Source organism: Hibiscus syriacus, unplaced genomic scaffold (genome assembly GCF_006381635.1).
Source record: "Hibiscus syriacus cultivar Baekdansim isolate YM2019G1 unplaced genomic scaffold, ASM638163v2 tig00110676_pilon, whole genome shotgun sequence".
NCBI lineage: Eukaryota > Viridiplantae > Streptophyta > Magnoliopsida > Malvales > Malvaceae > Hibiscus > Hibiscus syriacus.
In genome coordinates this window covers 884,495-946,893 of record NW_024062820.1, presented here as the reverse complement: position 1 = coordinate 946,893, position 62,399 = coordinate 884,495, and the positions used below count along the sequence as shown (strand labels likewise).

General features: G+C 35.3%; 6 protein-coding genes and 6 pseudogenes across 8 annotated transcripts; 6 read left to right on the top strand and 6 right to left on the bottom strand.

Annotated features, from left to right (window-relative positions):
• The first annotated feature begins 5,697 nt into the window (after positions 1–5,697).
• LOC120137856 (serine/threonine-protein kinase D6PK-like) lies at positions 5,698–9,602 on the top strand. Its single transcript, XM_039153505.1, has 3 exons — positions 5,698–5,958; positions 6,349–7,609; positions 8,538–9,602. Exons 2-3 carry the CDS (start codon positions 6,465–6,467, stop codon positions 9,409–9,411), a joined length of 2,019 nt encoding a protein of 672 aa, XP_039009436.1. The 5' UTR covers positions 5,698–5,958; positions 6,349–6,464; the 3' UTR covers positions 9,412–9,602.
• Positions 9,603–10,071: 469 nt separating this feature from the next.
• On the top strand, positions 10,072–12,788 carry LOC120137859 (ribosomal RNA-processing protein 8-like). Its single transcript, XM_039153506.1, has 9 exons — positions 10,072–10,332; positions 10,412–10,473; positions 10,597–10,648; positions 11,327–11,441; positions 11,582–11,676; positions 12,054–12,160; positions 12,246–12,360; positions 12,432–12,476; positions 12,670–12,788. Exons 1-9 carry the CDS (start codon positions 10,129–10,131, stop codon positions 12,739–12,741), a joined length of 867 nt encoding a protein of 288 aa, XP_039009437.1. The 5' UTR covers positions 10,072–10,128; the 3' UTR covers positions 12,742–12,788.
• A 51-nt stretch (positions 12,789–12,839) lies between these two features.
• LOC120137781 lies at positions 12,840–16,722 on the bottom strand (annotated as a pseudogene).
• An 893-nt stretch (positions 16,723–17,615) lies between these two features.
• LOC120137858 lies at positions 17,616–19,053 on the bottom strand (annotated as a pseudogene).
• Positions 19,054–23,073: 4,020 nt separating this feature from the next.
• Positions 23,074–24,640, top strand: LOC120137780 (annotated as a pseudogene).
• A 79-nt stretch (positions 24,641–24,719) lies between these two features.
• Positions 24,720–27,376, bottom strand: LOC120137831 (annotated as a pseudogene).
• Positions 27,377–29,029: 1,653 nt separating this feature from the next.
• On the top strand, positions 29,030–32,066 carry LOC120137883 (protein SIEVE ELEMENT OCCLUSION B-like). The gene is made up of 7 exons (XM_039153521.1): positions 29,030–29,478; positions 29,554–29,655; positions 29,764–30,212; positions 30,288–30,391; positions 30,477–30,625; positions 30,731–31,225; positions 31,321–32,066. The coding sequence occupies exons 1-7, from the start codon at positions 29,089–29,091 to the stop codon at positions 31,960–31,962; spliced, it is 2,331 nt and encodes a 776-aa protein (XP_039009452.1). The 5' UTR covers positions 29,030–29,088; the 3' UTR covers positions 31,963–32,066.
• On the bottom strand, positions 30,548–44,848 carry LOC120137884 (prohibitin-3, mitochondrial-like). Of its 2 annotated transcripts, XR_005517463.1 has the most exons (3): positions 44,488–44,848; positions 43,574–44,173; positions 30,548–30,559 (listed from the first exon to the last, which is right to left on the bottom strand). XR_005517463.1 is itself a non-coding variant. In XM_039153522.1 (2 exons), the coding sequence occupies exons 1-2, from the start codon at positions 44,797–44,799 to the stop codon at positions 43,643–43,645; spliced, it is 843 nt and encodes a 280-aa protein (XP_039009453.1). In that variant the 5' UTR covers positions 44,800–44,848; the 3' UTR covers positions 43,488–43,642. The 2 variants fall into 2 exon arrangements, 1 of the variants encoding a protein (XP_039009453.1); XM_039153522.1 differs by lacking the exon at positions 30,548–30,559 and having other exon boundaries at positions 43,488–44,173.
• Positions 32,430–34,688, top strand: LOC120137887 (annotated as a pseudogene).
• LOC120137885 (plant UBX domain-containing protein 1-like) lies at positions 37,516–40,698 on the top strand. Of its 2 annotated transcripts, XM_039153523.1 has the most exons (8): positions 37,516–37,694; positions 38,592–38,688; positions 38,798–38,866; positions 39,088–39,155; positions 39,368–39,497; positions 39,591–39,695; positions 40,226–40,433; positions 40,557–40,698. In XM_039153523.1, the coding sequence occupies exons 1-8, from the start codon at positions 37,611–37,613 to the stop codon at positions 40,558–40,560; spliced, it is 765 nt and encodes a 254-aa protein (XP_039009454.1). In that variant the 5' UTR covers positions 37,516–37,610; the 3' UTR covers positions 40,561–40,698. The 2 variants fall into 2 exon arrangements, with proteins under 2 accessions (XP_039009454.1, XP_039009455.1); XM_039153524.1 differs by lacking the exon at positions 40,557–40,698 and having other exon boundaries at positions 40,226–40,455.
• A 485-nt stretch (positions 44,849–45,333) lies between the features above and the next one.
• LOC120137779 lies at positions 45,334–47,106 on the bottom strand (annotated as a pseudogene).
• Positions 47,107–51,068: 3,962 nt separating this feature from the next.
• LOC120137778 (probable 2-oxoglutarate-dependent dioxygenase AOP1.2) lies at positions 51,069–52,097 on the bottom strand. The gene is made up of 2 exons (XM_039153448.1): positions 51,684–52,097; positions 51,069–51,597 (listed from the first exon to the last, which is right to left on the bottom strand). The coding sequence occupies exons 1-2, from the start codon at positions 52,052–52,054 to the stop codon at positions 51,069–51,071; spliced, it is 900 nt and encodes a 299-aa protein (XP_039009379.1). The 5' UTR covers positions 52,055–52,097.
• Between the last annotated feature and the right edge of the window lie 10,302 nt (positions 52,098–62,399).

The window sequence follows — 62,399 nt, the reverse complement described above, 5'->3', positions numbered from 1 at the left end:
CTGAAAAAGTTTTTAGACTAAGTGCATCAGCAACGACATTAGCCTTACTTGGATGGTAATCTATGATCACATCATAGTCTTTAAGTAGCTTTATCCATCTCCTCTGTCTCAAATTTAGTTCCTTTTGAGTCATCAAGTATTTTAGACTTTTGTGATCGGTGTAAATATAACACCATTCACCACATAGATAATTACGATAAATCTTTAACGCAAACACCACCGTTGCCAACTCAAGTTCATGTATTTGATAATTTCTTTCATGCGACTTAAGTTGTCTTAACGCATAAGATACCATATTTCCATTTTGCATTAAAACGTATCCTAAACCATTATGAGACGTGTGACTATACACCACATAATCCTTGCCCGACTCTGGCTGTACTAGCATTGGAGCCTCTATCAGAATTTTCTTCAATGTCGAAACTTTCCTGGCACTTTTCTGTCCAAATGAATAGCACATCATTTCTTAATAATTTTTTCAGTGGGAGACAATTATTTAAAAATCCTTTACAAACCTTCGATAGTATCCAGCCAATCCCAAGAAACTTTGGACCTCAGAAACATTCTTTGGTAATTTCCATTCCACTATAGCTTTAATCTTCTGAGGATCCACTCAAATTCTCTGGATACACTACGTCGAAAGAGTACCCCCATCGGCGTAAATCTAACCATACATGGTTCAATCTTTACCTTTTATGATGATGTATTTTCAATTTTTTGACGACGTTGACTTCTCCAATGATCGATTACGCTTCTCCTCCCTACGACCGAAGCTAAGCAAGCTTTCCCCTTCTCTCATTGCTCGTCTTTGATGACACCAAACTAAATCCCTTTTTCAATGTTTCTTTTTCGCAATTTTTATAGAAGGCTTGGGGTGTCTTATATCCTTTTAGACTAGAGATCTCGTTCCAAAATCAATGGCTTTGACAAAGGGATTTACTTCTCTTTATTTCGATTTTATCTTTAACATGCTTCATTTTTTATTTGATTGTGTCGCTTTGGTTTGATGTGTGGATTTGATTCTTGTCGTCTCTGATTTGGGTTAAATGTTTGCGATTAATTTATCGATTTGTTATCCTTTTTGTTCCGGTCTAATTGTTGTTTGCGTTTGGAGTTGTTTCCTTCGACGTGTAGCCTTCACGCATCGTTCCTCGACTAACAAGATGATGTTCGATAACTTTGGATTTTTATTTTCGGTTGTTGGATCAAGGGGTAGATTCAACGGCTTAGATGATGTGCTTGCTAGGGTTTGTAAACCCTAGCTGATGGGTATTATGAACAGTTGATCACTCTTATGATCTAGGTTGAAAAGTAGCTCATCGTTGTTGAGTTAAGTTAAATCGCAGTTGATCTTGGTTTTTTTTTCTAATCGAATATTATTCGCAGTGAAGTTGAAATTCGACTTGAAGACTTTAATTAGAAAATAACTCCTTGTCGTTGAGTTAAGCTATGTTACGGATGAATCCTATATCGCTAGTTAAATCAATCGTATGTGTCTTTTAAGCTCAATATCCTTTGTTGTGAAGTTGAAATTGACTAAAAGATTTGTTGACCTTCTGTAAGTCAAATCGATTGGGATATAGCTACTGTTAAGTTAAGCTATATTGTGGATGACTCATCTATTGCAAGTTAAGTTAGTCTCGAGTGTACTTTGAGTTCAATATATTTCGTCATGAAGTTGAAATTGTCTCAAACAAACTACAAAATTATATACATGTATGTAATATCTTGAATGTAATGTCCTTATAATGATTCTCACTCGTATGGTTAGCAATTGATTGTGGCTATAGAATGTTGAAATGCTAAAGAGAGTTTTTATTTATTTATTATTAGTTTAGGGTGCTTCAAGTGATAGTATATGTTTTAAAAATCTCAACTATTTAAAAATGAATGTTCGAATAGCTTACAATCTTTAATACTCGAACTTAAATCTTACGAGAACCTTATTTTTTTGGTTACCCTCCAATTTCATGACTTTGCCCTAACTAATCTGAATCAACCTAGATTGCACCCTGATTTTGATAAGTAAGTCTCTTACCGAAAACTTTTTACATACACAAAAATTTAAATTTAAAATCTTACTTAAACATTATCAAATTTCTCACTACAAACCAACCCCATTAGCTACAAGAGCCTTATTCATTCATCCTATTAAATATGTTTATGTGAGTGGTGACAAGGGTCCCTTCCCTGCCAGACTCGGACTTTGTCTGGATAATAATTGAATTACATGTGTCAATATCAGAAAGCATAGACAAGAGGGTTGAAAACATCAAGCATCTTTTCAATCCCAACTTCCACAGGAACCGTCCAATGTTGGAGAAAATTCAGCCGTGACCGTTAGATCATCATGAAATTCTGAGGCCAAAGAGAAGAAGGGTTAGTTAATGGGACCCGAATTCAGAGCGGGGTACCACCCTTTATAAAAAGCAAAAGGCAACACTATCCAACTAGCTTCTGTCCTATGCCTAACATCTACCCTACAAAACTCCCAAATAGAACTGATAAAATAGTGTTTCACAATTATGCATAAAAAATATTTTTTTTACCACGCGTGGCTCAGTTTACAAAGTAATGACTCTTGAAATTATGAGTTGACCTCCGGTCTTAGGTTCGAATCGCGCTGGTTGAAAATCTTGAAAAAAGCGGAAATAGAGTGGTGGGTTCTTTGAGCCATTCCGGAGGTTGTCTTATAGGGTTGAGTTCTATAACCTAACATTGGGAGGTCCTACGTTATTAAAAAAAAATTCTTAAAATGGTAAAAAAATACTTTTATTATTTTAAACATCGTTATTAAGTAATTAAAAGTTATTAACAATATATTTAAAATAATAAGAAGTAACATTATGTGATCAATATTTATTTTATATTTATTAACTAAAATATAACCTAAATGATATTATTAATTAAAATAACACATAAAGTCACGTCACGTGAGAAATTTTTCAAAAATCACGCTTTGTAAGACACATCATTATTAACATGGTAGATTTATCAGGTGATCTCTCTTATTCTAGTGCCATACGAGACCAAAATGAAAGGAATGACCAATGAGAACAATGAAAAAATTGTAGATAAAAATATTAAAAAAATAACTAATACACGTGATACATGTCAAAAATACATATTGACACGAGTAAGAGTTGAACGAACGACGACAACGCCGTATATGTATATATCTTATCTTCATCACTTAATGAATGTATGTTTAAAATAATATATTTATTGACAATGAAAAATCATATATAAACAATGTAGAATTTAAAAAAATCATAGTAAAAACTTGTTGATTTTGAGTTATCAAAGACAGTTCTTATACTTGATAAGATTTGTATCACTACAACAATCAAAGATAACTGTCGCCTTTTAATTTAAATTTATTATACATTTTATAAAAAAATTATTTTATATTGTTAATTTTAATAATTTATTTTTCGTTGTTCTAATGATAAAAAAACATATAAAACTTAAAAGTTTTACACAGGGTTAATAAATACTACCTCATATATATAACTTTTAAATTTGTTAATTTTATAAATTTACTTTAATTATGTTTTAATATTTCATAATTAGATTTCATATTATTTTATTAGGTACTATTTATATATGTGTGTATATATATACTTTGATTTTTTTCCTTTGATTATTAACTTTCCAAAAAAATGACATTCAATTATTCTAAAAATATAATTTAATGTGCCATATTTTATATTTTTATTAGTGGTAAATGATTAAAGTGTAAAATTAAATTAAAGGTAAACCAGTTAAAAAAATAAATAAATTTGTCTAACATATAAGATATTTCTTTTTCTATTAATTAATATGTTTTTGAAAATTCTCAATTATTTGTTAACTAACATTTAAATATCTTATAATTGTTAGTGCACGAACTTGAAACCTCTAAAGACAATAATAGTCACTGTGGTTTATAACCACTTAGGGATGTTCAAAAAATCCAAATCCGAAACCATTAACCGGTATAACCATTATATTTAACAGGTTAATTAACCGAACCGTTAATACTAAACTTTTCGAAATTATCCATATTTTAAATATTGATATTGGATCCTTATGTTATTTCAATATTATTAAAGATTACATATCATCATATAATTGGCAACAAATGACATGTTGCGAATTATCCTAAAATTGAAACTTCTCAAAATTATGTAAAAACAGAATTACGAAAATAGTTAGGTAATTAAATGTATAATTTACCCTTATTCCAGTAATCTTTAATTAAAGGAGTCTTTAAACCCTGCTCCTAATCAAAGATTAGACATTGATTCCCCCAATTTGTTTTCTTCAAAGAGATGAGGTCAAATAAGTGAAAATACACTTTTTCCACGCGTGATTAAGGGCGTTAATTACTACCAAATTAAGGACGGGGTGCCCTTCAAAGATTAAAAATCCATTGGTGCATGTCTCCCGTGACAGATGTCCATGTGCCGCCTTTTTAACATGCACGTGCCTGCATGTGGACGGCTTCCTCGTTCCTCCTCTCAATTAAAACATTTAATACAATTATTTAACTCCTTTCATAAAGAATTCGACATGTAATTTTTGAAATATTATGAATTAATTAAGTTTTATCATTTTATAAATAATTGACTTTTAATTTAATTGATTTAACAGATTTATTATTTTGAAAAATAAAATTTAAATGTTCAAATTTTACAAAATTAAGAATTATTAATAAAAATAAATGGATTACTACGACTTAAACTGCACTTTTTTTTTTATTTTTTTTATTTTGATGAAGAGCCACATCTAACTAGAGATCATCATTGGTTAATATCTAAATCCTTTGTCTTCATGGAGAGGTAAAAGGGAATTGAATCGTTAAGGAGAATAATATATTTTATATATTCTATCGATCATGATTGGAAGATTTTATAATTACTCTTAGTGTTAGTATCAAACGCATGATCATTATGATTACTTACATGTTAGCACGTTAGGCGGATAAAAATAGTTGACAATATTTGGTAAGTTATTTGGGCTTGTTAGAGGTCATATCAAAGGGTCGTAATTTTTTAAAGGATGTAGAGTTATTTGAGTTATTTCACTTATTTGCTTGATCCTTCATAGTTGAGAGGAAACAATCTAAAGATCAGGGGTGAGCGTTCGATTGAGTAGAGTCGAGTTATTTGAGTTAACGAATTCTATTTTATAACTCGAACTTGATTTAAACTTTTTTTGAGTTGAGTTAAGTTTATAAAATTCGAGTCGAGTTGATTTTTCGAGTTTCTGTTTAAATTTAATTGTAAATATATATAATATTATAATATTATTTGATTCTAATTTAAGTGAATTTCTATAAACATATATAATAAAAATATATTTTTTTCATATATTTTTCATATGTAATATACGTATATCATACAAAGTTTAATGATTCGACTTAAACTTGAAAATCCACTAATTATTAAAAAATTCGAGTTATTCTAGTTGTATTTTACAACTAGAATTGAACTTGAAATTTTTTTAAATTAAATTTATGAAATTACAACTCTAAATTAATTTAAATTGAGTTAAATTTTATTCTACTCACCGAAGACAATCGAATCGAGTTGAATTTTTCTCCGCTCACCGAAGACAAGACATGGTGTAAGCTTTGCTCGTCAAATTACCTTTGTTTTTCCTCCACTTTTTCCCTTTACTCTTCTTTCAAGAAAACGACGAAAAATTACGCACCTCCAACTTTTATTTCTTCATTCAATCACCAAGAAAAGAAGAAAAATAAACTATTATCATTACTGTTTTCTTCCTTTTTCTTGTTTGGATCGGTTCTGGAAGAGCTTCTCAGGAGAAGAAGGAACACAAACAAGTCCAGAAAATCAAAGCTGTCTCACTTTTCTCTTCAAACAAACAGCATTTTGTTTTTCCCTTTCTAGGGTTTTCATTTCATGAGTAATTTCAAGCTCTACGGCATTGTTTTCTCTTTTCTATGATCAGGTAACTTGTTTTCCGCCTCTTTTAAGCCTTTTTGCTTGTTTGCTCCTTAGTTTGAATTTATTTATTTTTATTAATTCTTGGTCATGCATTTTCCTAATCAAAGTTTGGATCTTCACTCTCAAAAAGGAAAGGAAAAAGAGTATATTTTTTTTGGGTTTTTGAGAAATTTGAAATTATGAATATGTGTGTGTGTTTTCAAGGGCTGAGATTTTGCATTCATTTGATTGTTAATTGCAGTTTATTATTTTGTTTTAAGGGTCAGCTATTGACATCTATCTCCATAAGCTTTGGTATTTCCTTTAATAGTGCTAAAGTTCCATTTCTATGTTTGAACAGCTTAGTATTGGAGTTATTATTTGTATTTTGTAACTGTCGAATCTGGTGTTTTAGGGACATTTAATTTTGAAGATTCTCTAATTAATGGATTTATCTTAGAGGAAAGGGGTTTTACTTGGCTAAATTGGACTTCGGTTTGGCAGTGATAGGTTTTCATTTTGAATTATTCAATGGAATCACTTGTTATTTCTTCATCAAATAGTCAAAATCATGGTTCCGGTATAGATAGAGGTGACCCGGCTTCAACATCCGGGATAACAAGGCTGTCATCTCGGCCTCCGTCTCCGAAACCATCTGGAAATGAAGGGTCGTCTCCTACATCACATGGATCCACTCTTAATAATGGCATAAGGATTATTCGACATCCAAATGGTTCTACAGGCTATCAAAAGCATTCATACAAAACAGCCTATGACAACTTGCAGCATGAAGAATTGCCTAATGTGGAAAAACTGAGTAAGGGGAAATCCGAATCGGTGGGAAAGGAAGAGGTTCTTATTTTGAGCCAGATGAAGGCGTTGGCAGTGGAAAGTAAATCTAGTAGCTTCAAACATCCAGTTGATGGTCATAAGAGTTTGAATTCAAGTGGTTCACTGGAACCTGAAAAAAGTGTACCAAGTTCATGCAGAGGAGGTATTATGCAGTTAACCAACCATACTGGAACTCAGCCAGAACTGAACTTTTGCTCAAATTCTTCGCATAGTGTGTGCACTGGTACACAGTACACAGAAGCCAAACAAAGTTTTACTGACGCAGAAGTTAGTGAATGTGCAGCTTCTAGCGTTGACAAGTCCAGTGAGAGCGGTGAAGTGAGTAATTCATGTGATATAGTTGAGAGTAGGAAGACGAGCATTTATCGAGGGAGCACTGGAAGTGATGTTAGTGACGAGAGCAGTTCTAGTTGTCTGAGCAGTGCCATCTACAAGCCTCACAAAGCAAATGATATAAGATGGGAAGCAATTCAAGCTGTTAGATATCGGAAGGGGGACTTGGACTTTAAGCACTTTAGGGTGCTAAGGAGACTTGGATGTGGGGATATAGGCAGCGTTTATCTATCGGAATTGACCGGCACTAAAACTTATTTTGCCATGAAAGTTATGGATAAAGCTCTTTTGGCAAGTCGTAAGAAGCTTCTCCGGGCTCAGACAGAGAGAGAGATTCTCCAATCTCTAGATCATCCCTTCCTACCTACTTTGTATACGCACTTTGAGACTGAGAAGCTTTCTTGCTTGGTCATGGAGTTCTGCCCCGGAGGAGACTTGCACGCTCTCAGGCAAAGACAACCAGGAAAGTACTTTTCGGAGCAAGGTGCCAGGTTTGCTATTGATCTTCTTCTCATTATCAGTTACTCTTTATGCTCAAGTCTGCATCATTGCATTTTTCTTCTTCTTTTTATTGGATTTACTTAAGATTCTTTATGACAACCCATGGCTCCATTTCCCCATCATATGCAGCATGTAACGCCGCTAGAAAGCTCATTTTGTCGGTATTGTAGTTCTTTAGAAACATAAATCAACTTGTATCTACCGTCATCTCTTGTTCAGCAGCTAGAGTTAGCAAGCATGCAGTACTGATTGTAATCTTGTATCTAAGTATCATCTTTCGACAGTTCTTGAAGTTTGTAGGCCTAAATTTTAAATTTGGTCGAGTTTTGTCGACAATGTCTTCTCCAATTTCATTTCAGGTTCCTGATTGATGTCTTGTTCATTCAGATTTTAGGCAGCATATAAGATCTGCAGATTGAAATAAGTTGTGTTCTTCAGCATATCGGGTGACAATGTAGTCTGATAAGGACTGATTGCAGAAAAAAAGGATTAAGCCTAATACACAATTTGCCCCTCAAAGTATACCCTTTTTCCCACTGTGCACCCTAAAGCTTTTTTTTTTGGGTCCTGTTTGCCTCTTAAAGTTTTCCTTCCTTACATTTTTTGCCCCTGCTTAACAAACATTAAAAAGACTTTTGTTCTTCTAAACCCAGATTCAAATTTTCTTCTACCATGGAAGGAGGAGGATGCCACAGGGCATGAGTTGATTGGTCCAATTTTTCTGTTAACTTGGGCCAAAAAATGTAAGGGAGGAAAACTTGAAGGGGCAAACTGAACCAAAAAAAAAAACTTCTAAGGTGCAGAGTGGGAAAAAGGGCATACTTTGAGGGGCAAACTGTGTATTAGGCCAAAAGATTGAACCAAGTAATTACTTCTAATTTATTGTCATTTGCATTGAACATTTTCTTTGCTCCACAGATTTTACGTTTCAGAAGTTCTCCTTGCTTTGGAGTATCTTCACATGCTTGGGATCATCTACAGAGACCTTAAGCCGGAGAATGTTTTGGTGAGAGAAGATGGACATATAATGCTTTCGGATTTCGATCTCTCTCTTAGATGTGCCGTCTCTCCTACTCTCGTCAAGTCCTCGAACTCAACCTTGGAATCGAAAAATTCCACTTACTGTAGTCAGCCTGCATGCATCGAGCCAACTTGTGTGATGCAGCCTGATTGTATTCAACCTGCATGTTTTGGACCACGCATTTTTTCCAGCAAGCCGAAGAAAGAAAAGCAAAGCAAAGCAAAGATCGAAACGAACCACCAAGTGAGACCTCTTCCTGAGCTCATAGCAGAACCTACCGATGCTCGATCAATGTCCTTCGTGGGCACACACGAGTACTTGGCACCAGAGATCATTAAAGGTGAAGGCCATGGAAGTGCTGTAGATTGGTGGACGTTCGGGATCTTTCTCTACGAACTTTTGTTCGGTAAAACTCCATTCAAGGGGGCCGGGAACCGGGCAACTCTCTTTAACATAGTTGGCCAGCCATTGCGATTCCCGGATTATCCAAACGTGAGCTTCGCTGCTCGGGACTTGATCAGAGGTTTACTCGTTAAGGAACCACAGAATCGGCTTGCGTATCGACGTGGGGCTACCGAAGTTAAACAGCACCCATTCTTTCAGAGCGTGAATTGGGCACTCATTCGATGCGCAAATCCACCGGAAGTGCCGAAGCAAGCCATGATGGACTTCTCCTCCAGAACAGAAACGACAAAAGCACCCGTCGATAACAAAGTTCCGGGTTTAGATGTGAAACCTTCAGGTAATTATCTAGAGATCGACTTCTTTTAATTCTTGTGACCATTCTTTTTTCGTAGAAACAGTGTTTTCGCCTCCGCTGAATTCTCTGCTGTAATGCTCTAAACGTTTGCCGGTGAGAACGAGCTATAAGCCATTAGTTCCGATATGTTGTAACTCCCCTTGAACTCCAAGCATAATGATCGGCAAATGAATCGAGATGAGGGATTATGTCGTTGCCATTATCTTTTGCATTCATCTATCTATCTCATACATGTATTTATATCATGTGATACCATCTCTCCAGTTAGTAATTTGTAAATGAAAAAAAAATAATCAAATCGATATCAATAAAGAAAATTTCAAATATAAGGGGTAGGATTTAATGTAGTTCAATATTATCTATTTTCACAGACAGGAAGAATAAATAATTCATTATAAGTACACAGATTAAGAAGGATACAAATATATAATTTAATGACTATTTTTAAAGTTTACAAATTTTAAATTTGTTTTTATAAATTTAAAATTTAAATATTAAAAAAAAATCATTCTCAAATAATTTAAGGATTATATTTTTTAATTTTGTTCAATAAAAAAATTAACTTCTTTTGGATAATTTATTTTTGATGGGCCTTACAGCAGTGAAATTTGAGCATCAGCAACTGATAAGTCATCCAACAATGACATTAGACATCCGATTTTTTTTTTAAAAAAGGCTAACAACAAAGCAAGGGTTTTTGGAGGCGGTGTTGAAGCAGACCGGACACCATGAAAGGACAGAGCAGGAAGAAGAGAAGGGCAAAACACCACAAACCTCAAAGAATCGAAGAATCTTTGCAACCAAAACACTCAATTAAACATAAGAAAAAAACCCATCAACACCAAAACCATGTTAATCACTCTTCCGCTTCTTCAAATCCACCCAAGTCTTCTTCTTCTTCTTCTTCCAGTTCCTGCAGTTTTATTGACAAGGTTACTTTCTATATATATACATGTCATATAAAATGTATGTGAAATTGGATTTTTTTGTGAGATTAATTTGATTTTGCAGGCGAGAGCAAGGTTGGCTGGTGGTCATTTTAGGATGATCAATGAAAAGCTTTACACTTGCACGTATTTATCTCTTTCTCTCTCTTAAGTTTGTGTATAAGCTTCTGGTTTATCTTGTCTTTTCAAAGTTGAGTTCATTGTTAAAATTTTAACTTATTAAAGTCAGCCTTTTTATGGTTATCTTAGAGGAAAAGAAGCTCTGGACTATTTCAAAGAAGACCCAGAATTGTTTAGTATGGTAAGCTATGTAAATTATAACACTTTCTTTAGTTTTCTCTGATTTTCAGTATGTTCCCCGAGTTTACTAGGCTTTTCTATAATTTCTTGTGATAAAAATTTGCATCTAAAGTTGAATCCTTAGCTTCCAGAATTCTTAGGCAGCTCAACTATGATTTAAGCTCGGACTTGAGTGAGTTTCGGATATGAATACGGATTTCAATGCCTGTCTGAATGAGTATGTTTAGTTTTTTCTAAGCTTTTCTATATATCTACTCTATGTATTTAGAGGCTACCATACACATCCATCTATTCTTCGACAAGGTGCTTTGGGAGAAAATGGAAGAGTTGGAACAAATGTAGATGTTTGCATTAAATTTATTGTTATGTTTGTACATGGTGTAATTGATGCCGAGTTGTTATTCCTATACTGCTCCGACTTCTCGATTTTTTTAAATACCACTGTATGACACTCCTTTCCTATGTGTATCGGATAAGGGTATGAGAATATAACAAATTAACATTTAACAAGTCCAAGAACTTTCCTAATACATGAAAAAGCTTTTGTAAAAAAGAGGCTAAATCTACCTATGTAGAACACATACCTAGTATTTGACACTCTCACTCAAGTCCGAGAAATACAGTTAATGTGTTGTATTGAAGCTGCATTTCAACTTATCTATTTCACCCATCTGGCCAGTACCATACGGGATATCAGGAGCAAATGTCACATTGGCCTGAGCAGCCTGTCAATATGATCACAAAGTGGCTGAAGGGTCGTAGTTCTTCGTTAATCGTAGCTGATTTTGGTTGTGGTGAGAACCTGCTTAATCAGATTTGCTGCTTTGTAGTGACAATGATAATTGACTGAACTCGTGTTCATTGTTAATGTTTAACATGAACTGTCATTACATTGACTGTTTGTTCATTGTCTTCCTGCTCGATTGTGTTTCAGGTGACGCACGCCTTGCAAAAAATGTGAAGAATAAAGTTTTCTCGTTTGATCTTGTCTCAAACGATCCTTTGGTAGTTGCTTGTGATATGTCAAATGTATGTCAATTCATCCCTTTTTCGAGCTTGTTATAACACTGTTGTTGACCGAATCCAATATGTGTTTACTGGAATCTGTTACATAGTTTCAGTCCATCCATAACCATATGTATACTGCATTACTACTATCAATTAAAAACCATCTCTATAAAAACTATGTGCTACAATTGGCCGCAAAAATTTAAACCGAATATCAAATTCCAAGTTCTTTTTTTGGTTTCATTATCAGATTGATTGCACATGATACATGGATTGGAGAGAATATTTTGGAATCTCTGCCTCTATACATGTGGGAATGTGCTCGAATGTTTGAGCTTCCGCAAGTTGTCAGATGCTTTCGAAGTAATAACCGATTTGTGTTTGAGTTTTGATTGCAGGTACCTCTCGATTCTTCCTCAGTCGATGTTTCTGTTTTTTGCCTTTCATTGATGGGGACTAACTATGCTAATTATCTTCAGGAGGCATATAGAGTTCTTAAGCCGAGGTTTGTTAATGTTGTTTAATGCTTGTTATTGCCCTTTCGGGATGAGTTTTTAGCTAATAACCTGATTTATTTCGATTCTTTGAAGCGGTTGGCTTTTGATAGCTGAGGTAAAGAGCAGATTCGACCCAAATAACGGTGGAGCGGATCCGAACCTGTTTACAAGAGCTGTTTGTGAGATGGGATTTACCTCAGAATTGAAGGTTATAATACTCTTTCATTTACTTCAATGCAAACCCTTTGTTCTTAACCAATTCATTTTCGATATGTACAGGATTTCTCGAATAAGATGTTTGGTTTATTATACTTCAAGAAAAAGGTTCGTTTCCCTTTTATTAAATTATGTTACTCGTACTCTTCATTTTTTTCTTGAAGTATTTTATTTGATATATATATATATATATGTCCGAAACATATCTATACATGATTATGATCCTTCGTTTTTATCGAAGTATTCGTGTTTGACATATATTGGTATCTGAGATAACATCTGTTTATGTTTTCCCTTATAGGAGAAGAAAAACTCAGAAGGTAGGGAAATTGAATGGCCAGAGCTGAAGCCTTGTATGTACAAACGTCGTTGATATCTATAAACCCTAAATTTGATGATACCGAGATTCATTAACCCTAAATCTTACGCACACACAATATATTGGTTTTAGATTTGTGAATTTGTGTACTATTATATCCACCAATGATATGTGAACTTAGAAAAACTTAATCCACATGCTTCATCATACGCTTTCTCCGCGGCGTTCATCCTATCTTGGAACATTCTCCAGTCTTTCTCACACCTTTCTCTCACCTGCCATAGGTTATTTGGAGCTTTTATTACTCTCGTCGAAAGAATCATCGGTGATTCAAACGGAATCGGCGAGCACGATAGAAAACGGAGTATTGGGTACATCCCCCTTTCCGTGTTCTGTACGAGACGTAGGAAGAATCCGTTGAAATATATGTGCATATGAAATAGTGATTTTTGTTGCTCTGATTCTTCGTTTTCGTTCGAAATATCGGTGATTGACATTCGTGTCCGTCACATATATGGACAGAGTACAACAATATGATAGTAACACAAGTGCTTTTACAGTTTTTATGTACCTGGTTCCCCAGTGACGGCACACCTTGATGAACAATCCACTGAGCATCCACCACGCCCATTTTCTCATGAGATGGCTGATTCAGACAACGTTTTATGATCAACGAAGGACTTGAGTTCGAATATTCCAGGAATGAGAAGATTGCTACTAACCTCGACGCATTTCCGGAGAGCGAAATCCAGACCCCATCCATGAACCAAGTCATTCTGCAATATCGAAGGAGAAACTATATCAGAATCATGGAAAAAGATGAGGAATGATAACATACGGAAGAAATCAGCTCGCTGCTCAACCTGAATCATATGCCAAACACATCGCCATGCATCCCGAGAGAAGATGGTAGCCATAATCTCGACAAATCTTAGTACCGAGACGAGAACAATTAGCAAAATAATTGAGAAATAATCAATATGTTGACTATATATGATGCTTCATACAATAAGCACGGAGACAATTAGCAAAATAATTGAAAAATAAGCAATATGTTGACTATAAATGATGCTTCGTACAATAAGCACGGAGGCAAATTTGGATCGTTATACTAGCCAGGTTTCTCCTTTACATCCCTGCAGGAACAAAAAGCAAAAGGTCTTGTTGATCGGATATATCGAAGCCTATGTTGCTCGGACTTCGGGGTGAGTGTCGGATATGGATATGTGTACAACAGCGAAAGCAGTCATATATGAGGTTCTTACCTGTGAATTTCAGTGTCGTCTCTCTTCCTTGTCATTGCACATGTATACGTAGCACTATGGACATCGAATGTGATATTTCTAAACCATGTCTTCGGACAAGTTTTATGTACCTGAGAATCAAACAAGTTCAGTGGCGGCTTACTCGATCAATGTTTTTATTTGAACCTAGACAGTGAGATTAACAAATTACTCCTCTGCATTGAAATTCTCGACCCCAAGATCCTCATCCCATATAAAGATGTAGTCGTAGGGTGCAACGATGTTGGGGTGCAAAAACCGCTTCGCATACCACCTTGATTCAACACCACAGGGGTTAGCAAAATGGAATAAAATTAGCTAGACTGATGTAGATTATATGAAGAAAACGAGCTAGATGCTAACCATTTACTCTGCTTTTGAATGCTCACGTGAATAGCCAGCTTCGGCCACTCTAATTCGTCCAATTCAGTGGTTACACCATCGTAATGAAACAACATTATAGTGAAGTTGTCTGAGAACTTCGAAATAAAGGTTTCGGATAAGAGAATTCGGATATTCCGGGGAAGATCGAGGCAAGAACATATATAAATGTATGTATGTATGTCAAGAGAAAGGACCAACCTTTTTTTCAGCTGCGTCGATATTGTTTCTCTGATTATAACCAACAGTAAAGTTACAAGATCCTTTGGTTTGTTCGTTAAGTCCTGCAAAAGGTAGTCCGTCAACCAAAGAATTGAGTCACAATGGAAAAAGTGGAGTAATTTTTGCGGCCCGATTCGAACACGAATTTTTTCTTCGATGCAGATGACAACCGGTTCATACTCTCCAACATGTATCAGTCAGAAAACGGAACATAAAAAAGAGGCCAAGAAGGGTAAAATGTATAAGATGGATACCTCACTCGGCTTGTCCGTTGATGAAGATAAAAATCCGCTTCCGAAGTAATTATTCGAAGCGGAAGTCTTTCAGCACCCCTTGGGTTCGTTGGAACCCATATCTGCCACGGTTAAGGATTGAAAGTTAGTGTGCCGGCTAAAACTGCAAGTGTCAACGTTCATCGATTTTCCTTCGAAAATGCTACACTAATTATCGATGACGATCTAATTTTACGCCGGCAAGAAGGAAGTTGAATTATATAATCAGTAAGGATGAGATGCCATCCGAGAATGATGCATATCGAAATGAGACGTATACTACCAAAGAGGATTCACCTTGTGTTTGTTAGATGCCATTGGGACAACCTTATTACCCTTGAGAGAGTTGAAAGCATTGAACAATGATTGTGTTGAAAGAGAGGAATATCTGCCCTTGATATACATGGAAGGGAAGCTGGATGCAGGATTCATCTATCGAAGTTTTAACATATCGAAACAGGCTCGTTACTCGATGTTAAACGACATCGGAAGAAGGGTAACGAAACAAAACAAAACCATTTTACTAGCAATGGAAGATTGCAGGGAGTGGTTTATGTACCTTCATTAGAAGTACTTGAAAGGCTGCTCCTAAAAGGAATCCGGAAAAAACTCCGGCAAAAGTCGTTAGGATAAACCTCATCGTTTCATTTGGTTTAATTAAATTACCACTGCAGCCCGACGGAGACGTTATCGGATGCCGTATAAACTCATAAAAATGCCATTGAATGCAGAAGATATAAAAAGAAACTAAAATCACTCTAGCTTTTAGTAGAGAATGGTACGAAAGGTGATACCTCCGTAATGGACCTCCCATTATGCGAAAGGTCTTGTTAGTCTTCTCTTACCAGGATGAAACATCAAATTCGACGTTCAAACCGAACCGATAATCCGCAGGTTAAACTGGTGCTGCAAATGGTTTACCAGGATCAAAACAGGCAGTATGAATTGATCATGACATTACATATCCAAAAAAATCGAACATTAGCACCTATCATACCCTTCTTAGTCGTAGATACATCTCGGCTGATGGCATTGTACATTAGATAAACATCCCATTATGCTCAAGATAAAACGCACCAGATGTTGTCGTCGAGGTAGAGCTTCGAACCAAAATGACTGATAAATCTCAGCTAATCGTGCTCTATGGCGGCCTGACTCGTTGAAAATCGGCTGTTCTTCGTGCACCAATTTCACCTAATACTTGAATCATGCAATCGAGGTTAACTGTTAAATCTTTGGCACTAGTTCATAATTCGACCGGAAAGATACTCTTTCTAGACGACTATGAACTAGTGGGGACGGATAAAGGGTGAATTTTGATGATTGATCTTCAAACTGAGATAAAAACAAGTTTGGATTTCGTTCTTTTTCAACATTGTTCACAGGCTAAATAGCAGGGAAAGCCATAAAAGATGGGAATGAAAACCAACAAAGTTCCACTAAAAATTTACTTATATGGTTAACTAACATCATCGATGAGCTAAAAATACAATCCATTTATGGTTGGAAACAAAATCTTGTCTTGTAATTGGCAAAACAGTTTAATCTGGTCGTAAATACAGTTGTGTTTATGATTATGCAATTAAAAAAATGAAACTTTGTTAAACAAACGACCAAACAAAAATACGAATCGTTGAATGAAACACTAAAGAAAGCAAAAGAATACTTGGCAAGCAAATGAGAACAACAACGTACTTGGAACCAAAACGAAAATCCTCAATCTGGGTTTTCATTGGAAGAGTGAGATTCAGTGAAAAAATTGAAGCTTTGAAATTGGAAGACAGACAATTATAGCAACCAGAACTGCTAACATCCTCAAAAACCGGCCTGGTCGGCTGGTCCCATGAATCCCAGGCCTGTTTTAGCCTATGCTGCATGCGTACGTCAATCTAATTCCATTTCAAGTACCTAATATGTCCCCGAGATGAGTACGAGACGGGTACAATTTATGTACCAAGGCCGTCTCATGTTGAAAGGATACGGTTAGAACTAGTTGGGTACATCGGAGAAATTTCTAGGAACGTATCAAGAAAAATGTTTGATGTTACTCGCATACCCAATGTTATTTTTTAGATTTAACTTAAAATTATAATAAAAAATATGATTTACTACGAATTTTCGAATGAGAACCAGACATTTCTAGGATAAGATGTCTTCTTACGTATGAACCGTCTTTTAGTTACAATTTTTAACACATTGAAACGTCTTAATAAAATATCATATACTCAAGATATGTCCATTTTAACAAAGATAGTGCAAACATAAATTTAGATATGAGTATAATATAATATGATTTTATAGTAATTATCAATTTTAAAATTTATTTATATTCACTATACATGTACTGCGTAATTTTAAAAATTACCATTTCACGTCCCTATATCCTTCCCTGTATTATCAGTGAAACATAGGTTTTAGCTTCCTTTCATCACTTCAAATGAATACTCAACACATTAGGAGTTGTTCGTCTAAAGGTTTTTTTTCGCATCAGATTAATTTTTTTAGAAAACTCATTTTAAATAATAAATTTATCTAAAAATTTAATATGTTAATAATCTAATCTTCTCTAACGATCGTCCGAAACCAAATTTAAAATATGTTGTTCATCTTCTTAAAATGATACTTCTCGTCATTCATATTTTTCAATAAAAAATTCAAATTAGTTCAGAAGGAAAAATTTAATGATACGACCCCGTCAATTTGAAATTAAGTAATAAAAATAATACAAACCTTAAAGTTCAATAATATTTAATATACTTCGATAATATTTTTTTGACGGTCCTACCGTTAATTCCATGAATGATTTAGACAAGAACTAGGGTTTATGGCAGGCGTGTTTAATGGGCAAAGGCGGTTCACTAAATGAACCATTGATTATCCGATGAGCAATCCAACGGTTGGCAGCCTCGGAGAAGTGGACGCCATCCCAGCTGACGTAGTCCAAAGGGTTCCCGCAAGAACCGGCATAGATTTCAGTTCCATTTATGTTTTCTTTGCGGCCACAATACACTTGAATCTCATCTTCATGAATCCGCAGCAGATATTTGCAGGATCAACGAATCCTACCCACCAAAACAAAAATCGACATCGTCAAGATATTTGCGGTACTCGATCCGGGTTAGTAGATTCACAATTTAGGTAGTTCACCTTGTTTTTCTGCATTGGCAATCAATTCATACTTTGCAGCATAAATATCCACATACGTGAGAGCAGCATGCAGCAGCTCGGTCCTGAGTTGGATCACTCTGTCCTTAAGCTTCCTGTTGAACCCCATTGAATAAGCATTTTGAGCTTTGAGACAGCCGTGCTTGTCAAGTTCTTGAGGCCGAATATCACGACGATGAAGGCTTACGGGCAAGCAACCAATCGGGCCTGTATTATGTATCCAAAATGTCCTTGCTCCTTGTTCATACAGATTCTGTTGAATACGATTATACAAACAGTTGATGTCCGTACGGATTTTACGACTACTTCGATTTTGAAATGAAGGCTGGGACTTACTTGAACCGCTTTAGCTAGCTGATCAACTATATCTGGAACCGAAACATGAAAATCTGTATCGTTCTTCTTCCTCAAACCAGCAGCGATGTCATTTTGGCCGATGTCGAGTATATAAAGAGCCTTTGAGAAGTCCTTTGGTCTCGGGAGATAACGGCGATGCCCGGCGTTACCTCGCTCGTAGAAATAGCCGGTCCGAATCTTGAAGTTGTCGAATTGTACGATCTGAACGTCGAGTGAGAACGGACTCACACCGTTCGACGACATCGATTCGTTCTGTGGCCTAATGGTTGATCCCCCAATGGCAAAATTAGCACCATGTCTGAAACTCGTCCCAATGGAATCCAGGTAAGGACTCAAGTAAGGTAAATCAAGGTGTTCAGCTGCAAACATGAACAAAAATTATGAAAAAGAACCTCAAATCAATGGAATGCATGGAGAGCAGATTGAGATTTTTTTTACCGATGAAATCGATTATGAGACGTCCGTCACTGGCCCTTCCGACCGGCCTGCCGAAGAAAGTCTCGCCGGGCGGTAGGCCGGCTATCCAAAATGCAGCGGAGCTACCACCAGTATCGGAATTGGAATCACCAAAGTTATAAATTGCTCTGAAATCGCAGATTTTCAGGTCCCCCAAACCCACACTTTCCATGCTCAAAACTGAGAAAACAAATATAATAATCAACACTTGTACATTCTCCATTATACCAAAACAGGGTAATGAGCATCCAAAGGATTTGCTTGCATTATACATATAGACCCACTCCTGAATATTATGAGGAAAATAGTAATATCAATCGAATCAAATTAGCATTCAATCATCTTTATAATTTAATAAATTATTTTGAAATAACTTTTATAATAAAATATAATAATTAATAAATATTAATCTCTTAGAATTTGGGCCACTTCTCTCAAATTTTAAGAATTTTGAACATTTTATTTTTTATTTTACCGGGAAATTTACTTTATGAATTTTAACTCTTTCTACAAATAAAATTTCCCTTTAAAATCATAAATAATTAAGTTTATTACACTACATGTAGGGATGGAAACGGGTCGGATTTTTGGTCAATCGGCCCGATCTAAAAATATGCATCTTCCAATCGAAATTGACCCGAATTTAAAATTTTATATCTTCACCCAATCCGATCGATCCGAAAAATATATATCTTCAACCCGACTCCGACTCTACCCCATAAAAAATAAGGATTTAATTTAAAAAATAAAGTTTTTAAGAAAATTACGTCATTATCCTCGGGTCGAGTCGGGATGGAAGTTTTTACCCTCCACCCAAACTTGACCCGACAAATCTCGCCCCTCAAAAAATCTGACCCGACCCAAACTTGATTTTTTAAAAAATATCCGACCCTATCAGATCGGAACCCTTTTAAATTCGGGTTAAATTACCATCACTAACTATATGTAAGAGTAAGTTGAGTCTAAACAATAATTAGATTAAACTCGATTCAATACTCGTTCCATTGAAATTAAATTAAACTTAAGTTCAACTAGACATATAACCAAATAACGTAGGAAAGTGTTGGAAAAACTAGAACACACGAAAAATTAGTAGATGGTCCCGACTCACCACGTCATCCGTGATCTCAACCAATAATAGTTTGCCATCTATTTTTTTCTAAGATCTTCACCTCAGTCCTACGTATAAATAAAGGATGAACAATTATTTAGAAGTTATTTTAAAATTTGTGACTCTCGTTCACTGAGATCATGGATAACTGGTGAGCCGGGACCATGAAATAATTTATCTTTAAAAAAGTGTAAAATATTTATAAAAAAAGCAAGTTATAAATAATAGAGTTGAATATTTTGGTTGAAATAAAGAGAAATTGGGTGCCTTAAATGGAATCTACCAAGTTGTTGTAATTTGAGCTTCGTGAGTGGTGGTCTCCATCAATGGCGATTTGGAATCAATTCCATTTCAGTTTTTGTCCTTATCTCCGATGGTGATTTTCTGTGAATTTTAATCGTTAAGAAATTGAAGTTTAAATTTGACGTGATAAATTATTGTTGTTTTTAAAGATTATAAATTTGAGTATCGGTGACTGTAAAAATAATTAAATATTTATTATCAAATGATTAAAAGTATTTAAAATATATATTATTTTATAATCATCTTTAATTTAATAAAAGAAATACAATTTGCAATGAACAAAACCGATAATGAAACAAAAGAGCCATCGAGTAATATACAGAAGGAAGCAAAGGCAATAGCGTAAAGTGGATGAGCATTTGTGGGGGATGTTTTTGTTAAGCGTGAGGCGTGCGTCGACTCACCACAGTGGAAGAGCTCGCTTGAGTCGAAAATGGAGTCTAAAATTTTTAAACTCGATTCGAACTCGAAATTTGAACTGAAGCTTGTAAAAGTTCGAAAAAGATTTTTTTACTCGATTAAAGCCTCAAACTTAAACTCGAACCTGAATATTAAATACATAAAAACTTTTACTATATTTTTTAAAAATCAACACATAAATGTTAATATTATTAATAATTTTAAAAAATAAAATATTAATATATTATATTTTTGAGCTGGTCAAGAACTTTTTTGAGTTGAATATCAAATAATTCATTTTGGCTTGTTAAGAGCTCGAATTGAGCTCGAGCTCGAGCTCTAGTATTTATTGAACTTTGGCTCGAACAACTCACAATATATCGTCTCATCTACAACCCTAGTTCTGCCTGATTCATTATAGTGTGAAGGTGGATAAATATTTATTTTAAAATTTGAATTTTTAATAAAGTATTTATTTTATTAATTGTATTAACTTATTAATTTTTAAATTTAAATTATGCCTCCTAAAGTTTTATATTATTAATATATATAATATTTCTAATTCGTTACTGTTGTAAAATCACGCATCAACTGCGAAGTGACTCTCGCCTCAACCCCACCGTTGCCAACCAATTGAGCACAAAGATACACACGCTTGCATTTGATATATCTTTTCAAAATAAAGTTCACTTGCTTTATATCATATGTGCACGTTTGTTTCCTACAAATGGATTTTTAAAAATAATTTAAATTTAATTCGTTAAAAATAAATTGCCCAACAAAATATATAATCATATTTTAATAAAGGATCATTTTAGCGTTTTTACCGAAAAATCATCCTAATAATAAAATATTATATGTTAGCAACCATTTCCAAATTTTACCAATCTAGCATCATTTCTAATAAGGCGCGTGCCTTCGATAGGTTTTGTTTGAGTTGGCATCACGGTGGGAAAACGCGTTCCCGAGGATGCGCCTTCGAGCAAGGCGCATTACAGACCTTCGTGGGGAAATTCTGACACACAGAGGACACAGTGCATGAGGCGCCTCCATTATTCCCCCTTCAATTATTACCCGAAATTCCGGCCAACCACCTATTCCCATCCCCTCCTCCTATAAATACCTCCCAATTCAATTATCAAACCACACCAAAATTACTTTCACATTATTCATTCTATTAATTCATTCTATCAAGCTAAATAGATTTTATTATGGTTTTTAGAAGGTAAAATAATTTTTATATTTATTTATTTAATATTTAATTATTTTATCAAATTTTATTGTACTAATTATTTTTTATTACTTTTGTGGCTGTAAAATAGAATACAGGATGTTACGATTGGATGAGAATCATAGCTCGAGACATTTTGCCGATACAATAACATATTAAATTATGTTACTTAAATTATTGTGAATATATTTTTTTTTTTTTTTAGTATTAGTTTATATTTTAATTCGTATACTATTTATTTAATTACGAGAATTATCGTATATTAGAAACATTTATTCGTTTTGACGATATAAGACTCAAAACTAAAAATTTCATCTACTAAAAATTTCATCTACTACATCTCTCAAACCGTTTGACTCTCAATCCTTAATACCCTCAAACTCTTAAAATCAGCGTATTTCAACTATTGTTTACTATAATAGAGCAATTCGGGAGATGAAACCGACGTTGTCTTCGTATCAAATCATTATATCAAATTATACTTCAAGAGAAACATCACTCTTGAGGAGCTAATCACAAAATTTCCATGACGGTTCATGTTGGGAGTATTAGAAGACTGTCCTCACTTCATTACAGATTTTTAACTGAAGTATTTCCATTAACTTATAAAGCGTTCAATCTCTCAAACGATGATAATGCTGCTATGATGGTTGATGCTCAGAGTTAAAATTCAGATGTTGTTACACATATAATGATTTTACCTCGTTAATAGCAAATTTGCATCCTGGTACCATTCCATCAAGTTCAATGGGGAGACATTCATCAGCAACTAGTTATGATCTCTATCGAGATAACTCCATGAACAATCGTATGGCAACATCCCTTCCAATTCAAGGGGAAGACATTCATCTGCCAATTTTTTGACCTGAATATGGAGATGCCTTCGACACAACAAGTTGTTCAATACCAATTTGATACGATGCCTTTAAGTTCCAGTTTAGGCATTCAACTAGAGCTTCTTCGACCTTAATATGGAAATGCCTTTAACACAACACTTAGTTTGTGGCCCGTATGACATAATGCCTTCAAGTTAAAGGAGAAGACATTTAACTACCGGCTTGTTCGACCTAAATATTGATATCAAAGAGGAACCTTCGTCTCCACAAAAAAAACCTCTTCGTGAGCCAGATGCAGATGGTGCTGAGACTAGACTATTCGTTGAGCCCGAATCACCACAATTCAACATGGACTCCGATGATGATATAGATGAAGTTCATGTATGAAGATGAATATGATGCAATGTACGATCTAGAATTTTCGGATATGCTAATATTGGTGACTATGAATTTAACTCATCAGTTAATGATGGTGAGTTATATATCAGAATGGAGTTTCATCCAAAGATGAAGCGATGATTGTAATTAAGAATTATAATATTCATAATTCTGTTCACTCTAGAGTGGATCGATCCACCACCAAAAAGTATGTCTGTCACTGTGTCCAACGTGATAACGGATACAATTGGATGATTCGTGTATCACAGAGGAAGAGGAAGAGGAAAAACAACATATGAGAACTAACAGTATACAACAATCCTCATACATGTTGTGCTAGAGGGATCAACCATGATCATCCCAACTTGGAGTCCTACATTATTTGTCAAGCCATCATGCCTATTGTCAAAGCAAGCTCCCACATAGCTATTGCGGTGTAGATTTCAGTTATACAATCTAAATAATAAATAGAAACATTAAATACATTAAAAAATTAAATAGAAACATTAAATAAAAAACATTACAAATTAAATAATAAAAAAAATAAATACAAACATTACAATTCAAACTATTAAATAATTAAAACATTAGAAACAAAATAAATAAAAAAATCCATAATTCATTACTTTGGTGATAAACAAACGTTGTGGTTTAGGGCTCATCGAGTTTACTTTATCTCACTCCAACCCCCTCTCAACATGTTCAAACAAGACCCTCTTCTTTCCCGTGCTTAATCAATTAGGTTCATTTACCTAGTAGGAAAAATGAGCCTGTTTTTCATTTTTGGTTTGATGCTTGATTATTTGTGTTCAAGCTTGTGTTCGAGTTCGAATTGCAATTTTCAGTACTCGAGTTAAGCGTTAAGATATTGGAACTTGGTCGTTGGCTGTTTGAGGTCAAACTCAACAATGGCCGTGTCAAATTCAAATTTCTTTCAAGCAAACTAAGTTGTGAGGAGATGTGTTTCATTTATACCTCTAGGTGAATCGTTTATCTTTTGTTTGTTTCATCATTCATGTGTTTTCTGCCAATACGATTGATTATGAGTTTCTATTTGGTTGTTTATCAGCTCGAAGTTGATTTGTAAACTAACCGGTGATACTGTTAATAAGTCCGAGGAGCATATTTGGAAGCATATCAATGGGAAACGATTTCTCAATAAATTAGGTTCAAATCTTACTCAGATTTATTAGATTAAGTGGCTTATTGTGTTAATTCTTGGTAAATTATTGTCAACAGAGCAAAAGGAAACGGAGGAGTTAATGGGTGAAACCATGGCCGGGGAAGGCAAGAAGAAGTCGAAGAAACAAAATAAGGAAAAGGCAGTTGAAGAAATTATCTCCGAAGTTAGGGATTCAGCTGAAAATGAAAGTGATTCTCAGTTCTTGATTCCCCCTGCAGGCGACCGTTGGAACTTTGATGACGGAGGGGACCGATGGGGTTCTGGTTCAGAGTCGGACCAAGGTGATGATGAAAACGAACCAGGTATTGTAATGATAATTTCGAATATTATGTCGAATACTCTGGTTTTTTGCCCAGTCCCTAAATTTTCTTCATAGCCATTAACATTCTTGGGAAACATCAACATATATGTTACAGTACAAATGACACTACTAGATTTAAAATTTAAATGATATGAAAAAAAAGACTAATTCTATACATTCAGTTTCCTTGCTAAATTCAACTTTTCAAGGATATATATTTCAAGCAATGAGATTGTGATGAAAGAAGTACACAAAGATCAAATACAACAACATAGTTTTACAACAATGTTTCCATTTATGTCAACCACAACAGCCACCAGGCTGTGCAACCGCTCCGTCTCTTGCACCGGATGGACCTTGGGCACGGCCATAGCCGATCTTGATACCAGATGACTGCAGTAATTTCAAAGAAAACATTTCGGTAAAACTCGAAAGCTAAATCATGTCTAAGACTATGAAGTTTTATAGTCGGTATTAGTCTAGCTTTAGCATGCCGAATAGAGAAAGAAACATCGAGATTAGAGAGAATGTATCTTCGGTTCTAGACACCCCTCGGATGAAGCCATGGGAGGGTGTGTGTACCTTTGGTTCTTGACATTCAAGAGAATGTATCACACTAAAACAAAGTGGCTTGATTATTACCTCATTGGATGCTTCAAAGACTCCATCCCGAATGTTCTGAAGGATCTTTGCAGCAGTCTTTATGAAGGCCTACAAGATGATTCAGGGTTTTAGTTAAAACCATTCGGAAAGCTATGTCATTCTGATTATTCATTTCCCTTAAAGTACTCGAATCAAAACTCTCGTATCCAACATATATTCAAACATTGTATAGGGGTATGATTCTCGAAATATATGGAAGCATTTCGAAAGAAATATAACATATCTGTGCGGGACACACCCATATATGTCATTCATTCTTAATCCCGAGTAAAAAAGATTAAAGGAACAAAGAAAAACTATAAATTCCGACTAAAATGATAGCGCTAGATATAAGTGGGGGGTAAATACTGACCTCCTCAACATTTTGAGCTGTTCTAGCAGATGCTTCCAAGAACAAAAGCCCATTATCCTTTGCAAACTGTTCGCCCTCTTCTTTGCTCACAGCCCTCCGGTGAGAAAGATCACTTTTGTTCCCGACAAGCATGATTGTCATGTTTGGATTTGCATGCTGCCGTGCATCCTCCAACCAACTCGCAAGATGATTAAATGTTTCTCTCCTGCTCAAGAATAAAACTTGCAGTTCACCAGAAAATCCAAATGTTCCGGAACTAGGTTTTGTAAGCTTTGAAGCAATTTAACCGAGGGGAGAAACAATTTGCTAAAATCAAGGGGTAAGAAAAGATCTTAGAACGGAAGATACAGGCACAAGCAACAACCTTCACCTCATCCACACCCAATTTTTAAGCATGCTCACACGTCACAACCTTGTTTTAACGGTTTCACTAATCTCCAATAGCTCGCAAATAACAGCAAGTAATTTTGCACAGAAAAAAAATAGGCTCTTACCTGGTTATATCATATACCAGAAGAGCTCCTGCTGCTCCTCTATAGTAAGATCGGGTGATGGACCTGAAGGATTCCTGCCCGGCCTGAAATATAACCACACATAAAAGGGGACTCAAATCCATCAATTCAATGAGTAATGATATAAGAAAAGATCACACAACCAACAAAACACCTCTAATTGAGATAACTAAACCGGGGCAGGTGAATTATTACACTGCTTGGGTTCAGCGTGTTTAGATGGTAATAAGATAGGTAAAAAAATTCTTTTAAATTAGAATGCTCTAAAAAAATCAAGGAAATTGTCCTCCGACTTTAATCGAACTTTAATCTATCATTTATTGAGCTTGTTTACAAACAACTTATTGAATATGCTCATGAAGATACAAAACAAGTTTATTGATATTCAAACTCATTCTCTTCTAAAACAAGCTTCGAAAATCTTGTTTAAATTCATTCATTCAACTCAATGAAACAAGCCTAAGCCAAACTCATTCATTGGCTATTTTTCGACGACTTCGTTTACTTGTAAGCCTAGAGAAAACATAAGCCATTAAATGCATAAATAAGCTAAGCTCCGCATTCCTCGAGTAGGAAGTACGTGACAGAGGAATAATTAACTCATATATAAGGTCCCTTCGCATGAAAAAGGTAGAGCTCCGACAAAACAGCTAAACAAATACCTAATATATGGCTGAAAATATAATTTAATATAAGAAGTCATAAAACACTTTCCCTTCTCCTCTTTTCATTTAACACCAACAAAAATCTACACCAAAATTGTCTTGCTTGGTCCCCCTAAGGCTGAATTCTCCTACACCCAACCACCAAAATTCATTACTCAATACCCAAAAGAAGACATCAAAATCAAGATTTTTTTTACAGAATCTAAAATCTTCAGTAACACCATTTTGGCTCATAAACCTAAATTACTCGCATGGAACAGCTAAAAAAAACTTCAAATTCCAATACCCTTTTCACCAAACAACCCAACAAAGTATAAAAAATAAAGGGGAAAGGAAGTAAAAAGTTAGAGTTTTTACAGTATCCCAAATCTGAAGCTTGACGGGTGTTCCATCAACGGTGACCATCCGAGCACCGAATTCAACACCGATGGTTAGATCATGAACCGGTTGGAATCTCTTGTCCGTAAACTGCAAAAGCAAACACGATTTTCCTACACCTGCAACACAACAAATCAAATCCCATTTTTTTTTATAAAAAAATGATAACTTTGAAACAGAGAATTAAGGTACCAACCGGTGTCACCGATGATGATGTCTTGAAAAGATAGTCGTAAGACATAGTTCTTTTGAGAAGAAAAGAAAGGGCTAGGAGTAGTAGTGTACAGGGAAACAGTTTTCTCTGTCGTTGCTTTTGTTTGTGTGTGCTTTGGATCATATTCAGACGCTTTTATTTATTTATTATTAATATTTTTTTTAAAATTTTTACATGGATAAGGAAATTGATTACGGCAGCTGGATTCGATCCCATCCGGATAATTGTTTTGGATTTGTTTGGAATAGAAGTTTCTTCATATCCTACTAAAAGAACAACTCTTTTAGTTTATTAATCAAGTTTTAATAATTTGTATTATCATAGAAGTTTTAATACTTTTTTTTCTTGAAAATCTCTTAAAAAAAATAAGAGTATTATGTTACACACTGTATCATATATGTCTCTAGAATTGCACAATTTTTTTTCTCTTTCGGTTCGAATTTTTCGTCTTGATTAATTTGAGTCGACATTACACACCTGTTTTGGTGGATGAATCTTTCAGCATAGATTTTCTACATATAAAAGTACTCGAACTCAAAATCTTATTTAAGCAATATTCAGTTGCTTACTACTTGCATAAAATTTATCAATTCCGACAATTTTAGCTTTACAAATTAATCCTAACTCCTGACGGTCTTATAATTCTTCACCTAGGTGCATTCATTGACTGGTTATGAAAGGAATGCGATGATGATAGATTTTATGTTGCTTATCAAAACTAACAAAGACGAACACAAGATTTTGTGTTATAAACAATCTATTATTCTTTAAAATGACAAAGAACAACGTGAGAAATGATAAATTTTATATTATTCATTAAAATCAGTGAAGACGAACATAAGATTTTATATTAATTGGTGAATTTATAAAATGTTAATTTTTTGATTGATAGGCACAAGTAAATAATATTCTTTGTACAGCATGAGGTTGGTATGGTGAACTAATTGTACATATTATTAGCAAAAAATCAAAGAATAAAACAGAACAATAATTCATCTTTCCCGACAAAGAATAAAAGCAAAATCAAATATTAGCAAGGATGTCAGATTTGGTTAAACTCATGATTTCGTTTTGATTTCCTAAAGAGCAAAGAATCAAATATCTTAACACTTGTCTTAGCGTCGCCATTTTTGACGCATTTAAAAGAAATAAAGCAAACAAATGGAAAATCTGAAGCCATTGGCAAAGAAGTAAAGCACAAGAGTGGTATGCCATCTCTTGTTTCACTTTTATTTTGTCTGCTGCCACCGAAGGGTTTTTTTTTTAATACTGCATATTCTTTACCTCGGGCCATGTCTCACTTTCAATCCTACGCAACAACTTTGGAATCATAAATTTAAATAACGGTCTGTTATCGAAATAGTGGTTGTTATATAGCGATTATGGGGCCATCTAAAATCGTTATTACATGATTACGATATTCACGATGACCCCAGTAGCACTTACATTCGTAATCGCGATAAACTCAACATAACTGAAATCACGACTGCAACTATAACTTAAATCCCTACTTGGAACTCAAATGACCGAAGCCTGCTGTGTCCCCGACAGCGAGTCTTGAACCACACTTATATTTTAATTGTGTACGAAGCAAGGAAGTAGATTCATAGTAGCTTTATTCCTTTTTCAATGGCTATATATGTGTGTGTATATATATATATATGCTCTTGGTACGAAACAGCCCCTTCCATCCTCTCTTCTGCCAACTGAAAGCCCTTCTTTTTTGCTATATTTTTCCGATGGCTCAGACGACAAACACCGGTCCACTTCATCCACTCGTGAAAGGACCTGTCAACAAGCCCGGTGGAGCTTCTGCTAAGCCGCTGCCGGACCATAACCATGGCACGGCTCAATCAATACCTGACAGCTCTGTTTCCGCCAGCCAGCAGCTACATGTTGCCACTCCTGGTGCTAAGCAGGCACATATGAAGAATCCTAGTGCAAGTCACGCACTCATCCGGGCCGACCGAACCGCTGGCATGTTAGGCATGTCCGAAGACAATGTGATGATGAATCAAATTTTGGCCACTCATGCACCCGATGGTCGAGAAATCGATGTTAGGCCTCTTCTCTATCTGGTTGAGGACATCCTTAATCGCGCGACCGAGCATGTCGATGTCATAGTCAAGGTATAACCTATGCTGCATTTGTTTTGTTCAACATATGATTGAAATATGCTCACATTGCTTTCTGTTCAACTGCAGGGTACCCAGGCTCGAGTCGAAATGGAAGAAAAAGCTCAGCAAGCAAATTATATTGCTATGCTTGAAGCTCTTACTTTTACAATCGATCGAATTGCATGCGAGGTTTTCGAATTTATGTAGAAAAATTATGCTATATTTGTTATTCATGGTGTGCTAACTGCTAAGTGCTAAGCCTAACATTTTCATCTTATGAACATTTTTAACTACCAGCTGTCCTACAAGGCTTATAGAGGTTCCGATGCGCATGCAACGACGACTGCGATATTCAATCTTTTATCGAGCTATACGTGGGATGCTAAGCTGGTGCTATCTCTATCAGCCTTTGCCTTGAACTATGGAGAATTCTGGCTTCTTGCTCAGATTTACTCTACGAACCAGCTTGCCAAGTCTATGGCGATCCTGAAGCAACTGCCATCATTGTTGGAGCACACGGCTCCTTTGAAACCCAGGTTTGAAGCACTCAACATTTTGATTCGGACAATGATGGATGTCACTAGATGTGTTGTCGAGTTTAAGGAGCTCCCATCGATGTACATTTCACAAGACGCACCGGCACTGGCCACTGCCTTGAACCTTATTCCGACCGCTGTCTATTGGACCATCCGAAGCATGGTAGCTTGTGCAGCTCAAATTTCTAGCCTCGCTACCATGGGTCATGAGTACGTTTTGCTGGTTCATCTGATATGGAATGCTTAATTAAATAGTTAGATTAACAAGGTTTGCTTCTATTTTAGGTACGGAATATCAGAGTCGTGGGAGTTGTCGGCGTTGGCTCACAAGCTCCGAAACATACATGAACATCTGAGGCAGCAGCTGAATTTTTGTCACCAATATATCGGTTAGCAATTAGACAATTTCAAAACTTGAAAATTTTATGAAAATAAGTACTAATGGACATTAATTTGATCATTGTTTAATTGCAGAGGAAAAGAAAGAAGTTGAAACTTACCGGTTGCTTCTGAATCTCTTTGCTCCGAACGTGATGCACATCGACAACATGAAGATTCTAAAGGCCTTGATTTATGCCAGGGACGATAAACTGCCCCTTATCGACGGTACTACAAGGCGAAAGGTAGCAGCAATCTGTTACAGAATTATAACAGTTTTGGCCTCGATCTTCATTAACGGTACTTAATGTCGGATATGTTTCGTAACCTTGTTGTGCCATGTTGCATAGGTTGGCCTGGAAGTGCTCAGAAGGAAGAATGTGCTCTTGCTAATTTCAAGCCTCGAATTCTCAAGCGACGAGCTCGCGATTCTTGAGCAGATATACAATGACTCCAGGATCCATGAAACAAGGCTAGAGAGCCAATATGAGGTGGTTTGGATCCCAGTTGTGGACCGCTCTGTTGTCCCGTTGAGTGACGAAACACGAACCAAATTCGAGACCCTGAGAAGCACCATGCCGTGGTACTCGGTGGAGGACCCGTTGCTCATAGAGAAGCCGGTCATTAGGTTCATTAAGGAGGTTTGGCACTTCAGGACCAAGCCAATCCTTGTGGTCCTTGACCCTCAAGGCAAAGTGCTCTCCCCTAATGCAATCCACATGATGTGGATTTGGGGAAGCACTGCATTCCCTTTCACTAGTTTGAGAGAAGAAGCTCTCTGGAGGGAAGAAACATGGCGGCTCGAGCTCCTCATCGACGGCATCGACCCGATGATCCTCAATTGGGTAAATACATATATACATATATTTACATACATGCACCCGTATGTACACACATACTACATGCATCTAATACGAGATTTTGGACTTAATTTTGTCAGATTAAAGAGGAGAAATACATTTTCTTGTACGGCGGAGACGATATCGAGTGGGTTAGGAAATTTGCAACCTCGGCACGCAGTGTTGCGTCCGCATCCGGCATTCCTCTAGAGATGGTCTATGTAGGGAAAAGCAATAAAAGAGAGCAAGTGAAGAAAGTGACTACCATTATCAACGTGGATAATCTTAGCCATGCTTGGCAAGACCAAGCCATGGTTTGGTTCTTCTGGGCCAGGCTGGAAAGCATGCTGTTTTCGAAGATTCAATTAGGCCGAGTCGATGACCAAGACCCGATGCTGCTGCAGATAAAGAAGCTGCTTAGCTACGGAAGAGAAGGGGGATGGGCGGTGCTTAGCCAAGGGTCTGATATTGTTGTCAATGCCCACTCCACAACTATTTTGCCTGCTTTAGGTGGCTATGATGAATGGAAAGTAAATGTTGCAGATAAAGGCTTTAAGTTGGCATTCAAGGAGTACCATGATCGGCTCCATGATGTCGCTCACCCGTGTTGCCGTTTCGAGTTCCCGACTACCACGAGGGTCCCGGAGAGCATGAGGTGCCCGGAGTGCCTCCGAACCATGGAGACATACACATCTTTCGTTTGCTGCCATGACGATCAAGGCATTCCAGGCTCATTGTTTTGAGGCGATGAGATCAGATGTATTTTGAAGACATATACTACTATTGCTGCTAAATAAATGATGTTCCTATGGGACTCAAAATCTAAAATTTTTCTTGCAAAATTTCAGTTCCCTTGTTTAAGGTTTGTGTTTGAGGAGACTACATCTTTCGTTTGCTGCCATGACGATCAAGGCATTCCAGGCTCATTGTTTTGAGGCGATGAGATCAGATGTATTTTGAAGACATATACTATTGCTAAATAAATGATGTTCCTATGGGACTCAAAATCTAAAATTTTTCTTGCAAAATTTCAGTTCCCTTGTTTAAGGTTTGTGTTTGATGTATAATTTCTATAATTTTAATAAAATAATTGTGTTTGATTAATTCATTGTTTGTTTTCAAGGATCCGAACGGCACAGGGCTATTTTTTTTTTCTTCCGGTTTTGGCGTATTAGGTCAAAAAACCATTACCCATTACCTCAAAGCCCGAACCGTCAAACCCAACTATAGTTGAACTCAGAAGAGGAAGAAGTGTCGGCGTAGCTCAAACGTGATTTATTCTTATTACCCAAAACCAGCACCGAGCCCTTGCCGCCTCCTCCTTCTTCTTTATCAGTTGGAATTCTCTGAACTGTACCGAAGGGTTGCCGTTTTGCTTCGAGGTTTTTGGCGCCTTTTGTTTTTACAAGCCTTGATTAGCAGCAATGGGAAGAGCAAAAAAGGGCCCTAAAGTTGCTCGCATGAAGAAGATGGTCACTCAAAAAGCTATCAAAAAGTAAGTTTTTTAATCTTTTGTTTTCTTTACCCAATATTTTGCTTTAATAAATGTTATAAATCATGAGGATCAACTCTTGCTTACGTTAAATTCCAGCTACAAGGAGCAAGTTTTGAACCCTAACAAGAAAGACCTGACCAAGGAAAAGCTCCCTAGAAACGTGTAAGCTTTACTTATACTGTTTTATGCTGTTTCTAATTCTCCTCTACTCTTTTTTGTTATGATTTTGTTTTAAAAATTTAATATTTTATTGATTCCTTCCCAATTTTGTATATTGATATTTGAATCAGGCCGAATGTTTCTTCTGCCCTTTTCTTCACACACAATACCTCATTGGGACCTCCTTATCGCGTTTTGGTTGACACCAACTTTATTAATTTCTCCATTCAGAACAAAGTAAGTGTTCTAGTTGTTGTCCTCTTGAATTTACTGTACTGTTTAGTTTGATATGATAATGGAGAACTTAGGTATTTTATGTAACGTTTATAATCCTCTTGCAAAGTAAAAAGGAAATTGTAATGTTTATTTAATCCGCCTGCCCTTTACTTATGATTGCTTTTGTGTTGTCATTGTAAATTCTTAACATCTTTTCTTTGAATATGAAGGTACTCCTTGCATCACAGATTGTGTGATGGCTGAGCTTGAAAATTGGGCACGAAATACCGGGTGGCTCTGAGGTAAAGCCTCTTTCCCTTTATTCTGCAATATCCCTTTCCACTTTGCAGGTTTACCTGACTAAATGCTTCTAAATATTAACACACACACAGTCTTAAATTTGGCCCTAATATATGGATCCTTGATTCATTATTTTTTACTGCAATATGCGACTTTTTTACAGTTATTTCTAAGATTCTGTTATTGAATGTTTAATTATATTTAGATAATGTCAATGACTCTCTGTGTGTTATTGAATACATGTTCTTTTTTTCAGGATTGCTAAGGATCCTCGCTTTGAAAGATTGCCGTGTATTCATAAAGGAACTTATGCCGATGACTGTATTGTTGAGAGAGTTACACAGGCAAGGACTTAATATCTTGTGTACAATTATGTGCTAGCATAATTCCATTCTCATCTTGGGGATTTGCTATCCAAAAAAATAATTAGATTCGTTTGATATGTTTCCATGAAATATATACTTGATGTTTCCCCCTATAAACACACTATTAATGTGTGCACTGCAGTTTTGCATCATGGATAGTTAGAACAAATCAAGAGTGACTCCTGTTAACCATTTTAGACAAAGAATGATCTGAAGTATCGCTATCTTACTTTGTAGCTATGGACTTTTTAGGATGTAAACTTGTGCACTTGCACTGATGTCTTCAAAGTATCTACCCGTACTTTGTATCTTGTGCAGTCGATGGTCCAACTTCAAGATAACTTTAGCGATAAGATTGATTAGTAATGATGGTTTTCCATAACATCTAGGGACCTCTGGTATCTGTTCATTCGGTCTTGTTTACGGCATAACTTCAAGTCTGCTCTGCATACTTACTGTTTATAGTTGTATTCCTGGAGTTTGTCTGGCTAAGCATAGGGTTTTTTCATGTTTCATTGGAAACAGCACAAATGCTTTATTGTTGCTACGTGTGATCGGGACTTGAAGCGAAGGGTTCGTAAGGTTCCTGGTGTGCCGATCATGTATATAACTCAGCACAAGTATTCAATAGAACGACTTCCCGAAGCAACCATTGGTGGAGGTAGGCTACATGATACTGTTGTCATTAGTATTTTCTCGTGTTATATACATAATTTTGGGATTTTTATTTTATTTGCAGCTCCAAGATATTAACACTATAGTAGCAGTGATCTCTGAATTCTATTTTGATACAAAGGCTCCAAGATAGTTGATCCTATGTAACAAGCATCCACCTACTCCCAGTGTTTTATTACCCCCTTTTTATATTAGCATGGTACATGTCTTTGATAATTGATCTTAATGGGTGACAGTACTGGCGGCGTTTAACATTCTAGCTTTTATTAAGATTTTACTAAGATAATCTGAGTTTTTACTAATTGGATCTGTACATGTAATCATGAATGTTCTACAAATTGTTCTCTAACTCGAACCAGACATCCTCGATGAACCGAACCACAAAATGGATTAAAAGACCACTAAGAATTGCAAATCAGAATTGAGCATCGTGATAAACTATCCACGAACGTAAAATCGCGTATCCAAATTCAATTTGATGATTTATAGTAGGGAAGAACAAGAAGACTACAAATAAAGTGTTATTTTAATCAGTCGTGGCGTCGTCAAATCTAACTCCGAGAAAACATAAAATAAAAGAAACGGCCAAACAACCAAGAAAGAAAACGAAAAACGTTCCAAAAAGACAAAGATAAACGTGTCACAAAGATAATTATTTTTATTAAAAAAATAAAAAAGAAACAAGGATAAAAGAAAATTGGTGGTGGGTAACAAACATCAAAATCGGTATCTTGAGAAAGTTATTTAAGAAAATGTTATTTAAGACAATGTCGAAATAAGGCCTCTTAGCTTTTATTTTCCTACTGAAATTACATATTACAAAATCATTTTGTTCTGGCTTTCATAAAATTCAATAGCCTTGAGATTTCTTGATACATAGCGTACGCATCGCTCAATGCGACAAGAGAATAGCTTTCATGTCTTTTACCTTTATATTTCAATGTGGCTGTCATCTATGTAAGCCTTGAGAATAGCTTGAGTGGCCTTCGAATCCAACTCAGGCGAGATGGTTTTCCCTCCGCCCGGAAGAACAAGAAAAACCTTCTTCTCCACCGCGGCTTTGTCGATTTTTCCTTCGTTCCCCAATTTCTCGATGTAGGCTCCGAGACCCGTGTAGAGAAGGACCTTTTCCTCCTCCATGGAAGAATCCAACGATTTATCTTTTCCTTTAGCTTTAGCGATTTCATAGGCTTCTTCTACATCCGCTTTGTTGATTTTACTTCTTTCAATTACTCCCTCGTCTGCGAGACCGTTGAGGACGGCTTCGAGACCGAAAACGAACATTTCCTTATCGTGATCATTGGCGTGTGCTTGTCCCGCGTCCTGACCGAGTGGGACGCAGAGGACCAAGGCCAATGAAAATACAACCGAAGTAATCCTTGCCATCTTGTATTTTGAAAGAATCTTTGGCTGTGAAGAAGGAGATGAGACGAAGTTTAAATAGTTTATGATGAATTATTTGGGTAAATTTAGGAGTCAGTTGAGAATTTATCGGTCTAATTTCTAACATGAGTCTAGAATAAATGTCGCACACCAATGCACACCACTAACTCTCTTACGGACCTCAGTGCATCCATCCTTGATCATATAGATGCTTATATAACACATATTAGATATATATATATATATAAATACTCTTATTGTATTACGATTTTTGTATCTAGATATGAATAGAAAATATCTTACGACTATTCACACCAATACACATACTTGCAAAAAGTTAATACTATAATGTTTTGAAATATGATTAGATGTGTGCATTGATGACAATAACTTTCGGTATTTTCTAATTATATTTAGATACAATATTAAAATAAGTGTCTAAACTATACCACATTTTCTAAATAGGTGTCTAAACTATATTTTTTGACTCATCCAGATGCCTAACATTAAAAACATTACCTATTTAGGTGTTCGGACCGTCAACAGCGTTAATTTTCTTGTAAAGTGACACGTGTCATAATTTGGTAATTTTAGAAATTTGTTTTTATAAAAAATGCAAATTAAAAATAATTTATTTTTGAAAAATCCCCAATTTTTTCTAAAATCTCAAAAAACCCGCAAGCTCTTAATTTTTTTTATTCTAGTCTCATTTATTATAACCGCCGGTCATATCCTGCCACCCATTCGTCGGCGATCAGCCACCCATACGTCGTCGACTACTCAATGACCGGTCAAACTCTCACTATCATCTAAAAATCCAAAATTCTCAAATCCCTAAATTTAAATTTTTAATTTCTAAAATCTCAAACACTCAATCCTTCAAATTTGATTATGATAATCGACCATTTCGCCGACCATGACAGCAGGCTATTTGGCAATTCAATCGGCCGTTTGACCTTTGGTCATGGAACGAGGGAGAAGGGGAGGGGAAATGGGGCACGCAGGGTTTTTTGTTTTTGTTTTTAAAAATTTTAATAATATTTTTTTAAAAAAAATAAAAATTTTAAAATTTAATATTGTGACATGTGTCATTTAAAGAGGTTTTATAACGGCCGTTACGACTCGTACACATAAATGGATAACGTTCGTAACGTTAGACACCTGGATGAGTCAAAAAATAATTATGACACCTATTAAAAAACGATATATCTTGAACACTTATTTTGATATTAAACCCGATTCATTTAATAAACATATTTTGTATAAATGTCGATAATATGATTGTATAATAATAGAATAATATTTAGTATGTTTGAGCTATTCGAACTAAATTGTAAGAAAATGTTTATAGGAACGCAAAAGGACTGCTGAGCTTCTAGAAAATGTCTTTTCTCGTGTTCATAAAGAATCTACTCTTATAATTAGAGTTTTCAGAGATTCAAGATCTTTAAAGAGAAGATGTTAAACAATAGATCAATGTAGTTATCTCATATGATCAAATAGTGTTTTGTTAACTAATTTAATACATTACATCAATATTTTATTACTCGACTGTTAACGTCTAATGATCAATATGTTATAAATCGATAATGTTAGTACCAAATCATCACTTTTAAAACATAAACGGATAAAAGTAAATTTACTTAAATATCAATGACTATTTGTGTAGTTTACCCTAGAACTAAAAGAATAAACCGGAAACAAGTTCAGTTCGAAGAGACGAAGCAAAACAGGAATTTTTATTTTATACGGAAGAAATCCACCGAGAGGAAATCTGAAAACTTCCATTTTGCTGCTGATGATCGTGGATGGTTCGTCGCCATTGCCTTTGAAGAGGAGGAGATTCACTAGCATTGATTCCATGGAGGCTGAATCGGCCAAGGTATTTCCATTTTCTAAAACGAATTTATTTTCTGCAGTTCAAAATCTTGTTTTTATATGATTTTTGATCTGGGTTTTTGCTCTGATAATCGATTCATGTGATGGGTCTAGTTCTTTTTGTTGTTTATTCAATTGGGTTTGTTTTGTCTCTTGATTTTAGATGCTTCGGAACAGTGAAAGAAAGATTTAACTCTGTGAAAAAAGAGAAAAATTAGCTTCATCCTGGTGCGATTTTATTGGCGTGGATTAATTAGGACTCACAATTTTACTAGTTTAAACTCAAGTCCTTTAACATAACAATTTACTGAAATTATCTCAATTGTGATGAAATTAATCTCCATTTTGTTTCCTTTTGCCATCTTTTTAATAGCTTGCTTAGTTTATGGTGCTGAGATCTGAAATGAGAAGTCGGCGCATGCATAAACCGGTGATGGCCAGTAGCATCGGTTATGGTTTTTCGTGAATGTGCTCTGTAAAAGTTAACACAAGTAATTAGAATTTAGATAAAACTAATTTAAAGCCACTGTTCAATTCTTCTAGTGAAGTAAGGTTGTTTTAAAAATACCAGCGCTCATGGGGTTGTGGAATCTTGTTCTTCTGATTTGGACCCAACTTCATGTCATGCTGCCTTTGGTGTTTGCATAGGAGATATGTAGATATCGGGAAAGAATTCAACTGTATTTTTTTTAATCTTCATATTCCTAGTATTAAGGAGAGATTTAATTATGAGTGTACGACCTCTGCACGGTTTTGTATACTAATCATATATAGTTCTCATAGGTGCCAAAGACATTACTTTTGGTATTCAATTACAATATCATCATGCTGTTTCTTTTGAGGCTCCTTTAACTTTTATGGTATGCAGACTAATGCTATTTAACTATTTGACTGGTTTCAGGCTAAGCTTGCTGCTGCGAAAGAGAAGTTTGGACGAGAAATTCATGTTTTTGAAACTGCAAGTCTGTTGTCGACACAAAATGGTGTGCCCGGCACTGGTATGACCTACCAAAACATGTTTTCGGACATCTGACTTACCTATCAACTAGAAATGTCAGGTGATTTTTGTAAATTGATAAAATTTTATGTTATATTTTTTCTGGGCAGAGGTGCCGGATGACTTCTATGAGTTCACTGCCGAAGATTATTATCGACTAATGGCAACTAAAAAAGAAGGTACTTTGTTGTTGAGCTTCAACTCATAGTCAGTTTTATTCTCTCAGTTCGGTTCACTAATTTTTACTGGTTGAGTTTCGATTTTGTTGTGTCTAAGTAACCAATGATTGCTCTGTCTTGAGAAGGACATGTATGGGCACATTTTTGTGTGCAAGGTTTCCAATTTACCTGGTTTTTTCATAAAGGATTTAGAAATATATTTACACGTTTATTATGAACAGATAAGTTCCTGAAGACACGAAAAATCCGAGAAGCAGAAGAGGCAGCTCAAAGATCAAGGATAACAAAGGTACTTGCTACTCCTTTTGGGAACCTTTTCGTTGTTTGTGTGTTAAGAATGCTTGGATCCCAATGATGAGAGAACAATATCAAGGATGATTAGTGATTTTTTATTTCTAAAGATTAGTGAATCTTAGAGTAGGTTGGTGTAGTTTTTCTTTCTTTCTTCTTCTTTTTGATAATTAGTTTTACTTTTCATTAAGTTTTTATGTTCACTATCAGGCTGTCGTAAGGATTCGCTTTCCGGATAACTACACATTAGAGGTTACATTTCATCCATCTGAGACAATGCAGAGCTTGGTTGACCTTACCACTAAAGTGATTGCTCGACCAGATTTGCCATTCTATTTATGTAAGCATATTTCAGAATGACATTTTGGTCACTTATGTACCAGATGTTGGTTGTGAAACCTATGCCCTGAATGTCTAATATGTAATGCTGCAGGTACCACACCTCCTAAGAAGCAAATTAAGGACATGACACAGGACTTTTTCTCTGCTGGCTTCATTCCTGGAGCAATTGTGTATTTTTCATATGATCTGCCAAAAGGTTCGTGCATGCTTTCACATGTATGCAGTGTTTAATCCTTCAGTCTTATCTCATCATTGGTTATGAACCTTATTGCCACTCATGCATGACCCTTGTATAAATATGGATATGGCGATATGACCCTTCAAATACATGAAAAGCTTGAAAATTGAACATATCCATGTCAGACACGTTTTATACAACACCAACCTTCTGTCCAAGTAACATAGCTTATGACTGTGCCACTGCATAGTTGTACCAACATATACTTCTTTATGTTGTCATTACCATTTATAGCATCCAATTTTGCTATTTTTTTTCCCTGTTATTGCATTGGCTTAATCTCATTTTACTGGTAGGGCTGGCTGTCCTCTAATGTTTGTCTAAATACTTACTAGTCATGTTAATTACAACTCTGTAGATTCCCCTGAGAAGTTTTACTGAATTACATAGTTTTTAGTTTTGAATGTATTCTGTTCAACATTTTACCCTCCTATTTTATAAGTTCGGGTTTCAATGACGCCTTGCTAATCTCTCTTTGAAATGTTTAGGGGACGGTTTTGCATCTGCGAATTCAGGCCCCTTCCTTCGGGAGGAGATAATGTCTTTGAAAGGGTTGGAAGTCATTGCAGAAGCTGAGCAGCCAGAGTCAGTTCAGTCTACCCCGGAGCCTGCTGCTGCCAGTGCAATGCCTTCCCCGGTTGTGCAAGAAAGCAAGCCTACCTCGAAAAAGCCTACCAAGCCAAAGTGGTTCAAAATGTGAGTTTGACTTCTGCAAAATGAGCTCTTATTCTGTTTTTAATCACTTTTCATCCTTTTTTTTCGATTTGTGTGATTCCTCTACGTATCTACATACCAATGCTGAAAGCTTTACTCCTGCAGGTGAGCTTTGACTTGTGATTTCGAGAAGCAGTTAACTGTTTTTCACTATCAGAGGATAGATATATTAAACGGTGACTAACAGGTGATTCTCTATGTGAAGGATGTTAATACTCATGATCTAGATGTGAATATTTTACTCTGTAAGCCTTTTTCATTTTTACTGTTTCATAATTGCTTCCTTCTATTCATTATTTTGAGAACGTCGAACTCACATAAAATACATGCCAAAACCAATGTCCGGGTATCAAAACCAAAGTCCGGGTATCCAGACTTTGCTTAAATTATTTCTAAGAGAGTCATGTCCCGACTCCACGAGAAAGCTGCACTCAAAATCCAACAATGTTAGGGATGGTCTTACAACTTTAGGTGAATAGCATTAATGTGGAGGGCACCAATGACCCACCAAAATTTCAGTTCACTTTTAGGCTTTTGGTGTGTGGAATTCGATTTTTCTCTCTGAACTAAAAAATGCAACCATTTAGTATATTAAGAACCTATGTTACTCGGACTTGGTGTTGAGTATCAAACATTTCTGTGTTTGATACAAGTATGTTTAGGTTTTGTCGAAGATTTCTATACGTTTGGAGGATCTTTAGAGCAGTATATTCTCATTAACCATATCTGGTTATATAAACAACGTGGGTTTCAGATATGAGTGCTTTTAAGAAAAAAAATGAAAAATTCAGTAAGAAGAAAGGGCTGCTTAAGAAGAGGCTCAGTAGACAATTATTGTAAAAGATATTATGGACCTTGTAAGTTTTACTCCGTTTATGTAGTCATTTTTAAAAATGACGGTAAATTCTAACTCAGGTTCTAGTATATAGAACACTATTATTTTCAAGGCACAACCCCATTGTCTTAAAAGAAAATGCATACTAAAGAGATTGGTTTTGTTATCGGTGATGTTTCCTGGGACGTTAAATCAGCACATCTTGATTTATAAGGTCTTTAATCATCTATAAAGTCAAGGTCTTTCACGTGAGAATAGATGGAACAATCATCTTGAAAGAGACAACGGTACATATAGGGATGGTAATATGTCGGGTTAGGGTCATGTTTTGGTCGACCCGGTCCAAAAATATACATCTTCCATCCGAACTTGACTCAAAAAATACATATTTTCACCTGACTCCAATCTGATATGTTTTTTTTAGTATAAATCTTACTCGACATGATATAAAATAAAGATTTAATTAAAATGATAATAATTTTTTTGAAGAAATTATATTATTATCTCCGGGTCGAGTCGGAGTTTTTCACTCTCCACCCGAATCCGACCTCGCCCTTCAAAAAATTCGACCCGAATCTGGTTTTTTTATAATAATAAAAAAATCCGACTTTATCGGGTCGAATCGGAACCCGTTGGATTCGGGTTATCGGGTCGGTTGTGTTAGATTCATGTTAGATTGCCATCCCTAGGTACGTATGTAGTTGTTAATGCGAACAAATTTAAGCTTGCCTCAGTCGTAGTTTGGGCAAAGAGACACGACCGGTGGGGTAACAATACATTGGCCAATGTTTCTATGTGAGAGAGAGAAAGTCATAAGGAGAATGTAACAGTCAATATGGAGATTATGGAGGTTAGGATCTCTTTCTCAGTTTAGGTTGGGGTATTTATAGCCATCCTAGCTGGTAGTGACTGGCATAGCATTATTATGATTATTTGTAGGCCAACAGAGTAGGTAAATCTGATCGTCAGATTTTAAATTTTATTTTGATAAATCACATGTACATGTCTATAGTTGGTTCGGAGGTTATGATGCGAGGATATGGATTCCTTGGGGACTGATTAGTCGAGGGGTTTTTCTTCATTGACAGAGAGTTAGTATGTGCACCATATAGAATTATATGTACGGAACACATTTTTCTTATCGGATGTGTGATTAAGGTGATATTTGATCCCCTTAGATGTTTCATCAGCAGCCTCTATTTTGTTGACGAGTGGTACATCTTTTATACTCCACTAGTTAGAGTATGACTAGCCTAAGACCGGTGAACTTTATCCACTCAACTTGTTAGAATGCGATAAGTTCGGGTGCTACTGGTTAACTATTATTCTAAAGAGAATCCAATAAAATTTAAGTTGGTTTAGAGGTTCTATTATTATGTAAATCTGCATTATGTTTCTGAATTAATGGTCCAAATGTGGTGGTTAATGAACTTAGCAGCACCCAAGTGAGAAAGATATTGAAATTCACAGTGAGTCTTAAGGCTTAACCTTTGCCATTGATGTCAAGATCTTATACATTTCAAAAATGTTACAAAGATGAGTGCAAATTCTTCGTTGTTTTGGATCATGCGTGGATAAAAAAACTGGAAAAACTCCACGGAAAACCTAAAGGACTATACGTTTTGAAGCTACCAGAAAAAGGTGATGCTTAACCTAGTTTCAAGCAGAAAGGATCAATAAAATAAGTTCGTTCAAAATATTTCTACGTAAAGATTCGAACTCATGGCTTTAGTCAATGGTCCGGTCAGGTTTTTTCTAAACAAAACATAGTCTGTTTCCTTTTCTTGATAAAGACTATACCATTTAAAACGTTGGTTTGACACCATTTCCGTCCACATATGGCAGCTTCTCTGTGTCTGCATAATGACAACGAAAATAGCAGAAATAAGCGGGAATAGAACACAATTATGTTAGGTTCAAGTGCCGAATACGAGTATACTCCAAGGTTACGGTTTCTATGTATTTAGAAGGTTCTTGGAAGATCATATCTACATAATTATATCTAGATATAGCCATTATAGGTCAGACATCTACTTTAAAAAGAGAGCCTGAGAAAAAGGATAAGGACACAATCTCGCCAAATATAAGGAATAAGATTTTCTAGTGACAATCTAAATGTTCCTTGCTGATTTCAAGACCAGAAACATGTTATATAGAAAGAAAAATATTTGACAATTCCGACATAGATTGTAACAAATATAGAAAGCAACCTCATCGTTTTAACAGAAAGGAAATGATGTTCTTTTGCTGCAAGTAATTCAAGCTATAGTTTGTACCGAACTTGAACTCAACCATGACTGCAAATTCACACTCAACATTTATGGGGTATGCGAAATTACCATCACTCAAGCAACTGTCAAGGCCTCGATGGGTTCAGAGCGAGAAGCATGTTCTGGCCACCAGGCAGGTAAGCGACATTTGGCGACCTGGCAAGAGTTGCAGAGATTTCCCTTGATGCTTCAATCCTCCTCAGTTCAATCAGCCCCATACCGGCAGTTGCAGTTGCTTCAGAAATCAACTTGGCAGCCTCACTTTCACCTTCGGCACGGATAATAGCAGCCCTCCTCTCCTGGTCGGCTTTAGCCACAATGTACTTAGACCTCTCTGCCTCCTGTTGTGCCACCTGCTTCTGCTCCACGGCCCTTGAGAATTCAGTACCGTATGACAAATGCGTGATAGCAACATCAGCTAGCTCAATGTTGAAGTCCCTCGCACGCTCAGTTAGTGAATTACGGACCAAGGCCGACACTTGTGGACGCTCAGTGAGAAGCTGATCAGCATTGAACTGTGCAACCACGGCCTTCAAAACCTCATTACCAATCGAAGGAAGCACCTTCTCATCATACTCTAGACCAAGGTGTTGATAGATTTCAGGAAGTTTCTCCACCTTATTGCAAAAATAATATCAGTCAAACACTAATCTTCAAAATACATAACTAAATTCATAGATTCATCAAGCATAATTACACGAAAAAAGCTACATTTCTATACAATTCTTACAAGTAGAAAAACTCATCAACTTGGATTCCATTGATATAATGAACAATTTTTTTTTATTTCGCAACAAACCCATTAAATAAAATCATCCAAAAACACACAAATTCTCTGGTAATTCATCAAATAATAAACAAAGCCCATAAATCAAACAAACCCATTAAACCTGAAGAACAAAAAAAAAGAAGAAAAAAATTACTGGGTTACCTTGGGTTTAGAAAGAACTCGGAGGGTAAGATTAACCATTTGGAGATCCTTAGTTCCAGAAACAGATGAGAAAGTGTGGGGCTTCATGCGGATATCATAGATGAATGGCTTCTGGAGCCATGGGATCAAGAAGTGGGTTCCTTCATCGGCGGTTTTCTCCAATACTCCACTGAGACGGTCAAATATCACCGCCCTTTGGCCACCGTCAACAGTGTACATGGAAGCGTTGAGGACACTGGCGGCGGCGCCTAGGCCGAAAGCGGCGCGTGCGAGGTTGTTCAAGAAAGAGACAGCTGCTTGGTTGCTCCCCATTTGTCTAAATTCCTTGCTTACTTTTCAGCTTGGTTTTAGGTTTTCAATAGGGGAAGTGTGGGTTTTTATTGGGGTTTATGTATTACTTATTCTAAAATAATAATAACAATAATAATAATATTGTTGGGCTTTTATATCAGATTTTGGGCCTCCGTATTCGAATGGATTAAATATAAATTTTAAGATAAACTACACACATGACCACTTAACTGTAAGGTGATTTCAATTTGATCATCAATCTTTCAATTTTGTCAATAAGATCACTTAACTATTAAACGTTATTTAACTACCGTGATACCAACAATGATCGTAATAGAATCTGCGATTTTCGCGTCACGATAAATGTAATGCACCTAAAAACCTGACCATAACCGCGAACGATCAATTTCTGCTATGGAGCTAAAGTGACGGTGGATGCATCATGCATAACCCAAAGTTTTACCAAATAAGATTATTTTTATGCAGTAATACACATATAAAACCCAAAGCTTGATCACACAACTAGTTATTTATGTACATAACAACCATTTACACCTAAGTCATAGCACTGCAGTAAGCTGTAAGACCAGTTCTAGCACCACCAGGAACAACCTGGGTTAAGTAAAATCCCAAAAATTCTTCGTAGTCGAAGGGTTTAAAGAGAACGGGATTTTTATCATCCACCAGGTCTTCAGGAGCCTTCACTCGGAATCCTCCTTTCGATGCTGCAAATAATCCCACACAGTACCTCGCGTTGTTCCCCTTCACCACCACACGATGATAAGTTGCAGGTAATCCACCATTTAACCATATCTGTGATCAGGGGCGAACACAAAATCTTATGTTAGGGAACTTGTAAATTTTAGAATGAGATAAACTTATAAATTTTTTCGTGACTTCCGTAGAGGGACTCTCCGACCAATACTATGAAAGATTTGGGCGAGGGTTCTACATTGATCCAATCGCCATGTTTGTTTTGAATCTGCAATCCATCAACCTCGTTTTGGTACAGTAGGGGCACCGTGTTCATGTCGTTGTGGGCTAATGCACCCATGGGCATTATATTTCATGAGCTTTAGAAGGTAATTTGTGGAGTCAATGTGTTCATCTATGTACTTCTCCACGCCAAAAATTTCAAATATCATCCTCCTGATTGTCTTCTCTAATCTTGACGCTATCTCTGTGAAGGACACCAGAGTTTTACTGCCAAATGAACACCAATTAATTAGTATGATTATAAACAAACAATTAGTCTATTCTATTTGAAAATAAAAGGGTAAACTACACATTTAATGCCCCAACTATCATTTTTATTCTGTTTTGGTTTTTGTTTCAAAATCATGTCTAACGTTATATTTTGGATTCATTTTGGTCATCCACCGTTAAAAAATCAAGGGTAAATTATGCATTTAGTACATAATCTATCAGTTTTGGTCTATTTTAGTACCTAAACTTTTAATTTTTTTCAAAATCATACATAATGTTTAGTTTTAATTTCATTTTAGTACCCCACCGTTAAAAACTTAACACATTTAGTACATAAACTATTAGTTTTGGTTCGTTTTAGTGTCTAAACTTTCAATTTGTTTCAAAACTTAATGTTAAACTTTTAATAGAGGTACTAAAATGAAACAAAAACTAAATTTTAGGTATGTTTTTAAAAAAAATAAAAGTTTAGGTACTAACAGAGATCAAAATTGATTGTTTAGGTATTAAATGCGTAGTTTACCCAAAAATTAATGGTAACATTGATGTGTCATCGTAAGATAATGTCACGTCATCATTGAAGTTTTTTTAAAAAGAATATCACGTAAGCGGTTTTGTCAATTTTTTAACAGTGGGTGATCAAAATGAAACTAAAAAATAGTTTAATGACCAGAACAGAATAAAAGTGATAGTTGGGTACTAAAAGTGTAATTTAACCAAAACAATGGAAAGAGTTGATATTCTGAACCTGAAGCTTATGTTTCCTTGAGGCCACAAGGTGGTAGTCAAGCGTTCTTCTATGTTTTCAGCACTCTGTGCTTCATCGATCATCATGCTTTCGAGCAATTTTGATCGGTGCCCGAAATAACCACGAAAGGGCTTGTCCGAGACGTATAGCTTTTTTGTTTCTAAAGACAAGTCGAATACCTCTTCCATGGCTCCGAATTCAGTGTTTCGAAGCTCGACGACTTGATCGAACGAAGCTTCGAAACAGCTGTACTCCTCCAATGCTCGACGGACTTGGTGTTTCACCAAATCCCATTCAGGGCTGCCTGGCTTCAGGTTTGGGTTTGAGAAATCTATAACAGGAAGCTTAGCCACATGTGTTCCTGAGCTCATCATTATGTTTATGTATACAAAACGAATAATGGAAGACTAAGAACAAATTTGCCTGATTAATGTCCACGTATAATGCTTCAATTTATACTCGGATGGTACCTTTGGGATTTTGCATAATTACTTTTGCATTTACCATTTGAATTTGGCATATTTCTTTGGGATTTTTGGATTAATGTTAAGTTTACAAGTTTCTTTTGAATTAATCATCGATATTCAATTTATTGGTCCATTAATTTGGATCGGATACTATAAAGGTCAATTATGGAAGTGACCCTTACAATTCAGCTTGCTCTATTCACAACATTAAGATTCGAGCCCTTAACATTGCTTAAGGGATCAAATGCTTCATCAACTAGATTAGCTACTGGTTTATTTCATTTATAAATTTCTAAAAAGTGACATTAGAGCTACGGTTCGAGACTTATGTTGATGTGATCACGAATATTTATTCAAATTTAAAGGAAATTATTATTGCATATTTTTTCAATGATATGAGAGAAATGCAAGATGAGTTTTGTTACAATTAATTTTAAATTTCATGAGAAAAAATATTAATCGGTCTAACGATATTTCAATTAATATTTGATTTATATAAATATTAAAGTTGTTAAAGATTTTAAGTCAAGTAATTCAACTAATAAAAAATATAAGAAGATTTACATGAATCAACTTACTTCGGTTGTTAAAGGAATCATTATTGTTTCTAAAGGTCGCAGAGTCGAGCACCAACGACTATAACAAAATGATTAAGTATTCATCGTCAAATAGTTAAGAATATATAGAACATATACTACACCGATTTTTATCCGAACCCCAATCCAAAAATAGTATCCTGCGAAATAAATCTTCCGAATTAATTTTAAAGATTCTTTGAAACTAGGAAACAACCATGCATGTATAAGGTCACGAATCACAATCAAATAATTTTGTTTAGATTAAAAGTTGTGACCACTTTAATGTACATACTTATGCCAATCAAATAGTTTTGTTTATATCAATAGTTGTGACCACTTCCTTGCACTTGTGTACAATAAAAAATTGCAACGATACAAATAATTTATAAGGTATATAATTTTTATTCCACCCTTTATTTTTCGGTTCGGTTTAATTTTTTGCCTTTCAATTTTCATTAAAATATAAAATCACAAATCACAATCAAATAATTGTACGAAGAACCTACCAAAGCAGCCTGGACCACCTCCTAATACTTGGTTATATGCAGTACTAATATAGTTCAGACATAAGCAATTATGTATTTCATCTCTCTCTGTATATAATTATAACGTATATTTATTTTTTAAAAATTCACAAAATAAATATTAACCACTCTTTTACTTTACAAATTTATTCACTATCCCGCTCTTTAACGATTACTATTATTAGTTATGGTAAACTATGCCGATAGTCTCTTTTGCTACCGGTCAGACCGACTTTGGTCACCAGAATCAATCAGACAAAAAACATAAGGGACTATCGGCATAGTTTACCCTATTAGTTATCAGACCAAAAACATTACATTTGAAAATTTGAGTCGAAATAGGATTAAATTAGAACTTTCAAAACTTATAATACACAATCAGTCATGCAAGGACAATATTGTAAATAATATCATTGAAGCATTACAATCAAATAATTAAGCCAATATACAATTCAAACCAATCTCCTGTGAACCAATTTTGTCATACATGAACCTTTTAGAAGAATATGAAAGTTCTGTGATAAAATTATAATTTTTGAAAGTTTACGTAAAAAATATCGATGATTTTTTTAATAGTATGAGGTGATTAAAAGATATAGTATATGTTCATGATTTTTCTTAGTCATGAATAATGCACATACACTGCAAATGTAATTACTCTAACTCATATCTTCAAGAGAGAACACCACTCCTTTTAATCACCAACTCCAATTAATGGTCAGTATTGATAACTTGTTTACCTAATTGTTTCAAAAGAATAGAAAATAGGGTAAATTACGCTTTTAGTATCTAAGCCATCAATTTTGATACGTTTTAGTACCTAAACTTTTAATTTTTTTAAATCATACCTAAAGTTTTGTTTTTGTTTCATTTTAGTATCCCTATTCAAATTTAATGTTAAGTTTTGAGGATTTTTTTGAAAGTTTTGGGGTACTAAAACGGGCCAAAATTGATAGTTTATGTACTAAACGAGTTAAGTTTTTAACGGTGGGGGTACTAAAATAAAACAAAAATTAAACGTTAGGAATGATTTTGAAAAAAACTAAAAGTTTAGGTACTAAAACGAACCAAAGTTGATAATTTAGATACTAAATGCATGATTTACCCTAGAAAATATATTAAAACACCGATACCTTAAATCATATGTCGATACTCTTGATGAGGTGTCCATACCTACACTAAGGTATCCGTACACACCAAGATAACCACGCCTGCAATAAGATATTAATACATTTTCTATTCTCAAAGTTTATTAGTATCAATAATTGAAAATAAAAATTTGAATATTTTTGGTGAACTTTGGAAGACTCAAATAATCTAGAAATTATGTGCAACTTATATGAACATATTTAACACATTATGTATGACATGTAAGCCTTTTAGAGGAATCAAAATTACATGTGAGTGAAGCTTTACTAAATTTTGTAGTTTTTAGATCATGTATGCATGTGCATAAACGATCATGCCTCTGTTGTGTTAGAGGTTTCGTTAGGGGATCAATAATGTTATCATCCGTGTGTATTCTATATATTTCCACGTCTCGATCTATGTTCTCTCGAACGAGATGAAAGCGTCTTAGAATATGTGTGGATAGTTGATGAGATATGGGTTCCTTTACTTGTGCAATGTCATATATACTTCTAAATGTTGGTAAATATCATTCATATTAAACAAATGCACTTTAGACATATCATGAACACGAAAAAAATGTCATGAAAACATATTTGAATCATCATATTTCTCTAGAAATGGTAGATCAAAGTTCGAAAAGGTAAGGTTTTTTTTTTAGGGATTTCAATTAGAAGGATTTTCGATGATTTTGATCAGATAGAAAGGAAGAGAGGGGCGAGAGAGCCACCTTGGGACCATTGACAACCGAAGATGATTTAAGATTTCATGATTTTTTTCAAATAATGCAAGATGTAATTCTTTTGAACAATTTCAATTATTAACGTACTGTTTTTATACGACAGTTTAGTATGTTTAGTTGGCATCTAATGTTGTTTTCAACAAAACTTACTGGCTCTTCTTTTAGAACATCTTTTAAAATTTAACCTCTACGCAGCTGCTAGGGGCAAAGATGGATGAAAGGGGGTGGTCAGGCACTGTCGTTCCCTGAAAATTTTAAATTATCATACATTTTATATATTATTTAGTATTTTCTATTGATAATATATTTTCATCGTCTTAGAATTTTATAAGTTTGTTCTCTCGTAAAATTTTAAAAGTTTACCCCTAACATAAAATCATGTGTTTATCTCTACTAGAATGCGCCCTGGGTTGGCTGGTAATGGAAGTGTTCTAGGTGACTCCAGTGGGATGGTTGTTTTTTTATCCGTAACATATATATAGAGAGAGACACACACAAAGACCAAGAGCTTGAACACACACTTCCTTACATTACATACATCAATTATTTAAACCCAAATCTTAGATACTGCAATAACCTTTGAGACCAGGTCTTGCATCTCCAAGAGGGGTTGTGGCATATTTTCAAACCATAGAAGTACAAATATTTTACATCAAACCTTAACAGGATAAGTGACTTTCACCATATATATATAGAGACACAAAGACCTAGAGAGAAAGGTTGATCACACACAATTCTTCAATATGCAACAAACATACATAACCCAAATTTCAAACACCACAATAAGCTTGGAGAGTAGATCCAGCACGTCCAAGAGGGACCTGCGCAAAGTAAAACCCTAAATATTCTTCGTAGTCAAAGGGTTTGAACAAGATGGGATTGTTGTCATTCACAAGCTCATCCGGTGCCTTGACATGGTACCCTGTTACTGTGCCCGAAAACAATCCCAAACCGTACCTTGCGTTGTTCCCCTTCATCAACACATGGTGATATGTAGGGGACACTCCCCCATTTAACAGTGCCTGTGATAATATCAATGCGATTAATCAAGCCATGGCCTTTAAACAATGGAATTAGAACATGTGTTATAAATAAGTGACCTACGTTGAATGACTCTCCGACCATTACTATGAATGAGTCGGGCGAGGGTTTTATATTCATCCATTCACCGTCTTTGTTCTGAATCTGCAATCCATCAACCTCGTTTTGGTACAACAGGGTCACCATGTTCTTGTCGCAGTGAGCAAACACCCCGCTGGTCGGCTTGCCATACGGGGGCGCATTATACTTCATGAGCTTCAGCATGTAATTCGTGTTGTCGTCGAGCTCATCGGCGTACTTATCGACACCGAAAATCTCCAAAATCATCCTCCTGATTATCTTCTCTAATCTTGAAGATACCTCCGTGAAAGAGACCAGAGTTTTACTGCCAAATGAACACCAATTGATTAGTATATTTTAATTGAGAAAAAGGGTTTGTTAATCAAAAGAGTTATTAGGCTTGAACGGAACCTGAAGCTTATGTTTCCTTGAGGCCACAAGGTGGTGGTCAGGCCTTGTTCGATGCTATCAGCAACCTGTGCTTCATCGACCATTAGACTCTCGAGCAATCCTGTTGTAGACTCGAAATAGCCGTAAAAGTGCTTGTCCGACACATAGAGCCTTTTTGTTTCTAAAGGCAAGTCGAAGGCCTCTTCCAAGGCTACCATTACTTCGTTTCGAAGCTCGACGACTTGGTCGAACAAAGCTTCGAAACAACTGTACTCTTCCATTGCTTGACGGACTTGGTGTTTCGCCAAATCCCATTCAGGGCTGCCTGGTTTCAGGTTTGGGTCTGAGAAATCTATAACCGGAAGCTTAGCCTGTGTTCCTGAGCTCATCATTTTGTTTATGTATACAAAACGAATAGTGGAAGACTTTGAAAAAAATTGCCTGAGTAATGTCCACATATAATGCTTCAATTTATACTCGGATGGTACCTTTGGGATTTTGCATAATTACTTTTGCATTTACCATTGAAATTCGATAATTTAATTTTATATCTTTAAAATTTTATAATTTCGTATCTCTAAATTTATAACATTAACTTCTAAATCTGTATATCTAATATAAAATATTCTGTTGGTCCCTGATACAAATACAATAACCGAAGTTGATAATAGCAGATGCAATATTACATACAGCACACAAGAAGAAACCTACAACAACAATCTGGACCACCTCCTAATACATAGTTATCTGGTGTATAATGGACATAAGGAATAATATATTTAATCTATAAAAGCTTTCAACTGACCACTGATTAAATTTTTTATCATTTAAATATGTTATTGTTTTCGATTAATTTAATTTTGTTGTTTTCAAGTTTTATTAAAAAAAAGTAAAACACATAAAATTAAGGATTAATACACTTTTAGGTGTCTAAAGTATACTTCAAATTGACTATTGGTGCCTAAAGAATTTTTTGTTAAAAATGGTTGTCTACCGTTATATTTTTATTTTTTATTTTTAAGGCTTAATACACTTTTAAATGCCTAAACTATACCTCATATTGACTTTTGGTGCCTATAAATTTTTTCGCTAAAAATAAGTGCCTAATATTTCCAATGTTACACTTTTAGGTGTAACGGTCGCTAAATTTGGCCATTGTCTGAAACGTGTCACACATTTAAATTTTAAAAAAGATTTAATATTATAATTAAAAAAAATCTCTAAAATTTCACCGCTGATTGGCCACCATCTATCAATGACCATCACTGTCGATTTCGCCACTACAACCAAAACCCAATCCCCTACCCACCATGAAATTGTGCCGATCATCGAGAAAAGCGTCGCAAAGGGTCACCGATTTTCTAAGTTTTCCTTCACTATTTTCTGACGATTTTGACAGCTACAGCTAGACATACGTTACACGGCCGCTGCCATTGAGTTCCTCGCTCTATTCTGAATAAAATCCAGTCGGCGATGACCCTTCATCGTTGTCGGAGGTGGGGAGTAGGTGGGAGAGGGACGATAAGGGGGAGGGTTTGATCTTTTTTGGACTTCTTTTTTAAAAAATATTTTTATTATTAAAAAAATTCAAAAAATATAGCAGTAAGCACCTAAAAGTGTAACTGAAAAAAATGTTAGGAATTTATTTTTAACGAAAATTTCTTTAGACATCAAAAGCCAATTTGAGATATAGTTTAGGCACCTAAAAGTGTATACTTTTTAAATAATTTTTTAAAATTTTATATGCTCGACACATGTTAAATAACGACCAAATTTAACAATCTTTACAGTCCAGACACCTAAAAGTATAATGTAAGAAACGTTAGACATCTATTTTTAGTAAAATATTCTTTGGATACCAAAAATCAATTTGAAGTATAGTTTAAACACCTAGAAGTGTATTAATGTATTAAGCCTAAAATTAAACTATAGGATCCTACCAAATCAATCTCCTGAATTAATTTATAAAGATTCATGGCTCCTAGAAAGCAATCGTGTACGAGGTCGCAAATCACCATCATATAATTTTGTTTAGAATAATAGTTGTGACCACTTTCTAGTACTTATACCAATCAAATAATTCTGTTTAGATTAATAGTTGTGACCACCTCTTAGTACTTATGTGTAATATTAATGTAGCTCATGCTTAAGAAATTTTGTTTTTAATCTATACTATATTCATATGACTTTTTTATTAAATTTGAAAATACAAAATATTTTTTAACTGGTAATAGTCACTAATTTTATAAAATAAAGAGCAAATTCAACAACATTAAAAGGGTCTCTAGAAACTAGAGTAAACTAATCACATTTTAATCATTTCTCCTAAAATAATAAGGGGTAAACTGCATGATTCTAACCACCTCTATTGCTAAGGAATTGTTGTTATTCCTTGACGTCTCGGGTTCGAGGACCAGGAAAGCCAGGAGTGTGAACGTTCAATGTCAAATGGTTGAGAGTTATCTTTGAATAATATTAACTTGTACTTGCCCCAGATTAATTTAAAAAAATAAGGGGTAAACTATAGAAATGATCACTTTCGTTTTTATGAACTTTTCCTCATTGAATTCAAAAAGCATAAAATTTGGTCACTTTGGTTTTGATTTAATTAAGATGTGATGACTTTCATTTTGTTTTAATTAAGATGTGGTCACTATAGGTTAACAATCGTTAAAACTTTAACGATTTGCTAACGTGACATGATAAATATATAAAATTAAAATTACATCATTTTCATGTAGATAATATGTGGATTAAGTTTTGGTTATTTTCCTTTCATATTTGTACACTTTTGGTTACTTATGTTATGGTTTTATTAAGTTTTGGTCACTTGGACGTTGAATGTCGTCAGTTTGATGATGTGAACCGTTAGTAAAATGGTTAAAATTTTATTTTAACCCTCAGGCAAAATATGAATTATGTGTCTTTTTGTAAATTCAAATTAGTTTAGGGACAACATTTCAATTTATCTATTTTTAATAAGTTTTCTTCCCAATCCCATTATTATTCATCTTCTCCATGTTTCTTCTTCAGACATCTCTGCTCCATTTCTCCATTTGTCTTCTTTCAAGGACTCACACTACATTTCAAAAATAATTCCAACTTCCGATAACAAATAATAACACCACAAATTTAGAGAAAAATGAGAGGGTAAGCATCCAGAGATAAATTTTTTAGTTTTGGTCTTCCATATTAGCACAATTATTTTAGAAAATATACTTTCATTATTTCAAAGATGAGATATAAAAAAATCAACTCAAATATAATTTAGTGACCATAATCCTAATAAATAATCCAACACATTAGCTCATCAAAACATATACCATAGCACATACACCACACACAAAAGAAAAACTAACAGCAATATGGACCACCTCCTAATTACCCGCCCGCACTATAATAGACATAAACAATATAATATAGGATAAAATATACAAATGGTCCCCTATCTATAAGATGTTATTTTATTGAGTTCTCCTACTATTAAAATTTACAAAATATTCCTTCGACTATATGTATTATTTTATTGAGTCCCTCGATTATTAAAAGTTACAAAATTTTCATTTAATTATTCATATATTGCAAACTCATCATTTTCCGTTAAAAAAAATTTGGCGGTCGTTTGAGCATGATGTCAACCTGCTGAGTGAGATATGATAAAATCCGATCCCAGAATCCCCACCATCTATCATATCACAATTAGCATGTTAACGTCTTGCTCATACGGCTGTCAATATTTTAACGAACAAAGACGAGTTTAGAACATATGAATAGTCAAGTGACTATTTTGTAACTTTTAATAGTCAAGTGACTCGACAAAGCAATACCCTATAGTTAAAGGACCATTTTGTAATTTTTAATAGTTGAGAGACTAAAAAAAGTAGCATCCTATAATCGAAGAACCATTTATGTACTTTACCCAATGATATAATATATCCATATAATTTTTTTGATTAACCTTGCTTGATTTTTTTACTATTTTAATTTGTCCTTTATTTTCAGTTTAATTTAACTTTTCGTTTTCAAGTTTTATTAAAATAAAATAAATAAAACACATAAAATTAAACAATAGTATCCTACGAAATAAATCTTTAACTTAATTGATACTATTAGAAATTAATTTGTTATAAATTCAATTAAAAACTATTAAAAATTATTTTTATAAAATAAAATAAACATAAAAGTATGTTTATTATTTTATATTATATGATACATTTTAAATAAAATAACTAAATATGATCGTTTATATAATTTAGTTTCTATTATTCTTTTGTTTATAAATTTTGAACATTATTTTGGGTATTGTAAATAAAATATCTCAGTATCAGATGGTTAAGGAGTTTTAGGGTATGATAGGATTAATGCATGTGGAGTTAGTCTAATAAAAGTTAGAGGTAATAATTGTACTAATTTTGATTTTTTTAAATAATTAATTTTAAAATCAGATGTGAACTCTGTATAGATGTTTTTGAAGCTTAATTTCATTTACTATAATTATATTTTATAATAAATAAAATATTAATTGCTAAAAATCTCCGAACATTAATTGTGAAACCCTACCCTAACAAGAGTTGATCATAGCAGATGCAATAGCACATACTGACATACAACATACAAGAAAAAAAAACCTACCACAACAATCTGGACCACCTCCTAATACTTAGTTATATGCAGTAAAATAGACATAAGCAATTATATATTTCATTTATATTAATATTTATGTTAAATTAAATTTGATCACAAATCAGAATCAAATAATTTTATTTAGATTAAAATAGTTGTGACCACTTCCTAGTACTTATGTGCAATATTAATGTACTTCAAACTTAAATTAATTATGTATTTAATAATCTCTCTATTATTTTAATAAAATTAGCTTTAGCTGACCTTATTCTCATATGTAATGGGGTAAGGGGAGGTAGGATAGTAGGTTGCCCCCAATGTTAGGTTGAAAGCAACTTCCGTGAAAGACCTCTGGCAATTATGAATTGCCCACCGTGAGACTCGATCCCATGACCACAAGGTTAAGAGCCTTACGTTCTACCAACTGAGTTGAACGGACAATTAATCTCTGTTATTTTAATATAATTTCTAATTGAATTTGATGTGAAAGTTAATGAAATATAAATTCAATTGAAAATGATAATTTACGAGATTTAAATATAAAAATTTATTTAAGTCAACCTAGGAAAACCCTAATACATTCTCTAACTTTTTCGGAAGATTTCAATGCTGCCCGCCACTCTATCCCGTCGTCATTTGATGATGGGCGGTTCGTGAAGAAGCCCCGACGTGTTAGCCTTAAGTCGCTTGATGAGGGTGTTAGTCTGATGGAAGCGGATGCTAATCCTGAGAAGCTGATGAACCTTGATCATTCGGAATCCCCCGCGTTGTAGAAGACATCACACACGATTAATCCTACTGTTATAGAAGGCATTGAGAACAACTCTCCCCAAGCAGTGTCTGTTGAATCAAAATAGAGTAAAAACTCTAATTGATCGAGAAGAAGAAAAAACTCTTTAGAATAATCTCACAAAATTGCAAAAGGGAATAACTCTTAAGAAAGCTTTCAAATGCTTATAATTAAGCTTTGATTGTTGGATGATAAAACTCAAATACAAGTAGGGTATTTATAGGTTACAAGAAACAATCTAAACCACTCATTAAAATAAGCACTAAATAATCTAAACAATTGAAATTAAAACATGAGAAAAATACTTAATTTTCACCTAACTAAATTGATGTAAGCAATGACATCAAAATTAAATTGATGTAAGCAATGACATCAAATTAATTTAGGTGTGAACTTATTTAGGCTAATATTGAATTTTTAACACTCCCCCTCAATATTAGCCTCCGTTCTTTGAATCACGCCATGCTGACGACGGAAATGTTCAAAAGCTTTTTGTAAACAAGTCAGCAATTTGCTCATCTGTCTTGATTTGCCTCATCTCAATCTCTTCTTGCAAAACTTTTTCCCTAACAAAGTGGTAATGTACTTCCACATGTTTAGTTCTTGCATGAAAGACAGGATTCTCCGCCAGCCGAATTGCCGACTGGTTGTCACAATACAACGAAATTGCATAATCTACTGGTTGATGTAGATTATTCATCAACTGTATCAACCATGTACTCTCTTGAGCTGCCATTGTTGCTGCTCGATACTCAGCTTCAGTGGTTGACAATGATACCGTTGGTTGTCTTTTGCTACACCAAGAAATTGTTCCGGAGCCAAGCTTAAACACATATCCAGTTGTTGATCTCCTGGTGTCATGATCTCCTGCATAATCAACATCACAATAACCAACTAATTTGCAGTCTTCACCTTTCTTGTACAAAAGACCATAGTCAATTGTATTCTTCACATATCTCAGTATCCGTCGAACTGTTTCCAAATGAGGCTTCTTTGGATTTTGCATATACCGACTCATCACACCAACTGCATAAGAAATGTCAGGTCGGGTCAAGGTTAAGTAGATCAGACTACCTACCAATTGTCGATACATTGTTGCATCTTCCAAATCTTTCCTTCATGCACACATTTTGATATTTGGTTCCATTGGCGTTGAAGTTGACTTGCATTCGAGTATTCCAAACCTCTTCAACAAATCCTTAGCATATTTCTGTTGACATAGAAATATTCCTTCGTGTGTGCGATCAACCTCTAGACTAAGGAAGTGCTTAAGTTGTCCAAGTTCCTTCATCTGGAAACGAACTGATAAATTCTCCTTCTTCTGAAGAATTTCTGCCTCATCATCACCGATTATGATTAAGTCATCCACGTACACTAGCACGATAGCTAGCTTACCTTCATTGGCTTTGACAAACAAGCTAGAATCTGCAGGTGTTACTGAATAACCACTTTTCGTTAGAAATTCAGCAATCTTACCATACCACGCCCTAGGTGCTTGTTTCAATCCGTAGAGTGCTTTTCGCAGCTTACACACATATTCAGGATGATCTTGACTCTGAAAACCCATTGGTTGGGTCATGTAGATCTCTCGATCTAGTTCTCCATGAAGAAAAGCATTCTTCACATCCATTTGCCACAAGTTCCAGTCTTTGTTGGCTGCAAGTGCAAGTAAGACTCGTATGGTTGTAAGTTTCGCCACTGGACTAAATGTTTCATCATAGTCTAGTCCATACTGTTGAGAGAAACCACGAGCTACCAATCGCGTTTTGTACCTCTTGATTGACCCATCTGGACGGCGTTTTATCTTGTAAACCCATTTGCAAGATATGGGTTTCACATCTTTTATCTTTGGTACAATATCCCAAGTTTGATTTTGTTGAAGTGCATCGATCTCTTCTTTCATAGCTGTCATCCACTCAGAACTCTTCGATGCTTCTTCGAACGTCTCAGGCTCCATTGCTTCTTCAATTATGGCTGCATTGGCATATTTGGGATTTGGCCTTCGTATTCTTGTTGACCTTCGGAGTTGAGATTGTGGAATTGATTCTTCTGTTTCACTAGGCCCACCTTCTTCGTTTGGTTATTGATACACGCCAGTTTGCCAAGGATTTTGAGTCACTCAATGTTCGACATCATCGCCATTTGGATCTTCTGATTCATCTGAACTTGTTTGGAGTTGAACAACATGCTCCCCCATCTTTTGTTGTAGTTTGTCTCCAAATTTTCTCGAATCTGGCAACACCTCCTTCTCTGAGGACCACCAAGAAGATGCTTCATCAAATACCACATTTCGTGACGTATAGCATCTTTCACTAATTGGATCACAATATTTCCACCCCTTTCTCTGGCTGTCATATCCCACAAAGATATATCTAACAGCTTTCTTGTCAAATTTTCTCCGTAAATGATCAGGAACAAATACATAACATACACAACCAAATACTCGAAAGTACCTAACTGTAGGTTTTATGTTCCATAGTTTCTCAAAGGGTGAAACAAATCCTAACCTTGGTTGAGGAAGTCTGTTGATCACAAAGGTTGCGGTCCTCATTGCTTCGGCCCAAAACCTTCCAGGTACATTCTTTGCATGTAGCATACTTCGACAAATTTTTGCAAGATGCCGGTTTTTTCTTTCCGCTACACCATTCTGTTGTGGCGTGTTAGCACAAGTGTACTGATGACGTATTCGACATTCCCTTAGGTATTGAGAGAACTCGTTTGATCTATATTCTCCTCCGTTGTCTGTGCGCAAGCAACATATCTTCTTTCCCACTTCTCCTTCAGCTGAGTCTCTGAACTCTTTAAACTTTGAGAAAGTATCAGATTTTTCTTTCATAAAGAAAACCCACACATACCTGGAGAAGTCATCAATGAATGTTACCATGTACCACATACCGCTAATTGATTGTTGCTTAACCAGTCCGAACACATCAGAGTGAATCAACTCCAACGGTTTTTTTGCTTTAAACTTCGACTCGTCATATGGTAATTGGTGTGCTTTACCATACTGGCATCCCGCACAGACCGTGTCTGTTCTCACGTCTAGTTGAGGAAGCCCCTTAAGTATCGACTTTTTCACCATCACACTTAGCTTGAAATAGCTAACGTGACCTAACCGCATGTGCCATAGATCTGATGTCTCATTTTTCATTGTCCTGTCTACATATACAGACTCTGCTGACATCACGTAAATTGATTCCAAACGTCGTCCCTCCATTGTTGGTCTTTCTGAGATTTTGACGTCACGATAAACCTTCACGTCTTAGGGACCAAATAAGACATAATGGCCTGATGATGTTATTTGAGCCACATATAGCAAATTTTTCTTCATTCCTGGGACATGGTAAACATCTTGGAGTTGCACCTGGTTAGTATTATATCGAGGCGTAACTATTGTCTTACCGATGTGAGTTATCGGTAATCTTGAGTTGTCAGCTGTCACCACCACACGACCTCCATTATACTCAGACAGGTTTTGCAACTTCTGTTTGTCACCCGTCATATGATTTGAGCAGCCAGAATCTATGATCCAATCATTCTTGTAGTCAATCCGTTCTGGTGTTGTTACCGTGAGAGCTAATTCTTCTTCCGTAGCAAATAACGCTTCAGCATCCCAACCATCTTTACTATTCTCCTTCGAACAAGAAGTAGCAGTATTACTTTCAACAGGCTTTTTCTTGGTCCAACAATCTTTTGCCATGTGACCCATCTTCCCGCAGTTATAACACTTGCCATCGAACTTTCTATTATTACCGCGATTCTTGGATGCTCCCCCTGAATGAGGGTCTCCCTTTCCTTGGTAATTTTTCACCTTGTCACCATCCTTTTTAGATCCACTGCCAGTATACCGCTGAAAAGTGCCTCTGGTTTTGCTGGTGTAGAGCGCTTTCTCTTCACCCTTCAGCGAGACTCCTCCCATTTGCTTGGCCATGGCTTCTTGACCTGCAAGCAAATTTTCAAACTCAACAAGCGATGGTTGTGTCGGCCATCCCTGTACATCGACAACAAACCCTCGATATTCGGGTCTCAAACCATGGACAATTATTCTTTTTATCCTGGCTTCCCCAATAGCAGCTGTCGGATCTAATTCTGAAATTTCGCGACATATCGACTTCACCTTGTGAAAGTATTGGACAACCGCCATGTCGCGTTGCGCCATTGATAGAAGTTCATTCTCAAGAAGTTGCAATTTTGTATCGTTCCTCTTCGAAAAGAGTGTAACAAAAGTGTCCCATGCTTCCTTTGGTGTTTTAGCATCCTGAATGTGCTCCAACATTTCTTCTTCAATTGTGGTCTTTAAAGCAAACATTGCTTTACCTGCTTTAATTTTCCACTTTCGCAAGATTCCATTGGCATCTTCTGTCGCCGGTTGTGTAACTTCACCACTACCGACAACCTCCCAAAGGTCTTGACCTTGTAAGTATGACTCCATACATGTTGCCCACGTATTGTAGTTTTTGTTGTTGAGCTTCTTGATCCCTCCAACTAGTTGAAGATCACCCATCTTAACGACAAGGCTTTGACTACACCGAACAAGTTTGAGTAACAAACGTGCAGAGTACTAAATTACTCTAAACACAAAGAAGCTCCACAAGGTTTGTAATAACCCCGACAATAACTCAAGAAATATTTTATGATGTGAAAGATCAGTTAAAAACTGCAGCCACATAGCATACTCAAAATTTCAAGAGACCTTAAAAACGTGGCTCTGATACCAATTGTTGAATCAAAATAAAGTAAAAACTCTAATTGATCGAGAAGAAGAAAAAACTCTTTAGAATAATCTCACAAAATTGTAAAAGGGAATAACTCTTAAAAAAGCTTTCAAATGCTTATAATTAAGCTTTGATTGTTGGATGATAAAACTCAAATACAAGTATGGTATTTATAGGTTACAAGAAACAATCTAAATCACTCATTAAAATAAGCACTAAATAATCTAAACCATTGAAATTAAAACATGAGAAAAATACTTAATTTTCACCTAACTAAATTGATGTAAGCAATGACATTAAAATTAATTTGATGTAAGCAATAACATCAAATTAATTTAGGTGTGAACTTATTTAGGCTAATATTGAATTTTCAACATTGTCCACCCCTTACGACCCCGTCCTACAAAGAAACATTAATGGGTGGCATCCCCACAGTTCCTGAACCCGATGAATCCATCTTTGATAAGGAAGAAATAGATTTATTAGATGGAGACGTCATTTGTATTGTTATTGACGATGTTATCTCCACTGAATTTTTTAACCGTGTTCAAGATTTGGCCTAGAAGAGTTTTGATCAAGTAGTTGTCCTCAAGCTCTACTCTTCGACAC

Coding starts and splice junctions, on each gene's coding strand:
- LOC120137856 (XM_039153505.1), top strand. CDS start 6,465: ATGGAATCACTTGTTATTTCTTCATCAAATAGTCAAAATCATGGTTCC. Junction 7,610..8,537: donor TTTTCGGAGCAAGGTGCCAG/GTTTGCTATTGA, acceptor TTTGCTCCACAG/ATTTTACGTTTCAGAAGTTC.
- LOC120137778 (XM_039153448.1), bottom strand. CDS start 52,054: ATGATGAGCTCAGGAACACAGGCTAAGCTTCCGGTTATAGATTTCTCA. Junction 51,598..51,683: donor CAAGGAAACATAAGCTTCAG/GTTCCGTTCAAG, acceptor TTCATTTGGCAG/TAAAACTCTGGTCTCTTTCA.
- LOC120137885 (XM_039153523.1), top strand. CDS start 37,611: ATGATCGTGGATGGTTCGTCGCCATTGCCTTTGAAGAGGAGGAGATTC. Junction 38,689..38,797: donor AAATGGTGTGCCCGGCACTG/GTATGACCTACC, acceptor TTTTCTGGGCAG/AGGTGCCGGATGACTTCTAT. Junction 38,867..39,087: donor AATGGCAACTAAAAAAGAAG/GTACTTTGTTGT, acceptor TATTATGAACAG/ATAAGTTCCTGAAGACACGA.
- LOC120137859 (XM_039153506.1), top strand. CDS start 10,129: ATGAAAGGACAGAGCAGGAAGAAGAGAAGGGCAAAACACCACAAACCT. Junction 11,442..11,581: donor CGTAGCTGATTTTGGTTGTG/GTGAGAACCTGC, acceptor ATTGTGTTTCAG/GTGACGCACGCCTTGCAAAA. Junction 12,477..12,669: donor TATTATACTTCAAGAAAAAG/GTTCGTTTCCCT, acceptor TTTCCCTTATAG/GAGAAGAAAAACTCAGAAGG.
- LOC120137883 (XM_039153521.1), top strand. CDS start 29,089: ATGGCTCAGACGACAAACACCGGTCCACTTCATCCACTCGTGAAAGGA. Junction 30,392..30,476: donor TTTTTGTCACCAATATATCG/GTTAGCAATTAG, acceptor GTTTAATTGCAG/AGGAAAAGAAAGAAGTTGAA. Junction 30,626..30,730: donor ACGGTACTACAAGGCGAAAG/GTAGCAGCAATC, acceptor CATGTTGCATAG/GTTGGCCTGGAAGTGCTCAG.
- LOC120137884 (XM_039153522.1), bottom strand. CDS start 44,799: ATGGGGAGCAACCAAGCAGCTGTCTCTTTCTTGAACAACCTCGCACGC. Junction 44,174..44,487: donor GAGTTCTTTCTAAACCCAAG/GTAACCCAGTAA, acceptor TTTTGCAATAAG/GTGGAGAAACTTCCTGAAAT.